The following is a 72,089-nucleotide window of genomic DNA, read 5'->3' on the forward strand; positions in this document are numbered from 1 at the left end:
TGGGAAGTTTTGCACACTGCCAGCCCCCACCCCTTCCAAAGACTCCAGTCAGCAACAACCACACTCTGCAGATGGAAGACCCCATTAGCAGCTCTCTGCATGGTAATAATACATTGTCATTGGGTATTGTGTCTGATTTATTCCTCTGACTGTAAACAAAAGCAGCAATTCAGGGCTAGGAATAAATCCCTGAATTGAATGATTGTGGAAAATCAGAGTTGTGTTAATTAGAATTACCAGGGATTAGCTCCTTTCTCTCACTGAAAAAAAATTAAATTACAAATTTTTAGAGAATGAAAAAGGTCTTTTTAAAACCAACAGAATTTATTTACCATTATTCAGGTGGGAAACTGGCTCCCTGAGAACCAGAACATGAGATCTCACTTTACGACTGGGCACATTGCTAAGGTTCCATGACCCAGCCAAAATATTATGCAGCAGGAGTTATAAGTGCAAAAGGCACAGCAGGGGGAATCAGATTAGTTCTCAATTACCTAAGAGAACTGCTCTGGTTGAGGATGGTGAAGGACTACTGCGCTCTTGCTGCCACTATCAGACCTTCCAAGAACACCTCTCACTGTGCAAGCAGCAGACCTGGCTTGCAGGACGTGTCAGACACCCCTGCCCCGGGCAGCTCTGCCTGTTCCCCAGCAGGATGTGGGGCAGGTGACAAGGGCAGGAGGAAGGGAGCAGGGTGAGACTCGTCCCCAAACGTGTGAATGGCATCTTCTCACTCTAAAAGTTAGTTTTCTTTGTTTATCTTCCAGCACCTGCTGTGAACAAGGAAAGTTGTTCCTAGTTCCATGATCCACTGGCTAAGAGCTGAGAATCGAGCAAAGTCCTGACGCAAAAGAACATAATTCCTATTGTGATTAAATGCCACTGTACCCACTTAAGCCAAAGCTGAATTTGGCCAGTAACATGCACCAAGCTGCAAGCTAGTGATGGCAGAGCTAATTAAGAAATAATGACACTGGAATAGAACAATGTCACAGGATAAAGGTCTCCTGCTCTCAACAAATGCTGCAATGAGGCTCATTTATCATGAATGAATGTTGAGGCAGAGATGTTATCTTCTAAAAGCATGGAGCTTTAGTCTTTTGACAATGCTGAGTAGTAGTTGTTTCTTTTATGTGAAACTTAATGATTTATATGGATGTAATAATTTTATTATCTACATATACATCTCTACAGTAGCTATTGAGAGTGTAGGTGAACAGATGTTTATTCCATAATAGTTGATCTATTTTATTCTAATTATCTTAGGATATGAATTAAATATATTGCAGCAAAAGTGTTGCCCTTCTAAGCAAATGTTTTTGCTGTAGCTGCACTACCACAAATTATTTCAGTGAGTTTTGTGCTGTTCCATTAGGACCTAATCACACATTCACTGAATAGTGTTGCTGTGAGAGCAGGATACAACCAAATGGGCCACAATACCCTTAATTTATCAGGATTTTTAAATTAAATATTTTTAAGCAGAATAAATTTGGAGCTGTTATTGGAGTCTCTCAACCATGAAAATCAAGTACAGAGGAACAAAACTGGAACAAAAATTATATTCACCAAACAAACTTCTTGTGTCTGCGTTGAGGTTGATAATAGAGCTTGAAAATCATTAAAGAGCATACTTACAGACATATCGCTAGAAGGCACACAGAGACAGAAATTCATTAGGTGCAAAGGAATAGCCCAAATTAATCAGCAAAACCTGGCTGCATTGAACAATTCTGGTAGCAAAAAATACCTTATTTCACCAAAGCTTAGGGCTGACTTCTATTACCAGAGAGTATAGTATTTTAAGAAAGTTGGCCTTCAGGAAAAACTTTGAAAAGTATGCTGAGAGAAGAAAAATATTTTTTCCTATTATTCTATGGGTTCTTCAAACCAACCAACTTTGCAAATCATTATTTCAGTATGATATCTTGTCCTGAAGCTGAAGAAATCTTGCTAATGCCAGTTACAACCTCATTCCTCAGTAAGAGCAACTAAGAGAAAGAAGGGAAGGTAACAGGAAGAAAAATGGCAACAGCGATTGTTAACATGCTATGATTCAATAGAACATGTCCTTTTAAGGCACCATGTCACACACACATGCTCAAACACGTTGCTTCTCTATGACCTTGCTTTTCTTCTGCTTCAAAAATTAGGTGAAAATGATAAATGAGAGGCTGTGTGGATACAGCCACAGAGAGGAGACAAGGAAGCCCTTCAGCTGAGAAATGGCAGATACAAAAGGTTGATTGGACCCAAACATACTTCATCCAGTTAAAAAAAGAAAAAAAAAAAAAAAAAAAGGAAAAAAAAAAAAAAAAAAAACACACTGCCTATCAGAGGTGAAAACTGTCTTTAATTTGCCCTTCTTACCTCTTCCAACAGTCTGTCCACTGGACACACCAAGTGAGGACCAAGCTATATCCATTCTCCCCATGAGCCATGATGAGCTCTAGGGATCTGCTGGCTTCCCAGCTGGGTGCTCTGACATTCCTCCTGCTCGAACAGCCATAAAAAACACCTCACCCCATGCTTAGGATTTTGCAGTGAAAAAAGGGATTTTATGTAATTACCTGCTAGTAGCTAAAAAGCAAACAACAACTCACAGTGGATGCAGGGCTCCAAGACACTAAAAATTTGTCAATGCCATGTATCACATAAAAAACACAATTTGAAATAAAATACAGTAGTAACCACTTTGTCCTCTGTCCCTAACCAATTATTCTGCAGGACTTATATTAAATCCTCATAAATTGTTCCAAGCTATACATCTTTTAAAAAATTTTTTCACAAAACTGCCAACATTGTTAGCTGCTGGCTCTCAGAAGTGGCTTCATCTGTTTGTGCAGGTCCTGAAGGACTGTCTTTGCTCAGATTTGTAGTCTTAAGTACCAAGTGCACCAAATCAAGTGGAAAAAAAATAAAGTAACAGTTGCTCAGCATTTCTGAAAATTGAAGAAGCATCTGTTTCGACAAAATATGGGGAGCTCTCTTTATGATTATGAGTTTTATTCACAGCAAATTAGAAGTTGGAAGAAGCAACTCAGAAGAGGACTCTGTAGTACCACACATTATGAAACAGTGGAAGCAAGAAGAAAAAAATATAAGAATGGTAGAAAATATAATTTAAAAATTAGATTTTTTTTTTTTTTTGATTACTGCTTAAACTAAGGAAGAGTCCCTGTTCATATGTGCTCATGGCAGACTTCCTTTCTAATTTGCAGGTTAGGAACATTCAGCTTTGACTGGCTCCTGGACTGCTGTATACCTTTTTTTTTCTTCACTTCTTACTGAAAAGTAGAGGATTAAAAATATGTAGATAGAGTAAAGCAATCTTTAATGCTTCAGGGTTTATTTTGCTGTTTACAAGGAATTTACAGAGATGTTGTCGGGAGGGAGGGGGAATGTAGTTGTAATTGTTGCAAAGGTAAGCCATGTTTGTAATCCACAGTTTCCATCTTTTCTTCTGCTCATAGCTTCTTAAAAGCTGAATGTTTAAATGTCTCTTTTCCCCCAGCCCCAATGATCTTATTTTTTTTTTTCGGGCATCCTTATTGTATTCCAAATCAAGAGACCAAGGCCAAACCTTTATCTGTGTTTATATATAGGCTACCTATATTGCCTAATCTTCAAAACCACAAACGCAGTCGTCCTTAAAGGATACTTCCCACAACACTGGGCATTTTGCCATGTTTTTCCTGTCCAGAGCATAGTACCCTTACCTCTGGTTGGATACTTCTTGGACAACATGAGGATGTGAAAGCGTACAATTGATTTGAAAAAAGAGGAATTTTCTCCCTTAGTCAAGAGGAAGCTGTCAAGGCAGTATGAACCTGGTAACGACCAGCAGTCAGAACAGCAAGAGCTGGTATGGTCTGGTCTGATGGCACTGCCTGGAACCCATGAGGCAAGAGGTTACTGTGTCCTAAAACACCGTGTGAGGCCACTTCCACAGGGAAAATTAATGGTCTTTGTGGATACCAGGGCACACGATGCAGCTGCACATTAATTTAAAAATTGCCAGGCTATTGAAAATCAAAGCAGTGGGAGTTGTAGCTAGAAAACAAGCTGTTATGTCCTTCCATATGCAGAAAAAGTTGTTTTCCACTGAAGGAACATATTGGAGAAAAATGCCATGATTGATAATCTGGATTTATATTTAAGACCAAAATCCTCAATAGAAAAGCATCTTCTTCATCAATAACTTTATTCCAACAATAAAAGTTGTTTCTGGAACTGGTTTAGGACAAGTTAGTCAGCATATCTCACCAAAAGAATCGTTAATCTTCTAGTGAAACTAATCTCATAATACTCAGAATGGGAAAAACTATTCTATTAATTGTTTATATCCATGCTACTTACTGAAGAACAGGATTTAGGTAATTTAGATGCCTCTGATAAAGGTACAGTAATACTAGTTAGTGTGGCTGTGTTTGCTACATACCTAAAAGCATTTTTTTTTAATATTTAGGACATCTAAGAGAGATGAGTTGGTATGCACTTCCAGATACCTACCTGAAAATCTTCAAAAGCAGGGGCCTTTTTTTTTTTTTTTATCATTTACTGTAGAATAGACCTGTTTTTTACAATTGCACATTCTTTGTGCAATCTGCATCCATGTATATATCAATAATATCAGTAACACCAAGGTAGCGTGATTTTCACTGAAATGAAGTTCTTGTGTGCAAAGACAAGCAATAGATAAATGCACCAAAGTCTCACTACATAAATAAAGAAGCAGGATGGCAAACTGGTCTGTGTGTGGAACTTTACTATAATCAGTGGCAAAGCTGCCATTCATTTCAGAGACAGAAAACTTCATTCATGGGTCGTGTGATGTGTTCATGGGCACAGTCTGTAGAAAAGTTCAAAGGTGAAGGAGCTTAGGTCTCAGCCTTTAAATGCAGTCCTTGCTCTCATTAATACTAATTTCTGATTAAGACCCTTTCTATGTATATGTGTCTTCTGTTAGCTTTTGCTAGAGTTCTGGGTAAGTCTCAAAGATAAACAGACTGCTTAATTATTAGTTGGTGATGCGTGACAGAATTTTGGGAACAGGACTGCAAATGTCACACAGACAGTAAATATGTTCATATTTTGAAGTTTGGATGTAGGCAGCAGTTGCCTTCACTCTAATGAAAATATCTACATACATTTTTATTGCTAGCAAGACTATTTTAATAATTATACAGATTTAGTTCCCTATGAGGGTGAAAGGAGTCTTCAAATAGACCTCCGCAGTTCTGTACCCTGCTTAGTTATAGTCTAAACATTCTAAGATTTGACGGAACATTTTGCAGCATTAACAAAGGGTGCTAGTTTCAGGAGAGGCATTAAATGGGGAACAATTTCTTTAATAGCATCTGATATTTCTGAAATAGGTGTTATATCTCTGAAAAAAAGCTCTGTGGAACAGATTTTGTGTTGATGTTGCAGTTTGTGTACAACTCAGTCTACTACTTCCCTAAGATTTTGAAAAGTGCATGTGCATGAATTCCTCTGTATAAATGCATGCTCCTTCAAACCACTAAAAGGCTTTAGGGGCTTTAGGGGTTTAGAAGTATCTTCTGGTGTTTTTAACAAGTATCTATGCTATATAAATTAAAACTGAAATAATAATTCATCTTCTTATTCTGTAATTCAGCTATCAAAGGATGGTTTTAAAGTTTTCAACTGTTAAACTTGACAGTTTGCTAGAGATATTTATTTGCAGGTAACAGATAAAAAATTCAAAATCCAGAGGGAAAAAAGCACAGCAGCACAGAAGTTAACTTCTCATGCCTATGAAACCAAGACACCCAAGCAGCAGACTACAGGCAGTGTTGCTAAGTAAACTGCTGGCAGACATCCTTCCATCTATGCATAGTTAGAATTAAGCATTGCAAGACAGATGTATGCCATCGAACTAGAGGCATTTTCCCTCAGAAACAAAAAATTGTGTCAGAATTTCAGTAAGTAGATGAACAAGTTAACAGATGAGGTCTGGTTCAGCTCCACAGCCAATAACTGAAACAACCACTAGTGGTATACGCTGCGCTGATTTTTAGAAGCATATTCAAACACACGCCGTAGCCGCAACTTTTTTACCTATAAAATAACCCAACTTTACAGAATTTGTAGAGGAAACAGACCAGACAACCGTAAGGTTCCTCTAACTCCTTTAGAAGTCAAAGAAACCTACTGAGTCAACCTTCCCGCTCCCTCCGCTGCGGAGAAGCGGAGTGAAGACGGTGATTTGGTCACTGAAGTTGCTCGACGCGGCTCGGCAGCCCGCGCTGAAGATCACCCCGCCGAGGTCACCTTCGAAAAAACGCTGGGGGAAGAACGAGCGGAGCGGTGGGGAGCCAGCTCCGCTTCGTGCTGGCGGCGCGATGAGCGGCCGAGGAGCTGCGCCCGGAGCGCCCCGCTGTCCCCGCTGTCCCCGCTGCCCCGCGGGGCCGGGGTCCTGCGGCCGGGAGGGGACAGCGCTCCGCCCGCCGCCCGCGCCGCCCACCGCACCGCACCGCTCCGCACCGAGCGGGGCGGCGGGGCGGGGGAAGGAAAAGTTTCCCGGGGGATGCGAGGGCCCCCCGCCCCCCGCGCCGGGCTGCCATTGGCCGAGCCGCCTGCCGGAGCCCGGAGCCACAAAAGGCGTTGCTAAGTGGATGTTTATTTTTTTTCCCCTCTTTTTATTTTTTTCCCTCCCCCCCCCCCTAGCGCGGGTCGGGCGCGGAGCCGTCCCGCGCCGGCCATGGCCTAGCGGCGGCGGCCGGGCCCCAAGATGAGTTTCCCGGCGGAGGACGGCGTGGGCAGCCTCTGCCACAAGGCGCTGCAGATCATCTCGGAGCTGTGCCTGGGCGGGCAGGTGGAGCGGGAGAAGTGCGCAGGCATCTTCCCCCTGGAGAGCGCCCGGCAGGGCATCGGCGGCACAGGTACCGGCACCGGCCCCGCCGCCGGGCTCGTCCTGCCGCCGCCGCGGGGCGGACAGCGAGGCGTGGGCGGCCGGAGAGCGCAACTTTTTCCTTTGCTTTTCCTGCGTGCGGAGGGGGCGGACTGGGTGGGGGCAGGCACGCAACCCGCTTGAAAATCCGCTCCCTCTCGCAGCTCGCCGGGGCTGCCGGGGAGCGCTGAGGGAGCGCCGGGACCGCCGGGCGGGCACAGCGCTGCGGGCAAACGTGGGGGCAGCGGGCGTGGGGCCGGGGAGCACGGACAGGTGCCGAGGGGACAGAAATCACCGCCGGAGACGGCCCCGTACCCGCGCAGCTCGCTCGTTTGCCACCCGCAGCTCCGCTTCGGCAAGGTTTTCCCCACGACGGGAGTTTGTCTGTACGGACAGCCCGGCGCCGGGCTGATGCTGCATGTGTTGGCGGGGCCGTGCGGGCAGCGGGGCAGAGGGCTGCGCTCCATGCTCTTGTCACGGGTGGGCAGCGGACAGAGGGCTGCGCTCCATGCTCTTGTCACGGGTGGGCAGCGGACAGAGGGCTGCTCTCCATGCTCTTGTCACGGGTGGGCAGCGGACTGAGGGCTGCGCTCCATGCTCTTGTCACGGGTGGGCAGCGGACAGAGGGCTGCGCTCCATGCTCTTGTCACGGGTGGGCAGCGGTTCCGTGCGCTGGGCACGCCACGCGTGGGCTGCACCCGCTCTCCCTCTCTTGTCCCCGGCCGTCCCTCTACGTTTGGCGAGCGACACTGGGGCCCGGGCAACAGGTTGGGCGGCGGGCAGTGCGGGCAGCCAGCAGGGCTCGGGACGCAGCCGGGGCTCGGGGCACAGCTCGGCACGTCCCGCAGTCTCCCCTTTCTGAGTGGGGTTTGAGTGTTTTGCATCCTCTCCGCTCATCGCTGGGGGAGGCAGGAGAGCCGTCTGACAGGCAGTGAGAACCTGTGGAGTCAGGGCAGAGATTCGGTCTGACTCAGGACACTTGCCCAGGAAAATTTGGGTAGGGTGGAAGGAGAAAATTTGGGTTAATTTAAACATTCCAAATTCAGAAAAAATTGTCATATTGAAGCTAAGATTTTGAGTCCTTTTGGTGCCTGATGTCTGGATTTTCTGCACCTTTTGGAACCAACTCTGCACTTTTACATTATCCTGTGTGGTGCTCTCTGGACACCTTGTTTTCCTCGGCACTTATTTTTAGGACAGGGCTTGAAAGTTGCTAAAAGTTCTGTGCTTAGTTTCTGCTAGGTGGGATTGATAACCTCTACTGTCTATCCATAAATGCAAATTAACAGCTTGCATTATGGCCAGCAAATGCCAAATGTAACAGTGCAAATTAAATAAATTAACACTGGGTCATGTAAAGCAGCAGGTTCTCAGCATGTGCCCCAGCTGCGCTGTCGCTGCCACCGCAGCTGATGGGCTTTTTGTTGTTGTTTTCTTTTCTTTGAATACCCACATATTTTACTGCAAATTTCGGGTTATTTGTAGCATCTCAGATCAAAATCACTGTTGTCTGACCCTGCCCTAGTCAGCCCAGCCCAACCCAGCCACCGGGGCAGGGCAGCAAGGTGGGGAGGGGCAAGGGAGCTGCAGCCTTTCCCCCAGCATGGATCATGAATATTCTGATCATGCTCTGTGTTAGTCTTCATGGTCTGAATGGTAGAAGGTTGAATGAAAACAGCATTACCCTATGGAGCCTGGAAAATTTGGCTCTGCAAAGTCAGTGTATAAACAGGTGAGATATGAAGGACACAAAACATTCCATGAGGTAAACCAAAATCTGCTGTTTAGAAAATGTGAATCTTCAAGTCTTCATTCAATGTTGCATTGTTTATAATAAGACAAGCTTCTTTTTAAACATTTTTTTAAAGTCAACAATTATCTTGGGTTTCCATTTGCAACCTCTAACTACAGTTACAGTTATTTGAGATTTTATTGAGATGCACAGTATATTGAGCATTTTCTCATTAATAACACTGCTAATGAACATATAGCAATACTCTATAATAATATAGAGTATTAAACATACAATAATACTCCAGAGGAGGATCAGACACTGTCATTGCTGATAATTGACAATATTCTAACATGTAAACACTTAGGTGGACAAGATATAAATATAACTTGCATCAATTTTATGAGCAGGAATACTCTAAATACAGTTTTAGCTGAGAGAAGTGGTGTCATTGAAAGGTAAGCCATGCCATATCTCCTCTTCAAATGCACATAGAGTTCCTTGTCATCTCTATGGATAAAGCTAACATTGTCCAGAGCACTGAACAATCACAGATCCTCTTCATTAAAGGTGGAAGTGTTAAGTTCATTCCATTTTCCTTGTCTCAAAAGGATACCTAAAAGTATCACAAAGGTAGAACAGGCAAAAATCACTAATGAGATGTCACTAAAGGAGAGAAGTCTAAACAGTACCAAGCCTGACGGAGCTCAAGAAGCATTTGGAGAATGCTTCTAGGCACATGGTGTGATTCTTGGGGATGGTCCTTTGCAGGGCCAGGAGTTGGACTAGGTGATCCTTGTGGGTGCCTTCCAACTCAGAATATTCTCTGATTCTGTAAACCATGAGGATACACATATTTGAAAAGGAAAGAACAGTGCAAGCAATCTTTCAGAAAGTAAAAGAGTAGGTGGTAAAAAGGAAGTGAGACCATTTTTATTTAACATAAGGATAAAAGCATGTTCTGGAAGTTGAAAACACTGTGAAATTCAACTAGAACTGCATTGGTATGGTTATGTTAGTGAGTGTAGTGATAGCTTTCTGCTCAGCTAGACCATGAAAAGCAGCCAAGCTTCTCAGAGGAATCAGCTACTTGAGGCAGAAGATGCGTCACCCAATCACAGGCTCAAAGCAAAATATGAGACAATATTGACCCCATGACCCAAGTTTCAGAGGGAAGCAGAGATGGTGGGCAGTGACTTTTTTTTATAGTGTATATGCCTAGATGAGAGAAAGAAGCATAAAAAAGATAAACAAACAAACAAGAGGAAGCCGGAAATACAGTCAGAAGAAAAAATAGTAAGTATGGCTCTGGGAAGGCAAAGTGTAACAAAATGAAGCAACAATGCAGAAAGTAGCAACAAGAAAGGAGACATATTCAGGTTTCCTGCCAATAAGGGAACAGATAGGTTTACATCAAGGAAATGACTGATTATTCAACAGGTTTTTCCCTCTCAGTGCCAGCACTAACACCTTAGGATCCTCAATTACTGGTCGCTACTTGGGTCATGAAGGGGTAATCATATTTAGTGTAATGAACAATCAATCTACAGAACTCATAGCAAATAATCTTCATGAGACAGAAAATTTTATAAATTTCTAAGAACTTCAAACAAGTGAATATAGACATCTGCTGTTATATTTTCTGCCCCAGTAATGACAAGAACTATTAATTTGCTCATCTCATGGGAATGCTCAAGTGAAAAGATGAGGAAGCTGTTTAGATTTATAGTACCTTTCTTTGTATGATTAGATGACTGTGAGCTTTCTTCTGAAAGTTATAGCATTTTTGGCAAAATACACAATTAGATGTGCAGCTGTTTTGTTTTTATTTTACACCTCCAGTACATTTGGGCAAAATAATTAAGATGTCAATTATAAGAGTTTAGGTGGAAAATAAATGAGAGCTGGATGTGCAGGATTTCACATAATAAAATTTATCTCTAAACTTATTAAATTATTAATTTTCTATAAATGTCCCAAACTCATATATGCAGTGTGTCTTGGCTTAGGTTATTTCATTAACAAAGGAGTCTAATTAATTTTTTCCAGCTAAGCATCCCTCCTCATTTTCAGTGGAGTCAAGCACATCAAAGGTCCCAGTTGTGAGCATTTCTGAAGATTAAGCCAGTTGCATACAGCATAATGAGAGGAGTTTGGACATTCTGCTCTAGGGACACATGTTTAAAATTCGTTTTATGTCCTCTGCAAATGGTGGGTACTTTGTGCTCTTTGCCTTTTTTTAGGCCTGCTGGTCATGCAAAACTTTACTCTCTCATTATCAGTTCCCATGGGTGACAAGTGTTTATTACAGAGCTGGAAACCCAGCTCTGCCGTAAACATTGAGGGCATATTTTAGCCTACTAGAGTGGGTAGTGAATATCTTGAGAGTGATGTTCACTCTTGCTCCTTTGCTTGTCAGACAATTGATTTTTGAAAGTTGACCATGCAAAGAGCATCAGCTTCTAGGGGATCGTTTGTTATTCATGTAAATATTCTACTGACAGTTATTCTGTTAACATAACAGTTTAACCTACCAAGTTTTTAAGCCTACCCGTGATTTACAATTTGCGATAAAAGTACAGAGGGAGTAAGAAAGCACTGGAGCATCCTGCACATGGCCAGTCTGTAATACAGGTTCACTCTTCCATGAAGAGCAATGTCTTGTGTCCTCTTGCTGTAGCTGCCATGTGCCTCCTGTTGGCTGTCAGAAGCTTCTCTGACAGCTCTCAGCCTGCTGGTTGGCAGCCGATTTAGTTTACATTTAGTCCTGGTTCCTTTGAACACACTGTGTTCATGCGCACAGCGCACGCACATCACAAACAGCGTGAGCTGTAGCTGTGCTTGCACTGCCTGGATCTGTTTAGGGGAGGGGGAAGAACAGATTTACCCCACAGAGTGCTTGTAAATTCTGCTCAACTGTGCCAAAGTAAGCATGAAGGGGTTGAGAAATGGCTTGGACAAATGTGAAGGCTACTGTGATCAGACTGCCATACAAGAAAGGAGCATTTTTCTTTGTGATTAAGTAACTGTCGTGTGAAACAAGTGAGCCTTCTGTTACAGAGAAATGAAACAGTGTCTCTGCTACAGGGGAATATGAGAAAATCAAATAATAAACATTTTAACAGCTAATAGACCAACCAAATTATTTACCATACATTTCATCACCTGGTTAGATCAATGTTACTATCAGAGAAATAAGGCTTGGTGGGAAAAAAAGTGCAAGGTTACTAAAAAACATAACTTACAAAATCAGTGTTAACAAGCTGTGAAAACCAGAAAGGCATCTAATTCAGCAACATAAAGGCAAAACAGAGAGGGTAAATGTACCACTGAGACCAGATTTATTTACAGCAAAATTGAATGCAGTCACAACAATGCAGACAGCAGCAACACAGGAAAAACAAGAGGTTTACAAAGGAATCTTACTCTATACACATTTCATAATGAAATACAGGGGGCAAATACAGAAAGATTTATACCCTCTGGAGAACAAATCTGTAAAGATGATGGAGACTTAGTGTTTCCCTGGGTCCTGTCATATGTGTGAGATGTTTGTTATATAATGCTGAGTAAGAATAAACATAGCCATGGCAATTCAAAGATGACACTTGAGCTGCATGAACCTCCTTACAGTTTATGGTGAACACCAGCCCAGTGAGCTCATGGTGTGTTCTAACTGAAAGGAGATAGTGAGGGTTTCTTGCAGACATGGAGATCCTCAAAAGTGTGAGAACTGCATGGGACAAAGCATAAGGTTGTAGTTTTTTTTCATTTAATGGAAAGCTAAATGGGCAGGTGTGGGTGTGGCACAGAATCCCTCCTGTTGAGACTGAGTCAACAAGCAGAAAAGCATCTAGGCCAGAAAGAGCCTTGAGAGTGAAGATCAATAATTTACAGACCCAGCCAGGCAAAAGTGAGATCCATCATCTCTAATATAGCTTAGATGAATTGATTTTGACAAAAGATTAATAATTCTGCATGCTGTGATCATGTAGTAAATCACAGTGATCCCTGAATTCATTTCTCTCTCTCCTGTCAGGAAAAAAGCTACCACAGAGTTCTGCTAGCATTAAGAAGTGATCTACCAGCCAGAAGATGGTGGTGGCTGTGTGGAATAAATTCAGACACCAGAATGAATTAACAGGAAGGGAACACATGCACAATAAGGCCAGAGTAAAAGTCTGAGGAAGATCTTCTAATGATGCTTCTCCATGGGAACAGGAGAGGAGGTCACACCTACTCTTTTAAATGAAAGGCACTTTTTTTTTTTTGCTTCCTTTGATGGAAGTCAGGTGTTTTGACAGGTTCAGATTGAGAGGGAAAATACAAGACTCTGCACCTGCCACTTTCTGAGGCATGCTAGAGCATCATGTCCCCATCTGAAGGGATTTGGATGAGACAGGGGTAATTGTGGAAGATCTGCTAATGCAGAGTAAAAGTTAATACCAGCAAGTTTTTATGTGCTTAAAATTTCCCCAAGGAAAACTGAACTGCAGAAATGATGGGTTGAACCAACTAGTTCATCTGCATGGGAATAGGGGAGATTTATTGGCCCCAGACCTTTTATAATTTATGAAGGCTCTGCTTCCCTTCAAATCCTAGAAAATCAGAGACATTAGTTTATCTGATTGAGCTGACTCCTGGTATTACAATCACAAGAGTTCCTTTATTATGGAAAGGATGAAGTACCTTATGGCTTGATGAACAAGAGAACAAATTCAAAGTTAAGAAAAATATGTTTGAACACAGGTTGCAGACATTGCCTTTTAAATATTTAAGAGAACCAAGATCAGATGTAAACAAAGAAAAGGGCCAGAAGAGACTAGGTCCCTCCTTTCCCCAGGTGTTTCTTTCACCCATGCTCCTTTTCTGGGAAGAATCCATTCTCTTTAATGTGGTTCATATCAGATGTGTCTGACCCTCATACACGTGGGCATCCTGCATGGTGCTCCTCTCTCTATTCAATATCACAGGTTTGTGGAGTAGGTTTTTCCAAATTCAGCCTCATGAGGCATATGTTGCCTAAAATGTAAGTGACCTTAATTTGGTTTTGAAATGGAAGTCTGCCAATGTGCATGTTTGCAAACGGATCCATGGGCAGAACTCTTCTGAGGCAAGTTCCAAACAAAAACTTTTTGAAATCCATAGTACCAAACCCAATGCTCAAGACACTACCTAGCATCCAGAAAAGAAAAAAAAAAGCAACACATGGGGATGTTTCTGAAGTATTTGCCTCATACAAAAGATTGGCTATCAAGGAGATTTTTATGGTAGAAATGTATCAGAGGATGTTTATAAAAATGCAGAGAATTTTTGAGGCTTCTCAATAGATATGCCTTTCTTAAATGAGAAAGATAAAATTGTCCAAAATTTCATATCTTGAAAGAGTAGTTTTAAATAAAAAAAAACATGAGGAAACAGGATGCTTTTAGTTACTAAATTTTATCAAGACTAGAAATACGACATTTAGGACAAAGAGCAGTAAAGGGAGTTGACCAAGAGTGACATGAAGTCACTGGAAGATCTCCCAATGACCTGAAGGAGATGGTATGAGAAAAAAAAATCTTCTTGACATTCCTAAGTATACCAAACATGAGAACAAGAATGGGAAATGCATAATCCTGTAATATTTCTGAATTTTCAGAGGGCTGTCATGTTCTGAGTAAATCTAAATCATGGCAGACAATCTGCAATTACCAGTTCAGAAAGAGTTGTGCAAGATTGTTTTTGTTTTCTTTTGGACCAGAGAGAACACTATTCACAATGTTGACAATTAATGCTGTCCCAGCATTATCTCCTCTGTCCTTAAAACTTAGCCACTCTTTGAATTTGTCACCAGTTCTATATCTTAAAATAATACTTTTGTATGTGAAGTGCAACCCTGCTCTGATGGCATATCCGTCCTCCAGCACCCATTTTTCTTCCTAATCAGGATTCCTTGGCAGGGATGTGAAGAAGCTCCAAGCCTTCAGAACTTCCTCGTAATGTTCTACATTCTTCAACCAAACTTCCTATAAAACCTTAATATAAGAGGCATATCCAGCCCAACACACAAAGGGTTTGACTGCTCTTCAGATGATTTCACTCTGCACATAACTACAAATGTCTCATAATTGCTCAGTTGAGTGACTGACAGAAGGAAGGACATTAAACAATATGCTTTTTATGTCCATTTTTATTTCATGGCATAGTGATTGATTTTTAGCAATTGTGGCAATAAATGTAATTAACTAGTTTTCCGTAATGAACTATTTTTTGGTAATTTTTCTTGCCATTCAAATATTTCCGGTATTTGTTGCACTATGAAATTCAGTATGCGAGGCTGTTTAATTTATTAATAAAATAACAAAAAAAATTTAGACTACTACTGTTTATAGAATTAGTTTCTTATCTCTGCTCGTGAGACTTTAGATATTTAATGTGATTATTTTACAGATATAAAACATATTTTCTGTAAAGATTTTGGGAGCTTTTTCAACTTTGAAGTAGCTTAATGGAAATCCAGAAAAACAGCTTAGAGAAAGTTGAAGTACAGGAGTAGGTGTTGAAAGGAGACAAGAAGTTATTTGAAGGCTTGAAAAATGTCTTGCAGTGAAAAACTTAAATTAGAATTGGCTAGAAATGCTTTGATGCAATGTTTTTCAGCTGATAGTATCTATTCATCAAATTGAAGCTCTGCTGGAAGGGATCAATTTTCATATTTCTGGTTTTGAAATCTTTCCAGCAGCTTCAAAGTTGTTAAAACATCCTCCTTCAACATTTTCCAAATGAAAAAAAAACCCTACAATTTTCAGTTCTAAAAGTCTTCCTCTCAAAATATAACCTAATTATGCCAACTGTCCCTAAACTGAGCTGGCAATATTGCAAATCACCAAAATTGATTTTATTTTTTGTTTTCTTCTCTTTTTTTTTTTTCTTAATTTTTATTTATTTCTGACAGACCATCAACATTTTCGAGTTCCACGTTTTGTCACACTTTGAGACCAGAAAAAAAATTTGGCCAAATTGCTTGACAATTGGTCTGGTTTAATCTATTAAAGAAGGTTCTTCAGTGAGGCCTACGTCTGTATGAATATATTAAAGTTGCTTTTGACTGTGAATTGGGTTTGCCTGGCCAGGTTTTGGTAGCAGGAGGGGGGTTACTGTGAGGAGCTTCTGGATGCTTCCCCCACGTCCAACAGAGCCAAGGCCAGCTGGCTCCAGGATGGCATAGGCTGAGCCCCCCAGACACAGGGGTTGCAGGAAAATGTTTTTCAGAAGGGAGAAAAAAAATCTACAGTGTGTATTAGCAGCTGGAGGAGGGGAGTGAGAGTTTATGAGGAGCAACTCTGCAGACACCAAGGTCTGTGAAGAAGGAGGGGAGGAGGAGTTCCACTTGTGAGAGCAAGGTGCCTCCCACTGCAGGTCTTCACTGCTGCAGCCCATCCCAATCCCAAAGCACGTGAATTCCCAAAGAAGGCCGTGACCCTGTGAGGAGCCCACCCTGTAGAAGGCTCCTGGCAGGATCTGTGGACCTGTGGAAAGAGAGAGGATCCCTCACTGGAGCAGGTTTGCTGGCAAGACTCCTGACCCTGCAGTGGGCTTCTGCTGGAGCTGTGTGCTCCCAAGGGTCTGCTCCCAACAGCAGGGACACCCTGGAGCAGAGTGTGGCAAGGATTCCCACTGGAGCTTGTGCAGGACTGGCTCCTGTGCCGCACTCTGCAGGAGAGCAGCAGGGCAAGGGTGTGAGGAGTCCTGCAGAGGATGGAGCAGCAGAGACAGCGTGTGATGAACGGATGCAGCCTCATTGCTCATCCCCCTGTGCTGCTGCAGGGGGGAGGCAGAGACAGCAGGAGTGGAGCTGAGCCCCAGAAGAAAGGAGGAGTGCAGAAAAGTTTATTATGGTTTGATTTTATTAGTAACCATTGATTTGATTGGTAATAAATTTATTTCCCCAAGTAAAGTCTGTTTTGCCCGTGACAGTAATTGCTGAGTGATCTCTCCCTGTCCTTATCTTAACCCACAAGCATTTTTTGTTATATTTTTTTTCCCCTGTCCATCTGAGGATGGGGGCTGACAGAGCAGCTTTGATGGGCCTCTGGCATCTGTCAATCAACCCACTACAGACCATTCCCTGGAACTGAGGTCATGCAAGATCTTATCTCCTTGTTATTAATGTCTGTCATCTGCTGAAACAGAAGGGCACATCCAAACCACCCACTAAGAATGATCATTTACCTATTGTAATTCCTGATCCATGGCTAGGAATTGGCTGGAAGGGTATGATCTCCAGACTACAACATTTTCTATACATTTTTGCTTTTCTCACACATTTTCATGAGGCGTGGTCATTCAATGTTTGTTACTGAGAGATGCATCTGGATGTTTTATATTAATAAAGAAAATATTCCTAAATTTCCACCTTCAGCTTTCCATCTTCATCATTCTGCTTCATCATTCTGTCTTCAATTCTCATAAGCACCAGTGAGGTACATACTCTTTCATGGAGCTAATCCATACCTTTTTGCTCATGTGAAAATTTATGAAAATATGCTCAAATTGTCTTTGCACTTTTCCAGGGATTCAGTTTAGTAGCCTGTAGCCTGGAGTTATGGATACAAAGCATTAGCTGTTGAACTGTCAAAACTTGTTGTAACAAACAGCAGCAGCCATTACTTGAGAAATATTTAAGCAGGGCTTTGTGAACAATTTTAAGGCATATAAAAGGCTGTTTTGAAAAGGAAAGGGATTTTTTTGGTTATAATATTACAGGATACTGGAAAAATCAAATGGAAGCATGTAACGTAGAATAAAACTCCTAATTAGGGCTCAACTGGCAGTCCTAGTGATCCACCATCTCATAAAATTCTTGTGTGTCCATGGAATTTTGTTGCTGTGAAATCTGTTCTCCTATCTCTAGCCAGGTTATTGGATATTCTAAGCAGTTTTGGCAGCAAAAGCCAAACACAGGGCAGTCAGAGTAGCTCAGTGTACAGCATGATCTCTGTACAGCTCGGGGCATTTCACTGTGTTCTCTGAAGCCAGCTGCATTTTCACAGCAGAATTTTAGATACTGATATATCTGTGCTATCTTGGTCTGACACAGCCTTAGTCCAGAGCTGATGATTTAACCACAGAAATCTCTTATTTATGACAGACTTTATCTTGTTCCTATTTACACCTAAATGTTAAGGTTTAAAATGTTTCTGAAGCAGTTGGCACACAGAGTCAGAAGCTTGGCAAATCTCAAAAAAATTTGTACATCAGCCTAGCAGTTTAGATTTAATCTGTCTTCATGTGTACTGATAGAAAATGTTGACTGTGGTTTAACTTTTCCATAGATGTGTTCTTGATGTTCTAAATATATGTTCTAAAGAACTAAGCATCAACAACCTCTGACTGAAATTAAAGTTGTTGCTGTTGTTTTCAGCATCTGTGTCCTCCATCTGAAGCCAGTAAGCAAAGGGATGTGTACATTACCCATAAGGAGAAGACTGTCTATATAGGTTCTTGTTTTCAAAATTGGAAATCTAGATTTGGGAACAGAATTCTCATGTATTTTTTTTAAATCTCAGTGAGAATATTTGTTGTTTGATTATAATAACTTTGCTTTAGCAAACTAGGTCAATGTTTCTTACATCTACTGATCTCAACATCTTTAGCCAACAGTGGCTGGGAGGTTTTGGGATTGTTTCCTTACTTCCTGAGAAGGAAAATTCCTGAGAAGGATGTCTAGTATGTAGTGAGCGGTACACATACCTTGGCCTGAGCAACTAAAGAAATGTTTGTGAAGCAGATATTAGAAAATAATAACATCTTAAAGGTACAGGCTTGGATAGCAAAAAGAAAAAGAAACAAAAAACTCACAACCTTTAATAGGACTTTAAAGCTCTACACAGACATAATAATAAAAATGCTTCTATCTCCTTGCTTGTGTATTTTTTTTTTCCTCTGCATGTTTGTCTGTCACGATGCTTTTTGTTTCTAATTCCTTGCAGATGTCTCAGTCAGTCTCTTAGCAGTTGTCGTCAGCTTCTGTGGGCTCGCCTTGCTAGTGGTCTCGCTTTTTGTCTTTTGGAAGTTGTGCTGGCCCTGCTGGAGGAGCAAACCTCTCACCTCCAGTGCCAGTAATGTCCCACAGAGTAGCTCCAGCGCTCCCACAGAGGTTTTGGAGAACAGCGAGAAAAAGGAAGTTAAAGAAAATGGGAAACCTACGACCAAGGTGCTTGAAGCTGCTCTGAAAATAAGCCACACTTCACCTGACATACCAGCAGAGGTGCAGAGCGCCCTGAAGGAGCACCTGATCAGACATGCTCGGATGCAGAGGCAGATCACGGAGCCCACGTCCTCATCAAGGTAGGTCAGAGGCACTCGCACTTGCGGCACCTTTCCCAGGAACAAGTAGAGCAGGAACACCACTGAAAATTTCCAGGATCCTGGATTATTCACAGGCTTCTTAGAAGTTATGGGTAAAACATCAGTCATGTGAGTGTGAAGCCACATTGTTCTTTGGACACTATATTCTGGAATATTTGTGTACCTTTAGTTGCATAATCATCTGAACATATGAAAGTGAAATCTACATCTTCCACTACTTTGTAAAGATAACTGTTGCCGCTTTACCCTTTTGGGTTTTGATTACAAGAAAACATATTTCAGTGTTTTTTTTTAAAGAACTGCAAGTCTAGATTTTCACAGAGATGTTTTTTATAGATATATCAGTTGGTTTTGCAGAAGAAAGTTTCCCTTTCAACCAAATAAATGATAGACTCGTTATTGATGGCACATTGAAGACATGGTTTGCTGATTATGAAGGAATTAAAATTCCAGTCAAAAAATACAGATCCTTATGGACTGATCTTAAAGCTCTACAGCTTCCATATAGGTCTATAAACAAATGAAAAGCACGCAGCATTCCCTAGTGGTTTCTTTAGTATTGAAGTGGAAATCACAAATTATAATTTTGCATTAGGTGCCACTTTATATTGAAAAGCACTGAAGATGTGCAGGGACCTATAGGTTCAAACAGGATTTTCTTCAAACATTGTCAGTAAATTTAATGAATGGAAACAAACAATGAACTGCAAAGATCAAATCTTGGAACAAAAAGGGGATTTTTTTTTTATAAGCAAAGACTGGGAAAATTAAGGCTAAAAGAGGCACCTGAAGTATTGTGTAATGCCATAAGTTACAGTACAGATACTGTGTAGGAAGTAGCATTTTTCTCAAAATGCAGTTTGCTAAGGAAACACATACTACCAAAAAAAACCCCCAAAATCCCAAAACCAACAACATGAAAAAACCCACTAAACACAAAGAAACAAACAAAAAAACAACAACAAAAAAAAAAAAAACCAAAAAACAAACAAAAAAACCCTCCTCACATTCACAATAATTAGAGGCAAAAGGAGAAGGCACATGCTTTACACTGAGTAGGCACACACTTTGCTGCCTCCTGGGAGCCCCAAAAACAATGTTTTGCCAGCTCAGCGTGCTCGTTGTGGCGGTGAGTGCTCAAGTGCTTTTTCCCAGCTATTCCAGCCTCATGGACCGGCCAAGAAGAAGGCACATGAAGCTCCCAAAATGACAGCACTCCAGCCAGAGGAGGTCAGACTGACTTTAGCAGCCCAAGCATCTCCTGAATTGTGAGACTGTCCAGCTGGCTTTAAGACACATTACCCTGGCTATGCCTGGTTCCTGCTACTGGATCCATCTGCTCAGAACAGGAGCACAGCGTCCAAACACTGAGGAACAGTCCCACAACACTCGGATAATTCTGAACTTGCAACTGTTGCACTAAACACAGAGGAACAAAAATTGGTACAGTTTAGCATGGCAAGCCCATTACCCAGCTCACTGCTGCCTAAAAGGACATTAACTGAAAGAGTTTATCCATCAAATCCAAATATTCAGACTGTCTGATCTCCTGAATAGACAGAAGAAATAGCTGGCTGGGAAATGGACTTGAATAGTCCCAGTTGTACTATAGGGGAAGAAAGAAGTTCCAGGGGTATGCTCCAGATCTACTTCAGGCAGTGAAAATATTCTCACAGGTCTCTAGAGTGATCTGGACTGGGATCTAAATGAATACAAAATATTTGTGAAGCCAAGGACAGTTTTACATAAATAAAACCTCCTATCAATACCAGTCTTTCTGCAACCTTGTGAGGGAGGTTTCTTTTTTTATCTTCTCAAGATTATCTGGGTTAAATCTCCTCTGAAAGGGGCAGTTCCTGTGCTTTAAGTGACTGACTGTCCCACCACAGCCAATCAGTAGCAGGGCATTTGGAAACATCACCTTCTTTTAGAGTTTGGTGAAAAATTCTGCAACCTTTTACAAAACATGTTTAGAATGACATGTGCCTTAAAAATTACCCCGAAATTGTGATCTTTCTGCTTGTAAACACATTTTATCTACACCCTGCCTGCCTTAAGGGAGTCCTAACTTAACCCATATTAATTCCTGCTGTCAAGAATATCATGCATGAGAATGAGGCTGGACATTTAGACCAGGTTTCTGAATTACTTCATTTTTTTTTTTGTGTTAAGCCCAGCTGGCAACAATGTAGCAGCAAAATGACTGAAACCTGGCTCTGGTGTCCTTGACTGGGAGCCTCTAAACAAAAAGGAGCCAAAGGCAGATGCAGAGGTAGCACAACCCCTGTTGCACCATTTTCAATGCAGCACCGCTTTGTTGTCCTCAGGAGTCCTGAGGGATTCAGATGCACCCTTTCCTAAATGCATTCCATTGACAAAGGGTCGGAGAGAAATGTTTTCTGACTGAATTTTCTCCTGTACACAGAGCTCACCTGAGATGAGGCAAATTAAAGGTTGCAACCAGTTCTCTGATGGCTTCATGCAGCCATCAGCTCTTAATAAAATAAATGAATCCATGTTAAGCAATTGTAATTGAAGCATGAGGATTTTAATAAGCCATCAGAGCAACAATCAAAAGTGCCTGATCACATTTTTAAGATTGTACATTAGCACAGAGACATGTTAGTATAGGGAAATGATACATTTCTGTTTAGTTATAACTACATATTTTTCATAGTCCCTGATAATATGAAAAGACCTGTTTGTTAAAAGCTCTTTAGTCCTCGATACCAATTAACTACTACAGCAGAAGACCTGCAGCAGTGGGGCTTATTTGCAAATAATTTTGTTCTGTGTTTTTGAGAACCACCTTCTTCCATACTTTGTGATAGTATTTTGCAATATAGTTTATTGCTTCTATGGAAATTGAAATTTTCAAACATTCACCTGTATTTTCTGAGAACATGCTTTTTGCTCTTTAGTCAGCTGGAGAGGAACATGTTGAGCCAGTTCCCAAGAGGCATGAAGGCAAAAGTGAGGTGCTTGGGTTAGTTAAGGTTAAAGACAAACAAACATATCTGTTGGTTTTAGTGTTTGCAAGGAAAAGATTTTATTCTGTCTAAATATCACCAGTGACCATGCTCTTTTCTGGATTTGGGCCAAAACATTGCTCTAATGCCATCTAGGAATGCTAGACCCAGGTCACACTCATAAATCTCAAGTCATGTCATAAATCAGCATCCTATCCCTCCCTTTTGTCACAGATGTGGTAGTTTTACTGAGTTAGAAGTCAGCTTCATAGTGTCATTATGCCCATGAAAATACAGTTTTATATTAAATTTATGTACAGATTTCAGTTTTACTGAGTTAGAAGTCAGCCCATGAAAATACAGTTTTATATTAAATTTATGTACAGATTTGCTAATGCTCAAAATTAATTTGTTCTGTTATGGAAGGCAAGTCTACTATAGGGAGTGCTGCATGTAAGAGTCAGTAGAGGTTGGCATACCTGGATTTGCATATGTTGGTAGCTCTGCCATATTTTAACAACCTGGTTTTCTGACATCCTTGTATTTCATTATCACAGTCATTAATCCCTTTGTTACTGCAGAACAAAAGAAGATAAATATGTTGCCATGACAACAATGAAACATCTTAATAATTAGCAGACCAATTAGCTGTCTTGGCGAAACGCTGTGACTCAGAACAGATACTAGGCACTGTGTAATTAGGACTTTGGCTTACTAGAGCAAAAGTGCTGCTGATTCCCACAGGGAACAGCCATACAAATGCATTCTTTTACTGAGTGACATCTCACAACATCTACTTCAGTAGAGGATCTGAAGTGCATGAAGTCTGAAAATTTAAAAGAAAGCTCTTACCTTAGGAATCATAGATTTGGGGTCTCATATATTGCTTTTGCTCACATTAACCCAGGTTGTCAAAAAGGCAAGAGAAGTTGAAGAAAAGAGAATTTGTCATGTACCTGTTTCTGCTCAAACTGATGTATAGTCATCTTCACTGTTTCCCCTGCAAAGGCAGTTTTAGCCACTGTTTATGTACAACAGGGTTTGAACATGGTCCCCCATGGCAGGGGGATTGGAACTGGATGATCTTTAAGGCCCTCTCTGACTCAAACTATTCTATGACTCCATGATCCTCTGAGCATCTCAGTACAGCTGCAGGTGTGAGGAGCACTCAGGAAGGCCTCTCTGCACAGGTTTCCTTAGCACTGACAGAAGCAGCAGTAACACAGGTCTGCCTGGACCTCATTAGTAGTCAAAGAAACTAAAAAGATAGTCCCTAAACTGCTGCCTGCTCAGGAATTTATTGTGCTGAATTTTGGGTGGAGTTCAGCCCCCTCCCCATGTTTGGCACACCCATGAGTTCTTGTGCTTCTTGGAGGCAAAAGCACAAGAACAGCTGTGAAACTCCCTCAGGACAATATTCTACTTTTCTGACCAGTCATGGCCTTTTCATTCCTCACTCCATTCCAATGTGGAAACTAGACACTATGAATTCAGGGAGTTTTAACATTCAAGAGAGAAGAAAATCTTTCAACTTGTCTATCTGTAAAGAAAGAAAGGTGAAGTGTCTTACAAGAGGGGTGTATTGTTCATCTAAATTTCACATCCAAACACCTGGGGTTTTTTGAGCTACTTCAAGTCTAGACTATGTAGCTCTCCCTGCTCTGTTCTTCTGTTGAGCTAGGACTGCTCCCTGCACCTAGCAGGACTGAAACAGCTGAAAGGGGAAACATTCTTGTCTATTATGTAATAGCTGCAGATTACCCTCTTGTATCTCTGCTCAGCTGAACTGCAGCAGTTTTGTGCTTCTTGCCTTCTGCAACCTCTTCACTTACAGCAAAAATACAAATAATATCTATGAAATGAGTCCTGGTTGCTTTCAAATGGACAATTTGCATTTCTGTTTTAAAGAAAGAAACACAGCTGTGACACCTCTTGTTTTCAGAACACAACACCACAGGGAAAGCAAGCAATAAGGCAAGGCTACGTGTGGCATTAATAAGCTATTGATTGCAAAAAGCAGAGGAAATTCTGACAATCGTATTGTTCTTTAATGGCAACTAAGTGTGCTCACAGGAGGAGGTGGTAAGCTTCTGCAGCACAGATTGTTGGGGTAGGGAAGTACCAAGGAAATGTGAAAATGTCTAAAAAATAAACTGGGTAATGTCGTCATAATGGCATCTGCTGCTGATAAATGCTGTGAAGCTTTTTGTCCAGTGTTTTTATACTACTCTAAGGTTGTATGGCACGCCAGGGTTTGATTTCACTCTTAGTAGGAATAGCACAACTTTCCATTCAGATTCATGAGCCAAGATAAGCCCATAAGTACATATGTTTATGCAGCATTGTATTCAGAATTGCAAGGAATTTAACATACTGTTTCTTGCTAGTGGCACAGGAATCAGCTTTCTAATACACTGCATGGCAGACCATGGGAACAAAAGGAAACAAAAAAAAGCAATGGCATAAAATTGTTGGCAAAACTCTGAAATGCATTGCAAGCAGAACAAGATATTCCCAGTGCTTCTGGAGAAAGCAACCTGCACCTCAGCATATCAGATACCAAGCAAGTGTATATAAAATGTAGTAGGATGGCAAAGCACTATGCTGAAAACCTCCAGACACAGCTCTGCATTTCGCTTTCAGGTGCCTTTTACGTTCATCAGTGTGAAGGCTGGTAAATATTTAATTGGAAAACCACCATGGAATGCCTCCAAAAAGCAGAGAGTACTGATGAAAATTCTGCAAGTGCTTTTTTTTTTTTTTTCTGTTTGACCATACTTTACTCAGGCCCTAGCAAAGTGGGATCATGTGATGTTGGAACTGTCAACTTGTTCTGTGAAAGAACATGAATTCAGTTTCAACTGCACAGCCTGAAAGCAAAGTTATAAATATATTTATTTCTGGGACAGTGTGTGTCTCCTGGGCCAAGAAATTAATTCTGAATGATTATATCAGATACCAAGTGTATATAAAATGTAGTAAGATGGCAAAGCACTATGCTGAAAACCTCCAGACACAGCTCTGCATTTCCCTTTCAGGTGTCTTTTACGTTCATCATTGTGAAGGCTGGTAAATATTTAATTGGAAAACCACCATGGAATGCCTCCAAAAAGCAGAGAGTACTGATGAAAATTCTGCAAGTGCTTTTTTTTTTTTTTTCTGTTAGACCATACTTTACTCAGGCCCTAGCAAAGTGGGATCATGTGATGTTGGAACTGTCAACTTGTTCTGTGAAAGAACATGAATTCAGTTTCAACTGCACAGCCTGAAAGCAAAGTTATAAATATATTTATTTCTGGGACAGTGTGTGTCTCCTGGGCCAAGAAATTAATTCTGAATGATCATTTCCTCTCAAGGATGCTTTGAACACATGCAAAACACTGAAGGGGATATGGAGAGGACTATTTTTTAATTCCTTTAGTCTTTTCACTAATTTGTTTTCTATTGAGAGATGGTCTTTTCCCAGAGATAACCATGGCTTTTGTGTGTCTGTGTGTCTGTGTGTCTGTGTGTCTGTGTGTCTGTGTGTCTGTGTGCAGGCACAATTCCTTCAGGAGGCACTTACCAAGGCAGATGCAAGTGTCCAGTGTTGATTTTAACATGGGGACAGACCCAGTTTTGCAAAGGGGAGAGACCACAACCAGCATTGGGAGAATAAAACCAGAACTCTACAAACAGAAGTCTGTGGATTCTGATGGGCAACAAGAAGATGTGAAAACATGTGGAAAACTTAACTTCACTCTCCGGTATGATTATGAGAATGAACTTCTGGCTGTCACAATTGTCAAAGCCTTAGATCTGCCTGCTAAAGACTTCACAGGAACATCCGACCCCTACGTTAAGATTTATCTGCTTCCAGACAGGAAAAAGAAGTTTCAGACACGAGTTCACAGAAAGACATTAAATCCAGTCTTTGATGAAACCTTTCAGTTTCCTGTAGCCTATGATCAGCTCAGCAACAGGAAATTGCATTTCAGTGTTTATGATTTTGACAGATTTTCTAGACATGACATGATTGGGGAAGTTATTCTTGATAACCTTTTTGAAGTCTCAGATCTCTCCAGGGAAGCCAATGTATGGAAAGACATCCACTGTGCCACCACAGTAAGTAATGTTACAAAAACATTAACATCATATTTTCATTTTTCTTTTGTAGTTTTTGGCAGTGTACCCTGTTTATCAGCAGAGCCCAAAATAAAAAAAACATTTAAAAAGAAGAGATGTCAATATTTTCCTTTGAGCACAGAGGATAATGCTTGGGAAGATATAAAATTTAATTACCAAAAAATCTTCTGGGAGCATACTGTCATCTTTATGGCTCACTGTGTGTATATAAATCATATTTATTAATTAAATGCTACATCATGAAAGTCATTGCTTAGCCAGAACTAATAATATTTTCCTGTTGGCAAAACATCTTGTCCTGCAAAGTAACAGTCTATAAAGAAAAAGGGCCATCTTATCCTGCTCTTTTTAGGAGATTTTCATAGGTTAGAAACCTTGGTAAGGAAAAGAGGCTGAAAATTCTTGAAGCATAAAATGTTTCTATATTAAAAACATACCACGTTATATAATATGTGGTAGCACTGTTTTAAGTGCTAAAGCATACTCCTTTCTTAAAGTTAGAATATTAATGCAAATTTAGAGCAAAATCAGTAGTGTAGGAAAAGTATCTTAGATACCTAATATATCCCCAAATTTTGCTTGAATAAGGGATCGAATTTTCAACTAATAATCCATCATTTGCTTCTGTTCACCTGATTAATTAAAAAAAAAAAAAAGAAAGAAAAAAAAAAAGAAAAAGGAAAAAAAATCAATGTAGCCCTTTGGACTACCTGTGAAGTTTCTTCATTATATTGGAATATCTCACTACACTTGAGAAAATTAATTCATAACTTCACAGGCAAACAAATAATATCAAATGGATTGTTTAATCAATATATGATGCTTCTGGTTTTGTCAAGTGCTTATAAGTTTTACATATATTTCTGAGGTTTTGTTACTATCAAAATATACTGCAAACTTTTAAAAAAAAAAGAAAGCTCTCTTTTTGGAATTGCTAACAAGCACTTCTAATATTCAGTGTCTTTAAATTTTCTAGGCAAGGAGTCCACTGCTTATGATCCAAAAATTTCTGCATGTAACTGCTTATTAGGTTCCTATAATGCTTTCTAAAATTATCACCTGCTTTGGAAACTTCCTCTAATGCTGTTGCCTAAAAACATTGGCAAGTGACTGTCAAAGATTTTTTTTTTTTCTGAAGGTATCCTGTGAAGTCTGTTAGAGTAACCAATTATATGAAATCATGCAACTGGGAAAAAAATTAAAGCTCAGAATTTAGAGGAAAGCCATTCCCATTTCCAACAGTGATAGTCTCTTGGGGATCTTAGTCATCAAATTGTCATGTTCTTGTACCCTCTTGAATTATCTCATGTAGACAGATGGAACTTGATTATTATTTAGTTCCCCAACAGCAGGCATTTCAGTACTGCAGTTTGCTCATTTGTGAAGTGGAATGTAAAAGCAGATTTTGTAAGGACATAATCTTCATGTTATGTCCGTGGTGCATAATTGCTGCTTCTAAAGCAATTGGAATATAATTAATAACATCACTGGGAAAGACAGAAGTGCTTAAATATATATATATATATATTAAATAAGTAGGACAGTAACATTTATCTCAGTTCATTTATATCAAACACTTGCCAGAGTGGGAAATAAAACAGGTAATTCTGCTCACTACTGGCCTCTGTTATGGAAATAGATTTTCTGATTTCCTCATCAAACAAGAATGAAGCCCACCTCTGAATTTTACCCAGAGCATAATCTTTGCTTTGTTTTCTCCATCTCCCCTGTTTTGTAAGTGGACAAAGATTTAGACCTTTCCCTGAGCAAGGCAGTTGTGGTAGAGAGCTGACAGAGGGGTTTTTTTTTGTAGCCCAACCTTGAGGCCACATTTTAAGGAGTATTCTGTTTCCAAGTGTTCAAGGAGCAGCACTATGAGGAAAAGTTTTATCACCAGCAATGTAGCCAAGCCCTACAGCTACCCATCTTCATCAGCATGCATTAGGCCTATGAATGTCTCTGCAAATGCACCTGAAAGGTTCAACAGAACCTTAAACACGTGTGGAAGACTCAGGGCTTGCCGGTGTAGGAACATTGATCATCTCTGTAAATGGGAAAGCCCCTTCTAAGCCAAGAACTGCTGGCACTTGCATTTCTGCTCAGGGCCAGTGATAAAAGGGATCCATGTGGCAATGCTGCTGCTGAGCAGGTGAGACAATACTCTGGATCATTCTTTAAGCCTTTTGGAGACCTTCATTTAAACCTTTTGGAGACCTTCATTTATGTTTGGAACTGCTTTAGGCCTGGTTGATAACTAGAAAAGGCAATGGAGAAAGGGTGGGTTTCTGTCCAGTTGCCGAAGGCAGGGAAGGTTTCTATCATTATTATTTAATGTTTCTTTTCATTTGAGATGACAAATTATTTAATATTTTGATTTTCTAGAGGCAAACTGCTACTTTCACTCTACCCTAAAACAGATAAATATTAGGTGAATGAAGAGCATGGTTTCCTCAAGGGATTTTAATATCTCTGCATCCAGACAGTGCTGTGGCAGCTGCAGGTACATTACTTGTCTGACCTGCTGTGCCCTGAGAGCTCTCTGAGTTTCTCACTGCAAAGTCTCTTTGCAGACGTTGCACTGCACTCCAGGAAAGCATCTTTCTATGGGGGGTCACATACATTTGGTTCATTCTGCTGTCACAGTTAGTTCACAGAAGCACCTCTGCTCTCAGCTGTTCTGAGGCAGGAATGGCCTTCCTTGCTGCCTGGCAAGGTGTAACAACCCCCCGGTGCACAGGACAGGTGGTTCTGTACAGAGGAAGCAGCACAAGGAGCACCCAGGAGCCTTCCAGGGCATCCTGCAGCCTCAGGGAGTCCTCCCTCTGCCATTAGGGCTGTAACCAGCAGCAGAGCTTACCCAGAGCAGCCAGGGTGACAGGCTCAGACAAGCCCTCCACAGGCAGACGACGCAGTCATTATAGAGCAACAGGCCCCGCTGCTTCCATACTGTCTTCCACAGAGGCAAGAACAAACATAAACTTAATTGATTCATTTCCCAGGGCAACAGCTCAATCAGGAGCTGGTGCCAAGAGGAAGGAAAGAACTGGGTTTGATATGCAAAGAATAACAGAAGATGAAAATAAATATTAGCGGAGGGGACAAGGTTTCCAAAGGGAAATCCCCTCGAGAGGTGGTAGAATTAGCTCTCCAGCCTGAGCCTCACAGAACTTTTAATAATTTCTGTGATAGCAAGGGTACCATTGAATTCTAAATGCATAAATGAGAAAACAGACTGGTAGATTTCTCTTCTGTTATTTACTATCACTCTTTGAACTCTTGCTAGATGCCTCAAAACCAGAAATACCTTAATACATTCTTAGCTAATTTTCTCAGGGCACAGAACTTCTTTCTCCTTCCATCCAGCTCCCAACATTCATTGTTATATTTTATCCCTGATTCTTGAAGCTTAATGTCAGTAGTTTTTATTGGAAAGCAGAAATATATATAATTTGTTTCTAAACAGAGAAAGAGAAATCTGTGTTATGGGGGAATTATCTTCCTGCAATATTTGAGTAATCTAAAGGTCTAACTCTGCCAACGCATTTTTCTTTAAATTTACATACTATATAGAAGAACAGTTTTCAGTGTTACTAAAGGAAACAGCTAAAAATCTAGAAAAGCAAATGCTTGAATACCTTCTTAGGTAGCTAGAAAATTACTATTATTATTTATTACGGTGGCTTGCTCAAAACATAGCAGGAAAACTGAGAATTAAATTTGCAATAAATTTGGTTAGAAATCAAGTACAAATGGAATTCATGCTGCTGCTAGTATTTTTGTTGTGCTACTCTTACATGAAGTCTTTAAAACATCATTCCAATTACAATTAATAGGAAAGTAGTTCCACATATTAAAATTGAGATTAAGAACTGAAGTTGTTACTGTGGATTATGATAATATAAATTATAAATAAAGAATCAACAAGTAATTTTTTGAGAGAATCTAATTTCTATGCACTACTAATTATGCAGATAGTTGTTATTTTAACCATGGAAATTAATGACAGACTATTAACAACAAAATCATGTAAATTTTCCAGTTCCAGTAGCATTTGTATAGTTCATTGTAAGAATACAGAGCAAGTTGTTGTTTTAAGATTTTGTTTGAATTTCAAAACTTGAAAAACTAGTGGAAAAGAAGAGGAAACAAACATCAGTGAAAAAATGGTCCAAAGTTCACTTGTGACTCAGTAATAACACCTTTTTTCATATATCAGGTCCTTATAAGCTTTTCACCCCTGCTATCATAGGAAATCAGTTAATATGTTGGCATAGAGGAGGGAGTCTATGAAAGTTATTAGACTATCAGTATGGCAATAAACAGTTTTCCTGTTCAGTTCCAGAGTTATGGGGTTTAATACCTGAGTAGATCCACCCTGAACATGGAAGGATCTATAGCTACCTTCCCCACTGAACTTGTGGAAGTTCCTAGTTAAAAGTTCTCTCTTTTATTGAATTTTGTGGAAACTACTGAGAAAATTAATTGGAGTAAGTGGCAGCAAATCTTTTTCCAGCAGCAGCAGTTCAAAAACCTCAATCAGTTTAATTGATGCTCCCTTACAAGTTCTCCAAACTTCTCTTCATATCCCTTCCCTTTTATCCATATTGTGAGGAGCACAGCCTCTGTAGAAATGCTGCAATTTTTACAGGCCTATATGTGGAAATGAGAGCACTGGTGTCCATTGGGTATGACAGCAAATAGAATAGAATAAGATTTTTATTTTATTTCTGACTGTGCCAACTCCTGGACTAATTTCCCAGGGGCCCACAAAGCAGAGAATGTGGACAGATCCTAATGGATCCATCCTAATGGAAGTAGTGGAAAAATATTATTAGCACATTCTTCCATGTGGTTACTAATGTGGGATGAGAATTATGCTAATTTTAAAAATCTGCTAATTTAAAAAATTCTGTAGCTCAAAACCCACAAAGTTCACCAGAATAACTGATATGTGCATGCCAGACCGTTTTTTTCTTTGTTTTATTTTGTTCCAGACCCACCGTACCAGAAAACGGATGGGGTAGGGGTAAAAGGGTAGCTATGAAAGTAGCTGAAGCTGGTGGAGTGTGGGCCACTGTTTAGTGGTGTGTGGTGGCTGGTGGATACATAAGGAAAATAAGTGAAGGAGAGATATGAGGTGTCAACAAAAGCTTCCATTTGCATAAGTGCAGCTGTGCTCAATACTGGCTTTTCTGTACCTGTTATTGGAAGCCAGTGGGAGGCAACCATTACAAGAATCCATAAAGCTAGCTGTTAATTGAAACCCAAATTTAGTTCAAGAAGAAAAAGAAAAATCAAAATAGGTCGATGAAAGAGATGAAGTGTCATGAGAGTTATCTAAGTCATGTGCGATTTTCATAAAATATGTGGTATACGTAAGGCAATATGAGGATTATTTAAAAATATGGACAAATCACAACCACTGGATTGTGTCTTGTGAGTTGTGTTTTGTTTGAGGCACACTGTGATGCAGATGTGATTGCTGGGGGCAGTCTGTGCCTTGGTTTTTCAGGTTTGCTTGTACTGAAGGGCTCCTGACAGACTACTTGTGTCAATTTAATTATCTAGTGAATTACAAAGTGAAAAAACACATGAATTTTCCATAGCACTGAGATTCCAAATTAAATTGAATGCTATATTTAAATCTCAACTAAAATTAATAATGTTTAAGGATCCAGGGAATTTAAAAATTTTACTCATGATAATCAATGTGATTAACAAAGACTGTCATGAGAAGTTTAAAAAAAATAATGAAACAAAAGTTATTATGTTTAAAATATAGGTCTGAATCTGTACTTTCAGCTCCAAATTTATGAATCTCTAGTGCTCAAATTAACAAAAAAAGTGTGTGTGTGAAAATGGACATATCTCAGACATTTTTTTTTGCAATACCCACTTTCTTATACTATAATATATAGGTATAATTTTAATCTTAATTCTTCCAAAGAATATTTAGAACTTTACACAGTCACATTCCTATATGAAGAAAGACCACCAGTCTTGGCAGATCCTCAGAGCAGAAACTGCTTTTCTCTGCCCCTCAAAAATGTAGAGTAACAACAGAGTGAGTTTGGCAAGATTTTTGAGCAACACTTCTTTAAAAGTATTTTAAAATATTAGTACATAGTCTGTATTCTGCTTTATCAGCTGAGCTCACACAAACCTTCAAGTGTCTACCCAACTCCTCTTCAAAAATAAATGATAGAACACTCAGGTTCATACTCCCATCTTCAAAAATTATATTTTCTCTATTCACCTACACAGGCCATCTCTCTGAAGAAGAAAAAATTAGATATTTTTATGAGCTACCAATGGTGTTTTTTGATCCATCCCATCTTCATCATCTTTCTCTACACAGACCTTAGGTAACTTTGACGCACTGAAACTCAAGGAACTCTATTTTCTTTCCAAGCAAAAGACTGAGATCTGTTTGATATATGGATATGAGAAACAACCATCAGACTCTAAACTCAGAGAGTAATGCCAGCAGGAGAAGCTCTGCTTGAAACAGTGTTCAGATATATCAGAACTGTAAAATATAAATCACTTGCCACTGTAACAAATGAGTGGGAAAAAAATATCATTCAGTTCTTCAAGTTTTATTTGTTTTCTGAAATAGAAATTTTGGTTTGGTAATTTAGTCTCTGGCACAAAATTCTGCACTCTTTGTGGCAAAGAAAGGGAGAGGTCAAATAGCTCTATTTGTCCTGTGTGAACTGAATGAGCTCAATCATTTTGAAATTCTGAGAAATCTGAAATTCTGACAAGCATGAAATTTGCCCACAGTGCATGTTCACATGCTTATCAAACTAGTAATTGTCAAAACAAAATCCCAGCAAAATGACTGAACTTGTGGATTGACCAACCTGCAAAAAAGTCAATATTTTATTGCCACTGCAACAGAGACTTTAAAGCTATTCCAAAACTATATTCTTCCATCTAGTCTGCAATGCAGGAGGAAGAAAAACAATAACAAAACAAAATACAAAAAACCTCACACCCCGAAGCTTGTGATTAAGTTCATCTTTACTCAAGAAAGATGTGAAATGCTTGTTTCAATTTAGACAGAATATTAGCCTGAAGGAAGTCAATAAAACTGTTCACAGCAACTGAAGAATGTGAACAAAAGGCCAGTCTTGTCTTATAAAAGTAAACAATATATTTTTCATCTACACAGCAATCATTATTTTAATATGTTTCATTTAAAAATATGTTTGCCTTCTGATGTTAGAACAGCTGTACAGTAAATTCCAGCAGCTCTCAAACGAATTTGTGCTCTCAGGGTAACTGTAGGTTAGACAGATAAAATACTGAAGCTGAGGTGTTAAAAATAAGCTTTTCAGTATTAGTCCAAAAAAAAAAGTCTTTTGAGATCACATGAGCATGCTTAAGTGTGGTTGCCTTACAGAGTGGCTTCCCTACATGCCCCTTACAAACTCATATCCTAAGTTCTTAATACACAATTTTTTTTGGGGGGGGATGGGGAGGTAGCAAAGGAGTATTTAAAATTTAGAATATAACAAACATCCCAAGACCTAAACTTTTGCAGTGCTAGGGTAATTGTATAACTGAGAAAAGGAAAAATTAAGAACCCTTAGGTTACACACCTCAAGTATTTTAGCATCTAAACTGTATGGCAACATCTTATTTCGAGAGTACTTAGCACATGATCTCGATATAGAACCTGTCTCTTTGTGAGGATTATTAAAATTCATATGGAACCTATCCATCCTTCTGAGTATACTACCCTCCAAAAAGTTGTTGTCGAGCCAGAAAAGCTGTTGGTGCTACTCCTTTACTTTGCTTTTCTTTTGAAACAGAACAACCTCTTAAAGCACATTAAGGGCAGTAAAGAGAGCAACTTTTATGAGCATGTTCTTCTTTTTGAAGCACTTTGACAGGACTAGCTTTTTATACACACAACTGTGCAGAATTTATTCTCCTGCATAAATTTCAGTGTCTAAAGGGCATGTAAATGTGCATGATCTAAATATTCCATCAGATTTCTTTCTATTTGGTTTGATGGACTATGAGTGTTTTCAAGAGCAGAACTCAACATTCTACTTTCAATTTCACTTTTCCATTTGTGTGAATTCAACACAAAAATATCAGGAATCCGGAAAGTTTTGCCTCTGATTTTAATTTCTCAGTTTAGTAATTGAAGATCTTGTCTCTAAACTATTATTTGTCGTTACTCCTCCTGTACTTTACAGAAATAATTTCTGAAAATTGAAAATTGCTTGTGACTTCTTCAGAAGCATGTGAGGCTGTAAAAGAAACCTCTCTCCATGTTAAAAAAAATATTAGTTTTGCATGATCTGAACTGAATTTGGGTAGCATGATCAGGTTTCTAATAATTGCTATTCTTTTTCAGGAAAGCATAGATTTGGGTGAGATCATGTTTTCCCTTTGTTATTTGCCTACTGCTGGGAGAATGACTTTGACAGTCATCAAATGTCGGAATCTCAAAGCAATGGATATAACTGGTGCATCAGGTGAATCTACTTCTTTTAAAAAAGGCAGAGTCTATTCAGGAAGGGGATGAGTAAGAGCTCCTTGAGTTTTGTGTGTCTAACACGGCTGTGGGATGGAAGTAGCAGAGAATGAATACAGACCCTGTTTAGACGGACTGGCAGCCAGTGTGTCTGTTCAGAATGGCTGTACCTTTCCTTTGCATTTACAGTATGATGAAAGCAGTGTTTTCCAGGATCATTCAAATCTTTGCAACCTTTTACCTTAGCAATATAACTTTCCTACCACAAATATTGTTCTTATGCTGCCATTTGAATGCCTTTGAGTCCTAATGCATGAACTGATTCTCTGTTACTCAGATCCGTACGTCAAAGTGTCGCTGATGTGCGAGGGACGGAGGCTGAAAAAGCGGAAAACAACCACAAAGAAGAACACGCTGAATCCTGTTTATAATGAGGCCATCATCTTTGATATCCCTCCAGAGAACGTGGACCAGGTCAGCCTCTCCATTGCAGTCATGGATTATGACAGGTAAGCACAGTTCACTTTCTGACCAGAGACAATTCCTGATCACTGCAAGCGACTGCTTTCTGCCTTGAGCTTACAAGCAGCTTCAGTGTCACAAAAGATAAAGCCTCGGGACCTTTTCATGAAGTTTAAAGCTTCCACACCTTTTCAAGCACATGGCATTTTATCTGTGTCATAAATGACTGAGATGAGGAAGAAATATGGCTCAATTTTCTTCCAGACCACTAGGCCTGACACACATTCCTGTCCATTTCTGGGGGCTGGACTATGCACAAACTTTATAAATCAGGTATGTGTTCTAACTTTAAAAAGTCCCTCACACATCCAATTTCTATTTAAATAGCAGGTATTTGAAACTAAAGAAAATTTCAATGACTAAAAAGGAATTAAATGCTAATTAGGTCATTGAACTAAGTCACAATCATTTCTTCGATTGATTCAGTAAAACAATCTTTCAATATGTAACCTTCAGTATGTAACCTTTGGGTTCAGCACTCACTGATAACGTGTCTTAGGCTAATTATCTATGGCCTCACTGAGAACTGACAGGAAAAGACTTGCTTAGAGTGCCTCAGGACTGCAGGTTGATCAAGACTGTGCCTGACAGAATGCTGCCCAATCCTGCTTCATTCAAGTGCTATTAGTAATGAGCTCTTGAGATTGCAGGGCAAATAAACAGTGAAAGTCCAATTTAGTAACATCGCCCTTCAGATTGTTTTCCCTTGCCATCAGATTCCTGGTTGTTCTCCAAGTTCTGCCAGGAAGACTCTCTCAGTCAGACATGAGGGTGGCACCGTGGTGCCATTAGCAGGGAAGGAGCACAGCAGCTTGCACACTTTCAGTCCTCCTCAGCTCCTCCCTTCCCAGCACTTGCTAAGGGGAAATTGGAAAGCATTATTCTGAGGTGCATAGAGTCAAGGTACAGAAAATTACTTTCTGATATTCCTCAACCAGCTTATGGCACTGTGAGGAGCACGAAGTATTAAGGTATAGACTATTACAACTATTACTCTTACTTTTCACATTTTTGAGTGAACTTCCAAAGATCACAACAGCTAGAGCTAAGAAATAGCTTATGAAATTATGTCTGAAGCATTTACAGCAGGAAATGTATTCCCCACCATTTTCCTCCACCACCTTCTCTCACAAAATTCAAGCATGTTTTCCTTCAGATAACTTTGTGTATTATGATCCTTTTCTGTCCTTGTGTCTTTGGGTTGTAACCTTTTAATAGCAAGGATTATGTTTTCCTTGCTATTTTTATAGCTGCTAGAAGCACTCTGGTAGTGGCTAGGAGTTTTTGATGTTACCATTACAGAATTTAATATTACTATACTACCATTAAAACTAATATCTGTAATAAACAATATGAAAACTTTGGTCATGTGTTCTGTGCCACACTAAGCCAGTAAACAGAATTGTATATCAGATGTTATTAAAACTATTTTTTATTAAAAATAAATTCTTTCTCACTCTACAATTCTCAGAGTAGGGCACAACGAGGTCATTGGAGTGTGCCGGACAGGAATTGATGCCGAAGGCCTTGGAAGAGATCATTGGAATGAAATGTTGGCTTATCCACGTAAACCAATAACTCACTGGCACCCGCTAGTAGAGGTAAGAAGTAGCAAAATTTTCTCCTTGATATTGGGTGGTTTTGCCCCTCGCATTTATGGGCTCCTGAGAATCATGAAAATCAGTGCAGCACCTATAGAGCAGGTAGAAGACCATTAGCATAGCCTAAATCTAGTTGCATGGGTTTATCTATCATTTAAAAGGGCCATTTCAACAGTTTCCATGATGCTCTGATGGCATTGCAAGATTACATTTAAATGTTTTAAATTTCCAGAGATTTTGATAAAGAGCTTACAACTACTTAGAAGAGATCATTTGCAAAAATTTCAAAAGCAATCATTTCCTATTCAAAAATCTTTAGCATAAGCTGCTGTTGCTAAAACATTAATCTGTAACTGGCCTGCAAATTAGGCTAAATTGTGGCAACATACCAGCAGCTGCCTCCAGAGTTATTCAACAGATGTTTACTGGAAGCTTTTTCAAATGTAGGGGTGATTATATCTACAAGTCCCTGGGCTTGGACTCCCTCTGTGATCTACTCTGGCCGCACATTGTTGGTGTTCTGTACACAACATCCTCACACCTCTGGACTCAGAAAGATACATATTGAAGCCTCAGGAAGCAGCAGGGGCACAGAGGCACTGTTTAGCCCATCACAAAAGCAATCTGTAGAAAAATGATTTGCTGCCTGAGGCCATGTGATTCCCCCACTCTGTAGCACATCGCTGCACAACATGTCCTGTGACAGGTAGCAAAAGCACAATATCAAGGCTTCAGTAAATCACCAAGAAGAGTGTGGGGGCAAGGAATTTGAGTCAAGGCAGCAGAGAAGTGTCTTTTAGAGGTGCATGGCTCTGTCTAGTCTATGTAAGTTAGGAGATAGAGGTGCCACCCCTGTTGGTGAAATAAACCCATTCCTGTGAAGCGAGTCAGAGGCATTTTTAAAAGGTCACTTCAGGAAATTTCTTTCCATTATTAGTTCTGCTGGAGACTTTGATACCAGAGACTTTGATCCAGAGACCAGAAAGGGTCTGGATGTGATCTGGATTATTTTTTGAGGTAGTCTCTCATCCCCTGAAATGAGCGTGATGCAGAGCCAGATGTGATGACATTTGTAAAAATAACACTTTTCTTGCAGCTACCTGGCCGAGCAACCAGTTTTGATAGCCAGGGATCCTGTTCCTCACCCAAACCACCGCTTACGCCCTAGGAGCCAGAATGAATCCATCGTGCTCAGTGTCCAAAGCTCCCCTGTAGCTCACATCTACATCAACAGAAGGTTTGGATTCTGCAGATTAACTGTATCCATATTTTTAATCAAAATACATCTTTCCTATTCTAAGTCTTATATGACAGTTTATAATAATTTGTTAAAGTGTGGATGAAGTTGACTTGAGTCAAATATAACCCTTCCTTCTGCAAATTCATTCACCTGTTTTATCTCTGGCATATATCCAGGGTCATATTCAAGCAGTGGTTTGATGGGGCTTGTATCTTTTGAGAGGCAAAGAAACCAGAAAAAAAGATCCCTTAAGTAATTCAAAACTACTGCACCTTTTAACACCTAATTCTTTTGAGGGAGAGCAAGTAGTCAAATATAGCTCATGTAGTAAATTCCTTCTAAATTGCACTAAATCTTCTATGACTTTGCAAGATAGCACTTCAAACTGAATATTGCATGAAAAAAACTCACTGTTGTCATGTTTTGAGTATCTGGAAAATCAGTTCATTCCTTGGGCAGGGAGGAAGGGCTGATTTAAGAGCCAATGAGGCAGATCTACTGACTTCAATAGGTTTTAGTCAAGCCCTTCTGATACAGGTATGAGAACCGGATCTATGCACTTATAAGCTTCCAGCACTCATGATGACAGCTGCATCTCGACTCAAGTCAAACTGCAGAGGAGAGAATGCTCAGACGTAAAGGAATTGATTTAATGTGATTTATCTCTTCACAAAATTGACCAAATATTGCAGTTACCCACAACATTTTTGTGATTCTTGATTTAATGTGACAGACTTAGATTTCTTTGAAGTCGTTTGACTGAGTGCACAGCACACATGGAATTTAGTTTCTGGTTGCTGGCTGGATGCCTCTAGACACATATGCTAAATATGAATTTGAGATGTGTTTTCTGTCAGTCTATGGAGATACAAATCGAAATGTGACTATTTTACAAGCAAACTAATTTATTAGAATACACAGTGACAGCAAATGCAAAAATCTACTTGCTGTAGTCAGATACTTTAAAAAGCAGAAGAGAACTACATATTATTTTGTGGATTTTTCTCCAAACACTGCAGTTTACCTCAATCAGATAAATCAGACAGTTACTTTCTTTTTTCCTTTTTTCTTTTCTTTCTTTCTGTGAAGACTGTAGCACAGACAGCAGGATTGGGTCTGAGGTTTTGAAAGCTGGACTGTAATTAGAAAAAGTTAGGTGGTGGCACTTTTTGTATCTTTGCAATATATATAAAGGAAACAATGTTTTCTAAAACAACATTTTTACAGAAGTGTCATGCAGGGGAAAAACAACAAAGGAAGATTGATTTATGACAATGAAAGAAATTTTGAGAATCCATCTGGATCTGAAGGGAAAATGTCATGTTGGCAAACTTCTGAAGAACTATTTTGAGTTGGTTTAGCCTGGCTGACACAAAATATGTTCCTGAAGATCCAGTCCCTCCACGCCACCATGACTGATCTCTAAGACAGACAAAAATACCTTTAAGTGTCTTAAACTGCTCCAGAAAAGCTAGCAAGGCTGGTCTTAACATTACAGGTATATCTAATTCAAAAAAGGAAGCGCTTTTATACCTTGCCTCCTGTGCCTATGGACACAGCAAGCAAACAAATATAAAAATCTTTACAGTCTTTAAAAATAAGGGGGGGAGGAGGAAGAAAATAAAAGAAAGAAAAAAGGGAAAAAAGAAAAGGCTCCAGCCCAAGTTTCTAAATGCCTGTTTCAGGTTGTTCTTCATGGCCTCTAGGCAGAAACGGTTTCTCCCAGAGAGGATTGGTAATGCTGAACACTGATCCTCCCTGCTTAAGATTGTATTTTCATCACCATAAATGCAGAGCAGCCTTGCAGAATTTCATTCCTCCTTTTGCTCTGGATGAGTAATTTTTTTAATAGGAGAACAAACTCTCCTCTGTGACGTTTTTTTCCCTCCCATTGTTGTTATCCTAACAAAATTCTGTGGCCTACATAATTTTCAACATGATTCTGCAAGGCTGATATAGAAACAGATATATATGTATATATATATGGAGATTGAAAAACTATTTTATGTATACATTTATCTTAATATAAATTATATCAACAGTGGCCTTTGTGGCCTAGAAAATACTTTTTGTAATGTGGTACTGTAACAGTCAATAGTTAATTAAATATTCTTTGCACTTTTTTGCACCTAATATCCAAAAAGCGAACAAATTCACGATCAAATGTAGCATAAGTGTTCAGCAATGAGCAAGGTGTTTTTACCTATTTTACTGTTCTCTGAGTATCCTGTGTGTTTCATCATAGGTAGTAAGGTATTTCAAGATTCATTTTCTTAAATTTTAATTGTTGTCAAATACCAAAGGCTAGGCTTGTGCCCTCTTGTGTTATTTTTGGTATTGTTAATAACAATAGTGAATGACTTCTGTGTCTAAACCTGATTGATGGGTGCTCTACATCTAGAAGAAATCAGGCTGCAAAATCATCTGGACATCTAGCTTCAAAAATGATCCCTTAAGTATTTATCTTTATTCCCTTAGCAGTGATTAATAGAACTAGTGAAAAAAGATATTTTTTTTTCTCCATTATTTCCTTAGCCATCTCAAAAGACAGGATATGTACTCAGCATAACCCATCCATTGGCTTTAGAGCCCGGTTCACAAAGTTACTCCCAGTGACATCACAAAAGCACCTAGGAAGAGCTTAGCACATTTTAAGTCAAGGAATATGTTGCTCGATGCATATCTTTATTAAGGAATTATAAATATTTTAATTTGGAAATTTGGAGCAGTTACAAGTTCTCTGTTCCCATCCTGATTTTTTTTTTCTGCTTATCCACATTTCTCCCATATCTCATGCATTACCCTAATTTGGGAAAAAACAAATGTGGCAAAAGGCTGGTTTAAAATATATTGTAGTACTTTTACAACAGTTAGCAAATCTTCCTTTCCTAAAGGCCTAAGCTATTTTATTTGAAGCAGTTTACTGGAAACAGCACCAGTATTTAAGAATTGTACTTGCATGGCCTGGCTTTTTTTGTACTCTCACATTGCACAGGTGAGCACAAGTCCACAAAGATTGAAATCATGTTCTGCACTCCATGACCTCAACTTTGGACCCCAGCATTTTACAGTCCTGCTGACATGGCCCTTCCCCTTGCCCTCCCAGCAAGTAACCAGCTCTTTCCTCACCATCTTTTGTCTATGCTGGTCTTAGGGATATGAATATTGGTCAGAGATAAAGTGGCCAGCAACTTCCCCTGCAAAATTTCTTCTTCAATAAATGCAATTCTTTGGACTACTTATGTTTAAGTAACAAAATTATACATTTTTCTTAAAGAATCATCACCACTTCCAATATTTTTGAAGAAAATGTTAAGCTACCAATAAATGTTTTCATTGGGTTGATTTTTTCAAGGGAAAAAGAAATTACCTAATTTATTTCTGTGGGTGCATTTTTGGAGCAATATTAAGAAAAAGTTTAGTTAAAAGACTCATTTGATCCATCCTTTTCTCCTCTTTCTCAGCTTTTTAATTGGATTCAATGCAATCCCTTTAAAAATTTTTTACGTGATGATGTACAACATATACATGATAGCCTGGTTACAAGATTATTTTGCTATCTCTTTTTTATAAACTTTTATATGTACTAACTTTTTATTATACTCCATTAATTTAACAGGCTTTATACATCCAAAATCATTTGTCTGTATTTTTCGAGTCAGCGAACATTCAAAAGAAGGGTATTTCAGAACTCAGTAATAGAGTTCTTCTTCTGCTGGAAATGTAACATTTTTCAGAAATCCATAAATGTGCCTGCCAAATTTGAAAATCACCTTATTTGAGCATGCAAAAACCTAGGTTTGCACATACAAGTACTTGAACTTGCTGGATGTACAATCACTATTATTTAGCACTCCTGTTACAATAGAACACTCACAGCTAACCAGAAAAATGTTTCAGTTCATGACAAACACTTGACAAATCTGTACTGAGTGGCAGTTCCTTGATCTGAGAAGTTCATATGACATTATTTCTACAAATGAGAGGCTTGAAAATTTGGTAGCTCCTAAAATATGATGTATATGTTAATCAGACAGTGAGGTGACTTTTGGACAAAGCTCATGTAATATCTGTTGGACCATCCAAAATATGGATAAAATATAGAATATATATGAGAAATATTAATGCAGGTTTGGTTGGGACATTTTCTCTCTCATTCACACCACAGCAGAGACTCAGTTTAACTCAAGATTCACTTTCATTTAGCTTCTGAGTCTTGCCAGTCTAAACTGAGCTCTCTGAAAACAGCTAAACTATGGCAAAGAACAGACCCAGAGCTAAGAAATATGAAGGAAAATGTGACAGTAGACACAAAGCTGTTTCATGCATCTGCAAATGCCATGAAATAGAAACCTCCCTCCTGAAACTGATAATAATTCCAGTAGTTTTACAAATTCTTCTTTCTCTGCTATAAAGCAGGACAAAAGAAGCACATTCCTGAAGAATCGTCAGCATTAAGAATAGGAGTTTACTGAGGTGCTGATCACAGCCATTTGCCTTTCCCAAGGCAAATAATACCTTAACTTCTAAAAGTGTCTTTTGTTTACTCATCTAGATGAATATATATCTCCTGCACACGGCACTTTTCCTTAACCCTGGAAAATGGCAGGTTTTTAACAGCATGAAGGAAACCAGGAACTAGAAATCTAAGAGAAAGTGAAGCTGCAGGTGGGATTTCAATTTCACAGGGCAATCTGGTCAGGAAAATGGAACTAACACCTTCAATCTTGTGCTGAGTGCTAAGGGATGCTTGATGATAGCAGGTGCTCAGGGCTGTGATTTGATGTTTTATCTGATAGCACTTCTACAATGTTGCTGTTGCTGGGAAACCTCTTTACAGGCTCAGAGAGGAGAATGCCTCTGTTATTGCCAGGTGAAATTTTTTCCACCCAAGTATAGACTGTGATTCTTGTGTTCTATGGGGCTCAGTCCCCTGGAAGGGTACAAAGCATGTTAAATTTGCAGAGCAGGAAAAACAAATTTGGCTCTATGACATCATGGGGACTAGTCACTTTGTTGGTATTAAAGACAAGTGTTTGTGCCTTGCTGATCCAAGGGAGGACATTTCTTACAGCACTCTGTGGCTAAGCTGTGTTGCTGAGCCATGTTGATGCTTTTGAAGATCCTCAGCACCAACATTGTCAAAATACAACCAATACATATAAATACAGGTTTAAAAGGTTGCCAGAACACCAAAGCTCCCTCCTGTGGAAAAGGAATGATGAGTCTCTGAAAAATAAATCAAGGCAGCATGTTCTGGAAGCTGAATCTGCAGGAAGTCACAGAGCTGCTGTGATGAAAGTGGCGCTGCTCTGTAATAATTTATGAATACAATATGTTGAGTTGACTATTGGTCCTGAACCAGGTGAGTTCAATAAATCTACTTTAGGGGAAAACAGGCAGAAAATGTTTGACAGGGGAGTGTCTCTCAGGAGCAAATGAGTTGTATAAAATGTTAATGTCCATCTTGGTGGCCTGGGAGAGTCTGCTGATGCTATAGCCAGTCTGAAAAATGCATCTCATCTAAAATGGAGAAATCCCAAGCAGGCATAGAGAAAAAGGCACAGGAAAGATCAAGAGATCTGATTCAAAGCAGACAAATTTTATGTCTGAGCAGGCTGGGGATGCAAGCTAGTACTGTAGAGAAAATAGCTTGCTCTCCCATGAGTGGGTGGGAAAGCTTGAGACAGGACAAATATGCACATAGACTATTATTTTCAATTCAATTTATTTGAAATATTTAAGTTTCATATTTAAGATTAAATATTTAAATACCATTATATTTTTAATGAAGTGGAGTATTCACAGACTCTCTAAAAGAAAAGTTGCACATCCATTCAGACTGTCTGCATTGGCACAGTTAAGACAGGCACAGTGTCCCAAAGCCCAGCAAAAATTAAAGAATTGTGAAATCCTGCCTCTGCCCTGGAGAGGTGAAGCTGGGAAGCCTGACACAAAAAAAAGAACTGAAAACAGACCAAGGAAAGGATGAGGGCACAGTTATTGCATCACAACTTCAGGGTTCACAAAGTCATTGATTAGAAAATAGTGCCAGAAACATGGTTTCATGACAGCAACCTGCCTTTTATACAGTTTTCCTCTCTTTCAAAATACAAACATATAAGTGTCTTTGAGAGATTGCTTTTAAACAGTTTGGGATATTTTCATACCTTAAGAATTCAAGACCCTGAAGTAAACTAAATCCATCCATGCATCCATCCATGAGGAAAATAAAATAAAATTTTTAAAAAAAGGAGGGAGTAAAAACTTTCTGTACAATAAATAAAGCCCTAGAACATGCTTAAAATTGCTTTCCTGTGTAGAATAATGGTATAGATTTAAGAAGTAATATCCTGGGGCCTCTTAGTTTAAAAAGGAAGTATGTGTTTCTGATTGTAAAGCAGTATTTTCCTGCAGATATAGAATTCCTAGCTGCCTGGCCCTGTGTGATTTCAAATACCAGAAATGTTAGAACAAATATTCATCAACATCACAGACAGGAATTTTAGGCGCTTAAGATTAGCACTGACAAAAAGTAATGTGGGTTTTTTGGGACACTTTCTAGGTTAATTTCAAGAGAAATTGTAGGCTGTTGGATGTTTTTGTGAAGCAGATAGATTTCCATAAAAGCAGTCTGAAAGAGGAAAGAGAAAAAAGGTCAAGTTTCTTTTTTTCAATGTGCTATGAGTTGAGACTGATAATAGGATCAGAAGTGAAGAGGACTGAACAAGATATTTAAAATCTCTTATGACATCTGAGCCATAACAGGAGACAAGAGAGGAGGGGAAAAGCCTATAGAGTATGAAGAGAGCCCTCTGGAAAATTAAAAAAGCAAACAGACAAACAAAAAAACAAACAAAAACCCCAAAAAGCAAAAAACCTGCTAAAAGGCAAAGTGGAAAATATAAAAAAGGGGTTGAATAGTCTTTTCAACAGAGAAAAATGTATGTGTAACAAATATTCTAAACAGAAAGGGATTTTTGATGTGATTCTTCCTCCTTTGTACGGCCATTTGCAAGCTCACGAAGGTAGTGGGAGCCAATTTCAGAACCTGAATCTATTCTTAAAATAAAAACAATGCTCTGCTCCACAGATCTTGCTTTCAGAGGTTTCACACTGCAAAGAGCACTGGTAGTTGCTCATGACACATCCTATCTCCCTGGATTTTTCTTGCAGGCCAATTGAGGTAAAAAAAGGACACTTCCCACATGCGCTCAGACACATTCCTCTCTGGATGCTGTAATGGCCTCCTATTTATTTGCACCTGACATAGGTTGGAAGATCTCCAACAGGTGAAAAAACCATTTTTATATAATGTCACCTCTTCACCTTATCAAAGGTCCGGACAAAGAGTGCTTGAATAACCGATAGGAGACAGCTCTGGAAAAGCTGCTGTGGTACACAAGGTACTGGTTTTGTTCTCAAGTTAAGCCTCAACTAATACCACAAAATGGTGAACAAGTCATTGAACTGCTGCAGGTGCTAATTCTCTGATGACTCAAAAAATATGAAGTCATAATTACAGTGTATTTCTCCCTTAAAATCCCACAGGTCTTTGTGTATGAATAGGGTCCTGGAACTGAGGTTTCAGCCAAATTCCATCTCCTCCTGTTCTTCCAATTCATGGAGGTTCAGCAAAACAATGAATTCTTATTCCTTTGTCACATAGCAGTGGGTGTACTGTGAATGTTTCACCCTGGGAGTGGCTGCCTCTTATTAAAAATCAGAGTGATCAACAGAGGACCATTACTTCCCTCACCATGGTTTTCTGAGGCTTAATTGTGTAATAATAGTTATGAGGGAAATGACTGCATAGCTGAACAAGACAGAGAATTGCCAGCTGTAATTATTTTTGTCAAATCGGTATGTGTGAATGGGTGTGTCTTTCTTCTTTATGTAAATGGAGATTTGGCTACCACAGAAAATGAAAAAGGAGATTTTAGGGACTCTCCAAAGAGCACGTCACACTCTTGCATCTACTCCTTTCAAGCCTCATGTAAGATAAGTGTTTACTAATCTTATTTTTCCTTATAGCACAAGAACCTGATTAATTTATTTAAACCTACAACCTTTTCAATTCTTAGTCCACAAAGGTAACTTTAGGCTATGGCATCAGAGTCACTAATGAGAAAGTATAGCTTTATTTAGACAGCAGCCAAAATCTGCACAGCTGGACCTTTACTGCATTCCTCCGAAAAGGAGCCTGGCACTATTGCACTTTATCTACTTGCCAGTAGCAGACAAAAAATTGTAGGTCACAGCCAGGTTTCAGAGAAATTCTGAGGATTAACCTCTCAAATCCTCACTCTTATTCTGCCTGCCCTCAGGCACAGGGCAGTCTATGAAGTCAAAGGGCAGTTCTACCCAAAGAGAGCTTCATGATGAGTAATCTGTGCTGAAAAAAGAGATTTCATTCAAATTATACCAACATAGCTTTTCAACTTTTCTTTTCTTTTTTTTTTTAATGTACTGTTTTTAAAAATTGACTTTTTCTCAAGACAGAACATTCTAGTTTAATCTCTAGCAGGGCAAAAAATGGTACGAAAGTACCAATCTACTTATGCACTGAAAATAATACTGATGCAAAAAAGAAGTAAAAAAGCCTTTCAGCAAAAAATATCTGTGGCAGCAAAATATAAAGATGCTGGCAAAAAGGCATTTTCCTTTATATGTAACTTTTTCTGACTAGAATTAGAATATTCCACCTCCCTTTTTGAGCTATCTCAAGAAAAAACACAAAATGGTAAATGTATCTAATGTAGTTTTAAAAGTTATTGGAATAATATAGCACAATAAAAATTACCCAATTCAACCTCTTAAGGTGTAAGTATTAACAATACACATTCATTTATATATTTTTCAATGGTAAAAAATCTATTTATTACCCTATTCCAAATATACAAGAATTCTAGCATGCTTTCAAAAGGAGCTTTCTTTTGGGCTAATCACTTGCTACTTGATGTACCAATAGTTCTTGTATTGATTAAAACAAAAATATTTTCTTAATATCATGACAATAGACCATTAAATGTATCCAGCAAAGTCACTCTGTAGGCCTTTTTAATATGTAATTTCCTCAGAAAGCACTCTGTACTTGGCCAGCCCAGCACTGAAATCCAGCAGGACCACTGCTGTTGATTTCAGTGCCCTCTGCATCAGGTTACATGTGAGGATGTGTCATAACATCTTATGAAATAAGCCCAGTCTCAAGGCAAGCAGAATGATTTCTTTTACATCCACCATGGATTTTTGTCACTTTCTGGCAGCTCAGACTCTATTAGAAGTCTTCAGTGCATCTCTTTGGTATGAACTACTATTGCAAATGCTGATTTTACTAATACTGGTAGGAAAGATGAGCCTCAGCTGCCTGACTTCGTAAATAAAAATGTCTGGTGTATGTAGTCAGACATGGAGGTGATGTCTTTTTACAGATTTTTCCTTTTTAATGGTGGCCTGCAGGTTTCCACAAAATGCCATTTTGTTCTGTAGCTCAGAGGGTGTGTGTATAGACTAAATATTTGATATGGAATTGTTAGATAGCCCTGTTGCACATCAGATATAAAGCACTTATTTTCAGTCTATATTTCTATGGAAAAAATATTGAACAAAGTTTAATTTTGTTAAATAACTAGAAAACTCTTTCTCAATAGAAGGAAAAAACCTAGATATATATTTAGTATTGTTCCTTGTTTCTTTTTCTTCCAAGTGTAGGTCTAAATTCTTTCTATGCTTCTCTACTTAGGTTTCTGTAGGATATGTTGGACTTAAATGCACATGTCTAAGTATGGGATATGGATCGTTTTATATCCTAGAAGTTGGCAAACTGGCATCCTGATTTGGAGAGGCACTTCTGACTTGTGCTTTCTCCACTTTCTGGGGGAGATCACGAGGGTGCTTATTCAGAAAACCATGTGAAATAACCATGTGTTAACTCTGACCTGTTAACCTCAGCTCCCTCCATGGCAGTGCAGCCCTGCTGGCTGGGATGGGAGCGGGCAAAGCCGGATGGCATCTCCTCCTTGCCCTGCTCTGCCCAGCGCCCACCACCTCGGGCAGCAGGACTGCAGCACCAGCTCCTCTGAACCATCCATGTGCTCCTCCAGCCACCAACCAAAAGGGGAGTCCCAAAAAGCTTCTCATTCCTTTCCATGAGCTTGTAGTCCATGCTGCGTTCGAGCTGACTGGCTTCAGTGCGCTCCTTGTGAGAACTGACGCAGGGGGAGGGAACAGAAATCAGCCACATCTTTGCTTCAGCACAGAACATCCTGTTTTCCTGGTATATGCTTGTTTGTGGGGAAGGCATTCTCCAGAGTGTATGCTTCAAAAGGTAGGAAGTTAAAATGGAGTTCCTGGCCACAGGAAATATTGACAGCTAAAAAAACCCCACTTAGTATTTAAACACTTAATATCTTGATCTCTTAAATGAAAGCACCCAACACAATGTCTGTCAGGATTTGCTGTGACAGTGAGAGCTCAGAATTAGGCCCTAACTGGCCCAAACTCTAACAGAACTCCCTACCTTTAAAATAATCTTTATTATTAGATCAGAAATGTTGCCAAGTCTATGTAGCTTACAAAGAACTGCAGAGTTCTAAGATTTTGTCTCTTCTTGCTATGTGGTGTTGGCTGACCAAGGTCTAATATTAAATACCTGACTGTTTTAGTACCCTTTATTCAGTGTTCATGCTGTGACTTTTTAAATGAAGTCTGTGATTTGATACCTAGACATTGTTCCAGTCAATATCCTTGGCTTCTGCATTATAGAGACAAGAAAACAAAACCTTTTGAACTTGTATTACTGGCTTTTTGTATGCGCTAAATGGCCATTTGTGAAACTTGACAACATAAATTGTACTACTGATAGTAAATGGGTTTTTTTGCACTAGCCTTTGAGAGCTGTAACACATTTCAGTATTTTTACAATGTATTCTCTAGAAAGTGTGAATCTATTTGTCAGTTCTGAAAAAAAATATGTAACAATGAAACCTCAAAAATGTTATGAAGTGTACAGTTTGTGATAATTTTATATTTAAAAAAGACAAGAAAAAGCAAAGAGTTCATTTGAAATAATTTTATTCTAATTGTTTCATATGTATTTTGAACAAGAAATAAAGTGTTTAAAATTATTCACTTTTTTCTGTCATTCTTACAAAAGAACACTTTTCAGAGGTCTATAAAGATCTGTGGATTACGATGCCCCCAAGTTGAGCAGCCCTGTCTATATCCAAGGTCTTTTCTTCTCATGAATTTGTTACTCTAGAATTCTACACCTTGAAGAAGCAAAGGATACTTTTGCCACCAGAATTGCAAGGTTCAAGAGAGAATGTCCTTGAGTGAAAACAATTAAATCAAGCAACTCCATTATTAGTTTGTGTAATTCTTTCCACATTTTCTTCCATTTCCTGCTATGATATTGTTTACTGTAATCTTCAAAGTCATTAGATCATGTTTTAAATAATGGATTAACTATTCAATTTAATATTTTTAAAGTATTTAAAAATATTGAATAATCTCACTAAAGAAACACAAGCCTAATTTCCATCTTCTTTGTTTCTAGATGCACAATCGTATAGATTAAATAGACAAGAAGTTTACCACCATTAAATGGAAAAGAATGGCCAGATTTGAATAGGATTTATGTTTAAACTGAATTTGTGTTAATGATGGCACCTTATGAAGCAATGATGACGCAGGGTAGACAGGCTCAAGCATGGCAGATTTTTGCACTTACAAGGACTGTTTAAAGAGGAAAATGAAGCTGAAAATGTTCACTGTCAGTTGGATGTGATCTATTTCCATTCTACCAGATGCTTAAGTTCCATATTACAAACACTGGGGGGAAAAGTAGCATACAAGCAATAGACCTTTGGCAGAGATATGTAATTCTCCTGAAGAGAAATTAGATATATATATGTATGTGAGCTTCCCATCCTGTTTGTTATCTCTAATGGCTGAACATTAATTTATCCCAAGTCAAGTTTTTGCTAAGATATTAAATACAATTCTGTTCTTCTCTGTTTTAATTCAAAAACTTGGTCCACATCTGTGATTGAAAGATTCTGTTTCCTTTGGAAAACTGCTTGTCTTTCTCTAGCAAGGGTAATGTCATTCCAGCTTGCCACTGCCTTTAATCTTAATATTCTCCCTCTCACATATAAAATGCTGATTTTCATTAGAGTGATGGGCTCTGAGGGTTATGAATATTATAGTTTATTTTGACAACTTGTCTGTGATTCTCATAGAAGCAACACAATCATCTTTAAGATTTCATTGGAGTCTGTGAAATATAATTTCTGCATGAAGTCCTAATCCTTTTGCTTTAGTCACTCCTGAATATATCTTCATTCCTTGCAATAATGAAATTTACTAGCCCACAGAGAAGCTGAGCAATGTGTAGCTTAAAATGGTGCAAGAACCAGAAGGAAGCAGATTTGTCAGGAACAGAGGAGAAGAAAGAAAGGCAAACAAAGACCAGTAAAAAGTATATACGATAAAATCTTGCAAATTATTGGGTATTCTTGCACACATAGAAGCACACTATCTTTCAGTCACTGCACAAAATATACCACAACTTTAAAAGTGATGCCGAGAAAATCAGGGATCAGAAGTGAATCCAGATCTCCCATCTTCTAGACCATAAAACTCCCATTCCTCTACTTGAATTTGTACTTTGCATGGAATATGTGAGTCTCCCAAAGGAAAAGCTGTGATGCATAAGGAGGCAACAAATGATTTAAAAATATATGTGTAGTAACCTCTTATCCTGCTAAAACACATTGGTTAAAATAAAGAGACAGAAATATGATTTTCACATAATATTGTTTATTGTGTCATTCTGACAGTTGAATAAATGCCCTCCTGCTGCTACTGCTGTAGATAACAGAACCTGTTTTTCAACTCAGAAGACAGACACGCATATTTTCAGAACAAAAGGTCCTGAATGAACTCGCTCATCTGTGCTGCTTGGATGCAGCTCCGTTGATCACAATGCAGGTTACAGTAATACAAAAGGTTTAAAAAGTTTTAAGTCTATGGCATAATAAGGACAGAAACCTTTATCACTTGTCACATTCTGAATGGTGGCATTTTGGGAGCAGTGCAAGTGCTCTGATTTGTACATGCATTGATTTTGCTTAACATACCCACCCTGCTTAAATTGATCCAGTACTCTCCCCCTTGGAATTTCAAAAAGCATCAATCAGCCTAAACTCTTCTGCTGAAGTGAGGAGCGTACTCATTCACACTCAGGTGCTTTTTTTTGCCTTCTCCAGAATATATTTTTTATGTCCTCAGCCTTCAAAAAATAGCAATTCTCTTTGTGTCTGTGTTATACATGGGATCATGGAGTACATTTCCAGTTAAGGTTACCAGCCACAGTTTCCCCTTTTAATTTTTTTCATAGATGTTCTGTATAAATTCTCTTTGCTCTAGTGCTGTTTCTCAAGAAAAATGGTCAACACAATTGCCTTGCTCCAAAGAGTGAGACTGACAAGAGCTTTTTTTGTGTCTCAGCTCTAACATAATTTCCAGTCCAGAGCATTTGAGGATCAAAATTGGAGTGACTGCAGAGGACTTTCTGTGAGGTTTTCTGTTATGATGTGCTCACTGACTTTCAGGAACCAAGTCAATATCTGAGACTTTACATATTAAATGCTACATGTGATGTTATATAAATATAAAATATTTGTAAAGTCCTAACAATAGTGGGATTGTGCAGACATGTTTTATACAGAATTGATAGTGTTTCACTCATTGAATATTAATTTTGTCAGTATTACAAAAAAGAAATCCCAAAAAATATTGAAATACAGTAATGGATTTTACTTAATTATAGATGAAACTAACAGAACATAACTTACATTTGGGAATTCTTTACTTTTTAGCTCTTTTTTTCTGAGCTCTGAGCCCATTAATTCCACAAAAAACCTGCCTAATAAGTTTATCTGGCCTTTAGCCTTCATCTTTAGAATGTGTTTGCTAAATCCATCTGATTAAAACCAAGTCATAACTATCAGTTTTGGACATCTCTAAATCATATAGTCATTAAACAGTTTTTGTTAAGGAAACATCCTACTCAAAATCCCTGTGATACTGGGCCTGAAACAAGCTGGATAACCATCCTAGTCACCCAGCACCTTCCTCATCATTAACAAATTACAGCCAAAGAAGTACCTGTGCCCAGATTCTTAAGGTCAGAGGCCTGACCAGCACAGCAGCCAACCTCACAAACCTGGAAGGCACCAGAGGGACAGCATCAAGCAATTATTTGCTTTTCTGTTGTAGCTTGTGCCTCTGACTTAAACATGTTGAGGTTCAGACAGTGCCAGATGTTCTACCTGCTAAGGAAACACCTGGCTGGAGAGCACCACCTCCAGGCAGCACACTAGGACAGGGAATCAGCTGGCCTCCTCACTGGAAGAAGTTGGAGCAAAACTTTGGTTAGGCATTGCGGCCACTGGCTAAAAGTTGAAAGTAGGTGTTCCTGGAAATGTATGTCTATTTTTTATTAATAAAATTGTATTCCTAAATGACTGATCTGTTCTTTATTCCTGAAACCTGATAAATTCAATTCTCTAAGGTTAAAGGTTGGGAACTGAACCTTTCATATAAGCATGAAACAGTGGCAAGCATCAGAAGAAACACTTGCTTATCTTCTTCCCAAACTCCATGAAATCACTTTTGTGTTCAAAAAACTGTCCGCTGCAATAACATGAGGGATCATTCTTGTTGTCTCACAAATGTTTTCACTGGCAGCAGAAACTGAGTCATGTGCCCCAGCTGTGGCACAAAGGCTCTTAATGAGATCAGCATAACCATAAATTCAACTGCTATTCAGGAGGTCTCAGAGAAGCAGCCTTTGAGGTGAGACAGAAGGAAGAAATCCAGGGTAGATAAGAAAAAGAAAACAAAATATATTGTCAAACTATGCCTTGTTTGGCTGCTTTCAGCTCACTCCCATTTTTCCCTTGGACTGATTTTAAAGTGGCTTTACATAAATATCTCTAGCAGGAAAACAAATGTCATTCAGGCATATAATACCATTTATCTGAGCAGCAGTAGAGCTTGGTTTCTAATTCTTTCAAATGAGAGAAGGAAAGCTGACACTGTCCAGCCATGGTGCCACACAGGGTCTTAGCTAGAGGATTGTATTAATCTCCAGACAGCATGGTAATGCAAGCTAATTTACATATCCATTTAATTGCATAAAGCACTCACAAGCTTGTATAAACTCTGATTGTTTTGCAAGTGCACTGAATTATGTGTAATTTTGACTGACGTAGTCTGATAATATTTATGTGTGTGCTTGTCAGCTAGTAAAAATCAGATTTAAATATTTACATTGAATTCTTATTGAATTTGGATATTTAAGGTCTATTATGCAGACAAATGCAGGCTGCATACTCAAGTAAAATGATACCAAGCATAGCTTTCAGAAAACTAGTTGAACATCTGCAAGTAATGTTTTATAAGTGCATGCTATATGAGTAGCTTAGTCAGCATATTAAGAAATTTAAATCATTTTGAGGTTTTTTTTTCTCCTACCTCAAAAGCTACATATGTAACTAGGAAACTCACATCTAGATTCTTTCCCATTTGCCAATGAATATAAATTTCTATTTTGTTCCAGCTAGAGACCATACTTCATCAAGTACCTTCATCCCAAGGTGTGGGTTTGAAAGGAAAAATGGTATTGTTCCCTTCTAGGCATGCCACCTCTGTACCAATCAGCTCCTGTACTTCCCCCTTCATGGGTGACATTTAGGTGACTGGATTGAGCCTCACTTCTCCCCCCAGAGACAGGACTTGCAAAGATCAGGATCAGCCTGGAGCAGTGTGACATTGCATTGTCTTCATGGGGTCTGTTTTTGCTTCAGAAAGGAAAGCACATGTGACTCTTCTCATAACAAGTTATTATCTTCTCACATCCAGATCATTTCCATTTGAAATGATACTTTGAAAAAGCCAAGGTGAGCCCTTTCCCTACCTTCTCTACTTCACCACCTGAATAGAGATCACATCTCTACTTGACGTGAAAACCACCCCACTCTGCTCTGAATGACTACACACATAACACAGAGCAGCTGTAGAAGGTACTGTGGGATTCTGCTCTGACTTTCTCCACTGTGTAAGCAAGAGCATGTCCTGTCCTCAAAGCAACTGACTGTACCCAGATCCTCTGTTCCCTACAAAAACAGAGTCCCACCAGAACAGCTGGTTTCCTACCAATACAATTTTCAGTTGCAAGGGTGACCCTCTGCCTTGCTCATCACTATGTGCTCTTATTAAACACTACTTCCATCCTAACTAGACTGATAAAAAGTTGACAAAAAAAGAGGAAAAGGAAGGGAAAGGGAAGCAAAGGGAACATACTAAATTCCAGTGAAAGTCATGTGGTTTTAATTCTCTAAGTGTACCATGGCTTGTGTTGCTTGGGTTTGTTTATAAAATTCTGTGCTCAAATCAGCACAGCAGATTGCTAGATATGTCTAAAAAACTGGTTTGTCCAAACAAGTTGAATTTAAAAATTGAGCTATCTTTAAACTGATTGTGCAAGGTGAAATGCTAAAGGTAAGAATATATTGTTTCATATCTTCAAACGCTTTCAAAGTTCCATCTGATTGTCTGGTGAGTGATGACACTTGCCAAGGGCTGGTTTCATTCTTAGACTCATGAGAGATCTACTAAAAATATTTTTCTATGTTGAATTCAGGCTGCTTGCTCCTGTTGGTATTGAATTAGTCACCAGAATGTGCTATTCTTCTTTCGGTCCACTGGCACAGGGCTTGGTGATGTCAGTATTAATCCAAATGCCCTAGGGCAAGATTAGAGGAACACAGACACATTTCCTTCAGTTTTTTACCTAGGAAACAGAAAATCTCAAGGAGTTTTATCTTCTATCTTCAGAAGCAATGCCTGGCGACAGCAGTCAGACAAATTACTCTGAGTGCTCAGTGTCACTTTGTATTATTTAGATTTAATACATCAATAAGGCATCTTCCTCTGCAACATCCATTCAAATTGCAAGCATTTTGATTCAAATATAACTATGCACTCCAGAGAAACAAATGAGACATATAGATAGATACAGCATGTCTCTGCATACAAAGGTAGATTTTTCCCAGGAAGAAGAGTGTTCTTACTCCCTGCATTCAAAGGAGAGTTCCTGAATATGCAGGTGGATTCATTGCAGTTCCCAGTCCTGTTTCTGGAACAATTCCATCGCCCTCTGTGATAAATTAAGGCCAAGGTAATACTGTTCATTTCTTGTTTCTGAAGAGCACTGGCACACTGGCTGCAGTATCCAATCTCTAAAGGGTTTTCAAATTCACAGATATATTTATTGCCTATCAAGATTACTAAAGCCTTGGTTTTAATCTTGGACAGGGCTTTTCTCTGTATAAGGGACAAATGAAAACACAGACCTGGTTCATTTGACCAGGAAATTGCCAGATATCTCGTGTTTCTTAGGAAACCTACAGTACTTGTCCTGAGGGATTTGTTTTTTGGGTTTTTTTCCCCAAAATTCAGCCTTTGGCCCCACAAGAAGGTAGTAGGTGTTAAGACAAAAAAATTGAAAAATATGCAACTGAATCTGAAAATTGAACATTTGAAAAGTGCAACTGTAGCATACCTGGGAGGCTACAAATTCAGACATGTGTAAATGTTGACATAACCCATAAGTACTGCTTCAGTTTTTAGATAGTCCTGTGAATTTGGGACTATTGGAATTGGGAGCATGGGATTTACACTTGTGAAAATTCTGTAGTTTCCTTCACCTTTGAAGTTATTTGGCTACCGAAGCTAAGGATTTCCTGTGTGGGTTACTGAAGAGATGATGGGCAAAAATTTGCAAGGTAGCCTCTTCTTTCTATGAAAGGCCAAAATTAAGATCCCTGAACTGTAGAGAGCGTGAAGAGACCTCACATTTATGTATTCATCCCCTGTCCTACCCATCTTCATGGACAAATATTTTCTGTTCTGGTCATCCCTGAGAATACCTGGTATGCTACAAACCCCCTCAGTCCCCCTCTGCCTCCCTCAGTGCATCAGCTTCATATACCTCATCCTGCTGCACACCTATTTATTTTAAAAACAAAAGCAGTATCTTCCTTTTGGTCACAGCAAATGGAAGAATTTCCCTTTGCTGCATCTCCCCTTGTATCCAAACCTTGGAACACTACAAGGTCTCTGGTATATTTCCTCCTGGACTGAAGTCTCCTGAACAGCCACGTGTGGATGAAGTTAATTTGTGTCACTGACAAATTTCACCTGCTACATTGCCCCAAAACTACATGTGAAAGTAAAGTAGATTACAAATTATAAGATCATCTTCTTAGGCAACCAAACCAGAAAAAAGGCAACCTCAAAAGAAGCCCAGAACAAACCCAAAAATCTTAAAAGCAGCACAATTTAACACTAGCCACATGTAACAAGCATTTTGGCAATGCAGCATCTAAACCACAAAAAAAAAAAAAATATTTGAGCATTTATTACTTTAAAAAGTTTTAAAGTAATTCTAAAAGCTCAAAAATATATATAAATAGGGAAAGCAAAATATTTCTGAACGAGTATTCTCACTCTTACATTGCAGTTGGTACCAACATTTATATATGTATCAAATGTTCACTCATCTCTGCGGTAAAAAAGGCTTTTTTTAACCCAGAGAGGATGTTCCAGAGAGGGCCAGGTGGTGGGGAAATCAGGTTGAATATGAACAGACCCCACTGTTGGCAGCATACAAATCACTTATTTCAGGAGCCCAGCCCTCATCTTCCAGTCAAGTCAAGCTCTGTCAGGAGAGACCATGGACATAAGCACCATACAGAGCTGTGCATGTGCTAATATTCAGACCAGGTCATGATCTTACTTTTGTACATGTCAATAATAAAAAACTGGATAGTTCAGTTCACAGTGGTTACCTGGGCTAGGAATAGGAGTCTAACTGTATTCCAGATGCAGGATTAATTCTTGAATGAACAATGAGAACATTTGCAGTCATGAGAATTTGGAAGCATTCAATATTTCCTCTGCTAATTTATCAAAGTATAAACTGAAGCCAAGAGCCAAAAAAGAATCAAAATAAAAGCAGCAGGATGAAAGAAGTTCTTGAGAAATAAAAGAGAATGCTATACTTTCTGAAGATAATTTTTCCCTTGAAGAGAATTAAATTTCTCCAGTAGTTCCTCCTCACATATAAACTGCAATTTCACCTGCAAGTCTGAAGTTCTGTCTGTGTTTCTCCACCAAAGATGCTAACATTTGTGCCAGCAAGGGCTATACAGAAAGATTCCCAATAGATGACTCCTCCAAAAACACTGTATCTAAAACTACTGAAGTTCAATTTGATTTGGTCAATAAAATGAAAATGAGTCCTCTGCCAAAGAGCTAAACTGATTTGGTGCCTTTTGAGACTTTTAAGAAAAGTAAACATATCCTTCTTGGATGTGTTCTTCAAAGCCCCTTATATACCCAGAGTTTCTCATGTAATCAATAATAGATGCAGGTAATATGCTGCTTTATCTGTTTTCCACAATTCGCCTATGGATACCTGGCTATGGTAGTAATCTTGATAATCACAGCTGACATTTCACTGTGTGCCTAAAATCAGATATTTTTCTAGGTGAAAAAAGAAATCCCTGCCTTGCCATGTGTGGGATTGTTTGATAGGTCCTTTCTGTCACTTAGTCCACGGTGAGTTTTATCTAAGATTAGCATCTTGTAAAAGGTGATGTGCAGGTTTTACAGACCAACATCAAGGCCACTGTACAAACAGCCCAGTTTAGCAAAGAGATTTTGTTACCATCCCCAATGCACAGATATCTGCTATGCAGTTGTGACCTTTTACAAAGACTCATCTAGTGAGCAGTTGTGGATAATTGAATTCTGAACTTGCTGTCACATGTGAGCTGACACATACTTATTGCAACAGATCTGCCATTCATATTGTGTCAGGTGAGCATGTGATATTCTTGAGTGTGCAGGGACAAACAGACTTTCTGAAGACCCAGATAACTACCCCAGCAGAAATTTTATGGAAAGCAGTACTTGGAAAGAAGACTAAATTTCTTTTCTACAGTTTGGCTTTTGTTTTGCTTCTATCAGAAAAAGAAATAACGTGGTTGTCCTGGCTCTCAGGCTATCCAGTGTGAGAGCAGAGGCTGACTTATTTCCCATCTGACACTGACATTTTGGGCCCGAGTGTAGTTCCTTGCAACAATTTCCTTCCTTACCTTGGCATTGCTCTGCACTGGGTCTTGTATTATACCTGCATTTTCATGATTACCTGATTCAAATTAATTGGTTCTTGACTCACCTGAGGAACATAGAGTCCTACACAAAGAAAGTTACATCTGATGTTACTGTATTTGTCTATATCACTACTGCAAATAATGGACTCAGCTAGAATAATCCCCACCTCTGTTGCTCTTAGGGCCAATGTGCTAATGCACAGGCTAGAGGATCTCTGATTGCCCGCTGTCTCTGGCCCATTTGGTCTTAAAAATGCACCAGCCAATGTGAGGCAAGCACGTAAAATTTATGTCAATAAATTTAATCCTGTTCTTAAAAGGAAGGCACAAATGTAATTTTGCATTCTAATTTATTTGGATTCATTTGCATGCTCTTTCTCCTCAAATACATGGTGTCAAACAAGCATCCGTGTAATTTACTTTAGTCACTAACTGCAGCTATTTGCAGTGACTAATATCTTGTTGCCCATCAGCTGGGCTATTACAATGCCAGATATGCTAATTACTTCCTTGAATGTGCAGTACAAAATGTGCTTGGCTTGAAACCACTCTTTAGACAAGTAAAGCACGTTGGTTTTCTTTCCTGGCAGTTTAATTGCACAACTGTCAGCTGCATCAGAGCAAACATCTTTTCTTCCCTCATCCTTCATGCCTTGGTCTGTCTTCTTGCAGTGTGCTTGCAATTGCTAAGCAAGTAAATAAACACAACTAAACAAACAAAAAACCCAAGAAAAATGAAAAAACATTTACAGTTTATAAAGCCATATATGTAGTCTAAATATATATAAATACAGTTGAGTAACACAGTCTTCAGGAAAAATAAAGGAGAAATCATTTCGAATAAGCCAAATTTCTGTAAGTATTTTTGGTATGTCCATGCCATGGAGTTTACAAAGGCCATTGAACACTTTCACAACAGAGGCAGTGTTTGATCTGCCTACATCAAGTTTCAGTCATCTGTGTGAAGGTCTTCCAGAGAATTTAAAAACTACTTTACAAGTGAGTAGGGATGGAGGTCAACTGACTGTCTGACTGCTCCAGTGTCACCCATAAATACCCAAAGGCTGGAGCAGCAATGTGGATCATGGAGGGACATGGATAAATGTCAACACAGCCATCTCAAAAGTTCCTACTTTTTATGAATACCACAAAAAAACAATTCATGCATCTAAACTAGCTAGAAATAACTAGTTTTTATAATTTTAGATGCTCAGAATAAGAGTTTTGGCTCCAATCAATGCACTTCCACTATTTTAAAAGTAGTTGTGCTTTAAAAAAGTTTTTCTCCTGCTCCCTATCTCCCTTGTTCTCCAGACAAAAATAGGGAATTCTCAGAGTTCAACCTTAAAGTTTCTGTTTTAGAAAACCACCATGATCAAGGCCAAATTTTTCATCCTTTTTATCTATCCACAGGGGTACCACTTGTCCAAGGAAAAAAGTCTTCATGTATAAAATACCCAAAAAGCTTTTAACTCTTTGTCTGGCCCCAGTCTCCATCCAAACTCTGTGTGCTGATGTCCTGTGACCATGACAAGTGGACAAGACAGTCTATTGTTGCTTCCTGCTGGAAAAAAAATGGTGGTAAGGGATGAAAAGACAGCTGTCTGTATTCTCTTGAAATTCCAACTGAGCATCAGTTGCCAATAAAGTCAATATGGACATGAGACGCCAAATATCCAGAACATGCTGGGTGTTGAAGTAGCTTTGAAGGACAGCTATCTCAGATGCAATATTAACATAGACCTGACCCTTTCTCTGGATTGTTCATGCTTACACAGCCCAAGAAAGGCCTTAATATTTATCCTTAAGAAAATGAATACTTTAAAGTATATTTTTTTTTCATTTCATTCTGCTTCTATGTTGAAACAGAAAGGATCTCTGAACTTTGCTTCTTAAGAATGTTAGCATCTCTGCAGCCAGACTGAATCCTCTCTGATGTTGCTCAGATCCTCTGTACAAGCTTGCAGATGTCTTCTGAAGTGTTTCTTTCTTTGAAGTTTGTGTGTCTTTCACATACCCTCCATGCTGATAGGTTGATAGTGTACACCTTGCCTCGGGCACATCGAGCCGCCTTCAGGTAGACAACAGCTTAACAGTGCTCCAGCAGTCTAGCATAGCTAGAAAAAAAAAATCCACAAAAATGAAGGCATACATTACACTGCGGTTCAAGGGGGAGAGGGAGAGAATGGTGGGAAATGGCTTTTGTCACTGCTTTTTTGTCCCACGTTCAGCTGCCATGCCCTGCAAACCATATGAGCAGTTGCCAGTGAGGCCACTCTGGTAGTTCAGAGTAGTTATGACCACTACAGGTACAGCAAAAACTCTAAATGAAAACTGTGCCCAGCCAAGGAATCCACATTTTAAAAACTTCCTGTTTCACCTAGAATCTTAATTTTAATGTGAAATGGTAGAAGACCTTAAAAGGAGAAAGAGAAAAAAAAATCCTCAAAAAGCCTCTAAAAGGAGGTTATTGGATGTGTTCCTTGTTCACTTGAAATTAATTAGACTTCAGATTTCTGTGTGTCTCTCACATGCTCCTGAATTCCAAAAATAAAATGCTGGGTTAATAGGCACAAAAACAAGAAATAAAGAGAGCAAAGTTATTGTAATGTGGTTGCCCTGATGCATTTTGTCCTGTAAATGAAGCCTTGTCAATCAAGATAAAAGAAGGATGTTATTTCTGCTTCTGCCATTGTTAAATTGTGCTAAGAAGACTGGAAGTGTGAGCCCTGTGCATTCAGCACTGGAGGTGCAACTCATTAAAGGCACATTTGGCACTTTTGCTTATTACAGTGTCATCATGGGTCGTTTCCCATTGTGTACTTTCAAAAAGGTGATTGTCAGATACAGAAAGAGAAAGAATAAGCATCAGCTAATTGACTGTTCACACAGCCAAATAATTGGCTTCACTGGAAAAGGTAAAAAGAAATAAACTTGAATGAATAGAATTTCTAAAGTTCTACAGAGGGCTGATCTATGCAGAACTGAAGTTTTGTGTTTACATGAAGGCTGGTGTCTCAGACAAAGCCAGTCACTGCACCAGTGAGTCAGTGGTGAACTAAGCCAGCACCGCGTGGATTTGGGAGCAATGTGTTGCCACATGTGTCAAAGAAAATCCTTCCCTGCATCCAAGTGCTGCTCAAGTGTAAAATTCTAGGAGTCAATTCTGTTCATCTTAGTTTGCTCCACAGTGATATTAAAGCAGCCAGAAGCACTGGAACAGATTAGGCACATTTTCCTCACAAACTCTGGCCTCATCTCAAGTGCCTTCCTCCCTGGTATGTATGTGGAAGATGGAGACTGAGTGGCAAGCAGCTACAAGGTTTTATCTGTAATAAACTTCTCTTTAATTAAGGCAGTTCTGCTTAGCAGGCAAATCTGGGCCCTTTGCTGTTTCTGAATGGTACAAGGGGTGTGTTAGCATTGAGGTCCTTCTGTCTTTCCCATCTTCACTGTAAACACTTATCATAGGCATGCAAAATCTCTGCTACCAGATGCTACCTGATCCTCCTTCAAGTGGAAGAGGTGTTTGACTTTTGCACAGTTTTGTTTCTATCCTTATAAATAAAAGGTCAGCCCATACCTGAATCTCTTTTGTGTACCATGATAACATGGCACAGGTTTCACTGAGAGTAACAGTTATGATAATAAATGAGGAATAAAGACATCAAGAAATCAGTAAGAAAAAATTATACGAATCAACACTGGGAGGAGGTGGGGAAAAAAGAGCATAGAAGAATGGGCAGGTAAAATGCAACTATGTCATATAGGAAGGCTTTCATGGTGTGAAAGAAGTGCCCAAATCAGGTGAACCCAATTCTTTCATCAAAAGATGTCCTTTGTACCTCTCCTCAGCAGTTGTCTCCCTGCCCGACCTCAGGGAGCCAAGACACAGAAGGGTCCTCTCCACTCCTGGGACTCTGCAACACTGTGCCAACCTGAGTGGTTTAATGGAACATGGATAACTTTCCAAAACAAAATTTGAAAAGGAAGAGGAGACTTGCTTATGAGCAACACAGCTTTATCATGGACAGTGGATGACCCTCAAGAGGACCTTTCTTAAAACTACAATTTGAAGTCAGTACTGTTCTACATCTATCATAAGTAAGTTTTTTCTATTTCTCCTCTAGAGAAAAACACTAGCAATAATTTTTTAATAAATATTTGAGTCATAGCAGTTCCAGTCCAGTCTTGCCCTTCTAGCAGAGTGATGAGAAACTTTAACATCCTTCCCTGCTGGTTTGCTGTAGATTCCTTTATTTTCTGTTTATTACTATTTCGCTTTCAAATGAAATGGTAATGGTAGAAACTCAGCACCAGTTTTATGACTTCAGCTTCTTCTGGTTTCTATGTTGCCAGTTTTACTGTTAGATTGTTGTGAGGCTACAAATAATCCTGGAGTTTGGGGTTGGGCTTTTCGTTTCATTTATGAACAATGTCATGAAACTGAGCTGCATTCCATAGCCAACTCAAATCCACTGACTACAGTGAACATTTGGCCAGAAGTCATGGCAGGATCTAATGCACAAAGCTGAAGACTATATACTATGTATCTTAGCTAAAATGTTTTCATTTGACAGCTCTGCAGAAAATGTCTTTGCTAGAGGTCAAACAATTCATTTCGTAAACAACTGATCTGAAAATTAACTGCATAATTAGCAGTTTGTGTGCATTGTAAATAATGTTTAACTTCAGACAAAAATAGCTTTAATTGACATGAATTTCCCGAATCCTCCAACAAGACTGGAAACTGACAAGGGACTGAGAGGCATCGGCAGAAAAGTCTAAGGAAAAGGTATTTACTAATGTTCTTTTATTTATTAACAGTTTGGGATGCTAATAACACAAACCTTCACTTTGCCAGTCTGGGAACTATCAGACATGGACTTCATTAATTTTCTGTCTTTTTACAGTCACCTCTAATTTCTCTTAGTTACTGGGATCTCTAAGTATCCTCCAGCATGCAGAACCTAAAAGTCTTCCATTGGAGGTGGAAATATTTACATAGAAAGTTTAAGCTGGAAGACCCACTTTTCTTACCTCTGTCCCTTATTTATGTCTTTAAAGTCAATTTCTTGTCTCACATAACTGTAAAAATTAAAAAATTATCTGATCATTGCAAGAAGACAAAAGAAGGCCCCAGAGTCATCCCAGAATGCCTTCAGCTTTCTCTGCAAAGCACAAGGAGAATTTGAACCTCAAAGGAATATATATATGAAAATTATAGTTCCAGGATATTTTACATTATTTTATTAGGATATAAATCGATAAACCAAAAAGCTTGCCTAAAGACTAAACACTGGAAAAAATAGTGACAGAAGCTGGAGTTTAACACAACAGAACCCAAAGTTGCAGCTTTCAAAACATGGAAAGCTGGGTGTTGAAATTTGAATTGTCAGATAGAAACTTTCTTTCATTGCTTTGATACCAATTGTATATTTTTTTCCCCAAGCCCTGATTTCTATGTGGCAGAGGTTCCATGGGAAACAGCAATTTTCTTAAAAAGTTAATAAAGTTTATAGCAAAGTTGTCCTGAGTTGCTCTTTTACTTTCCTAACAGCAGGGACAGAAATTTTGTAAAATAGGGACCTCAACACCAAAGTCTAAATTTTATTAGCTATGATTTTCAGATCTGGACTGTTCAAATGTGGATTCTGACATTGCCTTCTTAGACCTGCATTTGGCAATTGTTTGACCAGATTCTCTGACAGAACAAATATGCAAACACAGCTAAGTTGGTAATACAATGCAGGGTGACACTGAGAAAAACTTCCTGGCAGCAACAAAGATGCTCTTGACTGCCTATATTTTCCAAAAAACCTGAAAATCAAAAAAAGTGGATATGTGATGGCATGAGGTATCTACATTTTCCCTTGGACAAAACAGCAGCTTTTCTAAAGTAGAAGCAAAAAATGACAGAATACAAACATGAAAGCACACAAGGGAAGAAAAAACAATAAAAAATACTTGTGTCCAAGTGTTTAGGTATTTATAAAGTATATATATTATACAGTTTTTATTTATTATGTATGGGATTTTGATGTTCTTTGAAGTTTTGTCTGTTGTTTTCTCGTTTTCCATTTAAAGTGTCAAATTTTCTTTAAGAGGTCCCTAATTTTTAAGTGAAACAGCAATATTGCATTCATTTCCTTGACTATTTGTGTAATAAATTAAATAAATATTCTAGGCACCTTATATAAAATAAACCTTTCAAACACAGGACCTAGAGGTAAGTGCATAATAGTAAGTCAGTTTTTTTAAACAACTCTCCCTTTGAGTCAACCACTTTCAAGTAGAGTGGTTTAATTTACACACAGAAGGACCCTTTAGGGAAGGAAAATCTTGTAGAAGCTGTCTGGATAGATACTTCCTTCTTTCATTTACTTCCCCATGGAATAACACACTCCTTTTCTGCACAGTCAATAGGTTTTTATGAAGTTTCCTTGAGTGAAATTGATTTCTTTAATACTAATTAGTAGGTTTTTTTAGAGACCAGGTCTTGAAATACATCTTTTCTTCTCTCAGCAGGGCATCCTATATTCATGTTACTCCACTTTAGGAAAATATATTTGGCCTATTCTGATAACCTGTTCAGTGGGATCAATGCCAGCTACTTGCCTGTGCTTTGTTAAGCTCTGCATAGGATGGATGAAGCCTCTCTACAGCTATATGAATTATGCATAAGTATAGATCTGTCCCTATATATGCAAACACATACCTGCTTATATGTACACATGTATATGTATGTGCAACTGAAAAAAGTAGACAATTTTCTTATGATTATGGATTTGTCATGCCAGGAGTGTCTTGATGATTGCAAGAGAGTTAATTAGAAGCAGAGGTGAGCTCTGGTATAAGATTTTTTATCCCGCCTGCTTGGTCCCATCTGACAGCTCTAGCTGAGACAATTGTTCTCAGTACATCAGGACAAATTCCTGAGTAACCTTAAATACACCTTTGCAGATAAATACACCAGCTAACATTACACAGGCAGACCTAGAATATTTTGCTGTTTGATTTTGAAGATTATTCTAATATCTGCAGGAAAAAAAAAAAGTTTTATTTTGCCTGCTTTCTTGCTTAACAATAAAATAATTTAAAGGCTTTTTATTGCCTTTGTGCTTGCAATCCATGTACACATACAGGTGAGCAATTGTATGGCAAACACTAAGTTTTCCTATAATGTGACTATGTATTCTTCCATTGCCTCTTGATAAGTACAAACAATTTTAACAGCATTAATATAACTCTGTAACAGCTAAAATCTCTAGAATCCTTGAAATTCCCCTGTGTTTCCTGAATGACATGTGGTTTTGGAGTCTATTATTCAATTATTTCTGGAATAAATATGTATGATTTTTATTTTGTTTGATCTGCCAGTGAGCACTCTCTTATACACAAGCAATTGAATTGAATTCTGACTTCACTAGCAGCCAGTACCCCAAAGCTCACTGAAATCTACAGGAAACCAGGGAAAAGTCCTATTAAGAAATGCTATTCTGTATTAATACTTACAGATCCTTTGAGGTACAATCAATGTTACATATTCACTTGATAAACAAGGACTATGACTGAAGTTATGTGATAAATATGTATTCAACTCTATGCTTCTCTGATGACTGGCTACCTGGAATATTTCCAAAGCTCCTGCAGACTGTTTTATTTTCCTCTTGCCGCTTGTTAGTTCTTTCTATATGAACACTGTGAGAAAAGTCCGCAGTGCTACCTCATTTTCTCTTGGTGTGATTGTCTTTGTGTGAACAGTATTTAGGCATGCTAGAGCTGTGTGTGATGTCTTCTACACAAAATGATATAATGACCTTCTGGAAGGACTGGAGACAGTCTGACTTCGGCCATATTACCCTGCTTCTCTGAGACATAAAATAAATAAGCAGCAATAAATAATGGGATATATAACATTAAATACTCAGTAGATTAAGAATTAAATAAGCAGATGACTTGGCATTTTAGGCAATGATAAATGATGTGCAATTATATGTTAGATAGGATGGTTTGGATCACTGTATAGTAGGATAAGATAAACCAGTATGTGTAAGCCACAGAAATGTAGCAATTCCTTTAAAAATATTTCATTTCAGGGGAAAAAATTAATTATTGGTCAAGCGCATCATCTGTTTCTAATTTAAAAACAGACTAGAAATTATTTACTCCTGAATAATATCAGTGAAATTCTATGAAAATAGTGTGATATATCAGTGTCATTTTTGTCATTCTGACATTAAAGTGATTAAACTTATTTCCTCACTTTAAAACAGTGTACTACAATTAAACAGTGTTGTATTAAATACAAAGAGAAATGCAACAGAAACATTCTGTTTCAGATTTATTTTTTTTTTAAAAAAAAAAAAGGAATCTATCCACATCCCTGCAAAATGAAATTTTAGGGAAAGTTTCACTCTTCTAATAGTCAGTATAACATCATTCTGGGTTTCTGTTGAGTCACTGAAACATCCATCACTTGCTCAGTTCCAGTTACACATCAATTATGCAGTTATGCATTCTGCCCCTGATCCATGGAAATTGCTTGTCCTTAGATGCTGGTTTCATGCTTTGCTTTCTTCTTGAGTTGCAGAAGTTCACATTTTGATCTATGAAGATTCAAACCCCAGTCACAACCAAGATGGCTACAATTACAGATAATCAGGAATAGCATGATAGAGGAATTCAGGTAATATATTTCAGTAAATAATTTAGACTGCTTAATTCATTCATAAATGCAGCCTCTTTTCCTGCTTCTACCACCTCCTACTTGGAATATTCTCTTCCGTATGCACTAAAGTAGTTTGTGTCTCTACAGGAGACCAGCAACAGCATAAATAAATAAATATCCAGCAATGTTCATGTGGAGATTGTTTAAGAGTTATTAACTTCAGGTCTTGGATGCAGAAAGTGCAGTTATATAACAGGAAAGCATCAGAAAAAATCAAACTCATAGAGTGGAAATGCAGCATAATCTGGCAGAATGAACACACCCAAACCAAGCCCAGGTTCTCCCCATGTCATGTATTTTCTACTGGGTTGTCAGGAATGTTGCCTTCAGCTCCTCAGTTCTCCAAAATAACATGTGAAGAGCATCACTTGTACCTCTCCTTTCTCAATCACTGCTTTTGGAACTTGCTAGTTTCATCAAGTTATGACCATGCACCCAAATAAACTCTGACTGAACCAAATAGCTCTTCTTGCTCTCAGTAACAAGTAAGCCTCCCACTGACTTCCTCATAAGAGCTCCTAAAGATTTATCACACTAATGGCCACACCTTAGCTATTCAATATCCATTTTCTAATTCTCTATGACCTCAGAAATCTCAGTGGGTACCAAGTTACTCACTCTTCTGATATGTCAGACAGGATGGCAGCAGCTTCAAAGTTGTCTTGCCCACCATCTTTCCCCACAATGTGACTAACCATACTCATCAGATATCTGTCTAGCCTATTTTTAAAAGATTCCAGGGTAGGATTTAATGATTTCTTCAAGCAATTTTCTCCAAAGCTTCCCTATCCTTGCAATTATAAAGTTATTCTAATGTTTATCCTAAATCTCCGTTTCCATAAATTGGCAGATTCTTCTTGTCTAATTCAAAATAGACACAGAGGAAAATATCTGTATTAAATATTCTCAGCAGGTTTTTTTCAGATATTTAAGACTGTCACAGTTTCCCTGGTTTGCTTTGCTTTGCTCTAGGCTCAGCAGCACACTTTTTCCAGTCTTTCTTCACAGGTCATACATCCTGAACTTTCCTCACTATCACTGTTCTTGGTGGTCTATATTTCAGTTTGCCAAGAAAAACAGGTGATGCCACAAGCAGTTTCCTCCTGGAGCTCTTACCAGCACTGCTGAGCTGCCACAGAGCTGTTGGGTGCACCAGGAGAAATAAATCATGGTGAGATTCCAGATTTCTGTGGGAGCAAGGTGGGAACTGAACATGAGGCCTAAAATGACCAAGTGTGTGTTAACAGCCAGTAGGGTGCCTTAGGGGAGAATCTGGACATGAGAATCCAGTGTCCCATGCTGTATGGGCTTAGAAGTATTACTTCAGGTTAGCTCCAGTCTGTTCCCAGGCACTGAGCCAGTAATTGTAGAAAATTATAAACTCAAAGCAGATTTCCTGGTTTAGTGTCATCCAAAAGTCACCCAGCTCTCCTGCTCTGAAGCTTCTCCATGGTGCTATCAGAAGCACAGTAACTAAAGATGTCTGGGACATGTGACTGAGACATCTGAACAAAAAATGTAATGTTAAATGCCGCCCATCTATTTTTTGCTTATGCATTATGATTTTCATAATAAGTGTGCAATGTGGTTTTCAAAACCAAAATGGGCCTTGCCAGATCTCAACAAGGGGGCTGATCACCCCAGCCTGAAAACCCTGAAGCAGGTGAATCAAACTAGCAACACAGCATGCTCAGGGAAGTACATACAAAAGGTTAGATTTCCACTTGTTTTCATGAGTGAAGGAGAAGGGCTGTAAGAGGAAATGTGGCTCATTTGCAGCTTTTTTTTATATTTATAGTGGTTTCTGTGTTTTCTGCTACATTTCCTTTAAACATCAGAAGGCCAAAAGTTAGCTACACTCAAAAATAAAATGTGTCATATATATATATTTTAATAAGTGTTGCTCTGACATTCTAGTGTAGCTTTAGAGGACTTAAAGGCATAGTCTTCTAGTAGTACAGTATTCAATCTCCTGTGTTGGGCATTCAAAGACAGCAATTTAATTTGAAGAAAGAAGAAATCAGCAAATTCTGGAAACATGAAGGAAGCCTTTCTTTGAGAGAGAGGATGCTATCTTTTGAGATACCACTTGCAACTCCAAAAAAAAAGAGCACAACACACATTTGGTTTTATGGCTTGGCAATAGGGAGTAATTCTTTCCCAGCTTTCTCTGGAGATTCTTCTCACTACTTTATTGACTAAGGAATAGCTGTCTTCCATATCCAGGCTGCTTCTCAAGCTGAATGAAAATTAGCCACCTAGGAAACAAATTTGGTGTTCTACTGGTTTTCTGCTCTGATTCTCTGAAACCTAAGAGATAACTGCGGTTGAGAGGCAGTTGTTTGTTTGTTTAAACAAGAAATAAATAGCCTTATTCTCCTGGCTTTCTGTTATGTTCTTCAAAGTGTGAATATGCCATGGCCAAATTAGTAAATTTGGTTACTGGGATTTGTATGAATTGACTTTTATAGAAATGTCAGTTTCAAATGTTAAAAGGGATCAAGACATTTTTCCTTAGCTCATAGGACAGGGTAAATAGAATTAATTCCTTGCATGTCCCATATCCTCAATCTCCCAGAATCACCAAGAATAGAGGGTTGAAGACAAGACTTTAAAAAACAAGTCCTGGACCCAGGACTATTCACCTGGCATTTTGAAGAGATCTTATAAAAGATACTAAAGTACTACAGAATCTGTGTATTTAATTTATATGGTCTATTTAATAAACATTAAATACCCTGAATTTGATTGCAGAGGGATAATGAACATGCATTAAATAAGTATAAAACTGAAAACTGTGATGATAGTAATAAATGCAAGAAAAATAAGAGGCTACAAACACAATTTTGCTTTTCCGTCCTCATTACTCCCTCTCTGTAGCTGCAATGTGTACATCCCTCTTTTTATTTGAAGTTAATACATATCATACTGTGATGTGCTAACCCTATTAATTTGCAGGTTTGTTTTTTAAGTGTATGGGACTTGTCCATCACAACATAAGTTGTGCAGAAATAGCCATATGTTAAAAACCTAAGCTTGTGAATATTTAGTGCTGAAAAACATATTGCTATATTTTTAAACAAATTTGCTGCAAAAGCTTTAATGTTCCAGTGCATTGAAGCACTTTTATTTCTGAAGATGTCCAAGAGGAGAGAGAAAAAAGAAGGGAAGCAAGCATCACCTTTTACACAATATTAGTGGAATAGTGTGGTGTTCTGAAGATGTATTTTCTAGATCTCTAGCACAATGAGCGAATGCTCTGCATGAGCATGCACAGACAGCCAAATAGGATGCAAGACATGCTACAGTAATTTCTTCTTTGCTTCTTCTCAATCTGTTCTAAAATGTTAGGAGTGCTGACATAACCGTGTCACTGTTCATATTTTCCATTCTTTGTTCTTCAGAAGTTTATCCCAATACTTCTGATTGTCATGGAAAAGCTTGGCATGACACTGTTTTTCCTCTTTGTTGAGATTTCCAGGACATTGTTTTAGATATAGAGTGATTCCATCCTCAGTGGAGTTATCACAAAAGATCAAAACCAAATACGAATTAAATACTCAATTTAATTATTCAGTGTGATGAAAGGAGTCAAGTTAAAGAACAGCTGACTGATCAAAACCTAATGGTGGAAATATGCCTAAGTATTGCAAAATTTTAGTGATATCACTCAGTATCCATCCATACAGTTGTGGTAACATTTTTCTATAGTCACACTTAATGGGGGATGTGAAATAGATCAAAACCTGAATGCTCTACAACATTGATTATATTGTACAGCCATTTCTATTCTGCCAATTTGTTAACTTCATTAACCTCCTTAACCTTCATCTTCATTCTTCGAAATTTGGATGGCAAACTTGTGCCTTCAGTTTAGCTAAACTGAGTGCAGTTTATGATAGTTTATAATACAAAATAATCCAAGGTTATAGTCAAGATTATACAAAAATTCATATGCTACCAAGATTTTCTGTAATTTCTATAGCAATTTCTGGGATCATTTGCTGTGGCTCCTACTGAGACTGTAATGGAGAAAGTGTCTGTGGATGATATTTGAAGTTGTGTTTGTGCTGGCACAAGTATTGACAGAACTCATGGGTCTTGGAAAGGGATGCTTTCATTTCTCTTATACACCTTTTATTTTAAACATAGGTTTTTACTGAGTATGTCACTGTAACAAAAAGTTAAAACATATCTCAGAATCGTGGTCTTGTAGCTTGTAGGAGAATTCCAGGGGTTTTTATTACCCAGCCTCTTCCTTGCCATATTTGGATAATTATTTCTTTAACAAGACAGAAGTCATTTTGTTCACTACTGGAGTGCAGCAGCCCTTACAGACCAGTTGGATTTCCAAAACTGACCTAAAAACAGGTCAGGATCTGATATGTGCCACACAAAATTATCAACCACAAGAAACAGTCTCTCTGAAAATGGTGTTTCTCAAAATGACATTAACACAAACTGGGAGATATGAGTAGAAGCAGGACTGAAATAAAAATGTGTTTCTCACAGAGGAGTGCTCCCTAATAACATAGCCAATATCTTTTATCATTAGTTTCTAACATGTACTGCTAATCTCAGGCAGTGAAAAGCTATTTATTAAGCTAAGCTGCCTCTGGTTTATGAGCCTTTAGGAGGTTTTTGCTTCACAGTTTTGAGCTTTACTCCACAAACATGATGTCTAGAGACTTTCTGCTAAAACTCAAGATTCCCACTCAGTCTCCTAATTTTAGAGATTGATAAAATGTGGCTTGCAAAAGGGCTAATCCTCTCCAAGACTGAAGTAAATCAGTCTACTGGAGTAGGCAGGAGTGGCAAGAGCTGTTGTTGATTACATTCCTCCTCTTCCTTTCCTCAAATGAGATGAGCAGGACATAGTGGATAGCTCATTTCCCACTAAACTCTCCTGCAGGTGAGAAGCTGATGCCTCTATGTTGAAGAGCTCCAAAAGCATTTAATGACTTGCAAATTTGAACAGCATTTAGATGATACTTTATTTATAAGATACATTTGGGACATTGTGTCTCATAGACACTGATGAAAGAGGTGAGTGAGTGCCTTTTGAAGAGCTTAGTACAAGTGTCAAAATAGTACATCAGAATATGCAGAAGTTGTAAATGGATCAGTCTTGAAAATCCATATTGCAAGTCAAAT

The 72,089-nt window shown here is 38.7% G+C and overlaps 1 protein-coding gene across 1 annotated transcript; it reads left to right on the forward strand.

Annotated features, from left to right (window-relative positions):
* The first annotated feature begins 6,757 nt into the window (after positions 1 to 6,757).
* On the forward strand, positions 6,758 to 37,883 carry SYT10 (synaptotagmin 10). The gene is made up of 7 exons (XM_041398666.1): positions 6,758 to 6,908; positions 18,626 to 18,983; positions 25,513 to 26,077; positions 34,473 to 34,593; positions 34,930 to 35,101; positions 36,586 to 36,715; positions 37,812 to 37,883. Exons 1-7 carry the CDS (start codon positions 6,758 to 6,760, stop codon positions 37,881 to 37,883), a joined length of 1,569 nt encoding a protein of 522 aa, XP_041254600.1.
* The last annotated feature ends 34,206 nt before the right edge of the window (positions 37,884 to 72,089 follow it).

Source organism: Onychostruthus taczanowskii, unplaced genomic scaffold, assembly GCF_017590055.1.
Source record: "Onychostruthus taczanowskii isolate IOZ18803 unplaced genomic scaffold, ASM1759005v1 scaffold15, whole genome shotgun sequence".
Taxonomy (NCBI): Eukaryota; Metazoa; Chordata; class Aves; order Passeriformes; family Passeridae; genus Onychostruthus; species Onychostruthus taczanowskii.

Excerpts from the sequence above, each read along its gene's own strand:
- SYT10 (XM_041398666.1), top strand. The coding sequence starts at position 6,758 with ATGAGTTTCCCGGCGGAGGACGGCGTGGGCAGCCTCTGCCACAAGGCG. Across the intron at positions 35,102-36,585 it reads GCAGTCATGGATTATGACAG|AGTAGGGCACAACGAGGTCA; the intron begins GTAAGCACAGTT and ends TACAATTCTCAG. Across the intron at positions 36,716-37,811 it reads ACTGGCACCCGCTAGTAGAG|CTACCTGGCCGAGCAACCAG; the intron begins GTAAGAAGTAGC and ends CTTTTCTTGCAG.